The 72,089-nt window shown below is 39.1% G+C and overlaps 3 long non-coding RNA genes across 7 annotated transcripts; 2 read left to right on the plus strand and 1 right to left on the minus strand.

Moving 5' to 3' along the window:
- Window positions 1-42,016: 42,016 nt before the first annotated feature.
- Window positions 42,017-43,503, plus strand: LOC123719736. The gene is made up of 3 exons (XR_006755804.1): window positions 42,017-42,761; window positions 43,073-43,216; window positions 43,444-43,503. It is a non-coding gene; the product is annotated as an uncharacterized LOC123719736 (long non-coding RNA).
- Window positions 43,504-43,909: 406 nt separating this feature from the next.
- LOC123719735 lies at window positions 43,910-47,131 on the minus strand. Of its 3 annotated transcripts, none has more exons than XR_006755801.1 (4): window positions 46,646-47,131; window positions 46,119-46,255; window positions 45,845-45,969; window positions 43,910-44,014 (listed from the first exon to the last, which is right to left on the minus strand). It is a non-coding gene; the product is annotated as an uncharacterized LOC123719735 (long non-coding RNA). The 3 variants fall into 3 exon arrangements; XR_006755802.1 differs by having other exon boundaries at window positions 45,871-45,969; window positions 46,646-47,130; XR_006755803.1 differs by lacking the exon at window positions 45,845-45,969 and having other exon boundaries at window positions 46,646-47,129.
- A 55-nt stretch (window positions 47,132-47,186) lies between these two features.
- LOC123719734 lies at window positions 47,187-50,030 on the plus strand. Of its 3 annotated transcripts, none has more exons than XR_006755799.1 (6): window positions 47,187-47,288; window positions 47,398-47,630; window positions 47,835-47,973; window positions 48,300-48,627; window positions 49,055-49,237; window positions 49,674-50,030. It is a non-coding gene; the product is annotated as an uncharacterized LOC123719734 (long non-coding RNA). The 3 variants fall into 3 exon arrangements; XR_006755798.1 differs by having other exon boundaries at window positions 48,313-48,627; window positions 49,674-50,029; XR_006755800.1 differs by having other exon boundaries at window positions 47,194-47,245; window positions 48,313-48,627; window positions 49,674-50,029.
- The last annotated feature ends 22,059 nt before the right edge of the window (window positions 50,031-72,089 follow it).

The following is a 72,089-nucleotide window of genomic DNA, read 5'->3' on the forward strand; positions in this document are numbered from 1 at the left end:
AAAGGCTAATCCTAGTACTTTTTCAGATTTTCGACCCATCTCGATTCTGCCATTTCTATCCAAGGTACTTGAACGCCTCATACATGAGCAATTAAATAATTTCCTAAACAAAAATTCCATACTGAATCCACTTCAGTCTGGGTTTCGACCTGGACATAGCACTACTACTGCTCTGGTCAGAGTAGCCGATGATATTCGCGAAGGCATGGACCACAAACAACTCACAATTCTCACACTGCTAGATTTCAGCAACGCTTTTAATACTATTAATTTTAAAATTCTAATGGGGTTGCTTAGATCTATTAATATTTCTTCTCATGCTGTTAACTGGTTCTCTAACTATCTTAATGGGCGCCGCCAGTGTATTAAGACAAGCGATTGCATATCTCAGTGGAGTTTGATTGAATCTGGCGTTCCGCAAGGTGGCGTACTTTCTCCTCTTCTTTTTGCTATATATATTAACTCCTTAACTTTCCGACTTTCAACTAATTTTCATTTATACGCTGACGATCTTCAAATCTACGTACAATCAAGTCTCGATGATCTCCCGCAAGCCATACAATCTACCAACAATGAGCTGGCAAAGATAGTTGACTGGAGTAAAAAATTTGGTCTTCTAATCAATCCCAAAAAGAGTAAGGTATTAATTATTGGCAGCCCCTATTTCACGACGAGAATTGATTGGGCCAGGATATCCCCTATCCATATCGATGGTGTAATTTTAAATTTTAGCCGTACAGTAAAAAATTTGGGGGTTTTATTTGATCAAAATTTATCCTGGGAGCAGCATGTTAAAGAAGTTAGCCGAAAATTATACGGTGCCTCCAGTATCCTTCGACGTCTTAGTAATTTTCTTCCCTTTAGTACCAAAACCTCACTGGCGCAATCTCTCCTCCTGCCTTTACTGGACTACGCCGATTCCTGCTCCTCCGATCTTAACGAGGAATTGCTAAATAGACTGGATCGTCTCCAAAATTTCTGTATCAGATTTATATTCGGTCTAAGAAAGTACGATCATATCTCTGCGTTCCGTAAGCGGCTAGGCTGGTTGCCAATTCGTCAGCGACGCGATGCTCATGTTCTTCATCTCCTATATTCCATCCTGTTCAACCCTAAAACTCCTTCCTATCTCAAAAATGATTTCAATTTTTTGGGAGCCCATAACTATAGCTTACGCTCTTCCGAAAATTATACCCTTGAAATCCCATCTCATAACTCCTCCTTTCTTGGCGATTCCTTTAAGGTCTCCGCAGTTAGGCTATGGAATTCACTTCCCGTCCCTATTCGCTTAGCTCCTTCTTTATCTTCCTTTAAATTTCTTCTGTACAAACATTACCTGTCCACATCGTATCCCGAACTTTCTTACTAACTACTAACTGACGTGAGACTTATCTTAAATTATCGTGATTTATGTGTCTTTTTACTCTTTAATGTATCTTTAATATTTTATTCCTGTTTAGTTTTGTTTAATAACTGTGTATTACATGTATTTTGCACTACTTGCCTATCTTATTTAATACATTTATTTTTTTCTTTACTCACAGTGGTTGCCTGGAAGAGATCGCTCGTAAGCGATAAGGCCGCCAGTTGCCCTCCTTTTGATTTAATTATGTTAATTTTTATTTTTATTTTGTAGTGTAACGAAGTGTAAATAAATAAATAAATAAATAAATAAAATAGATAAACGAAACCGATTTATAAACAGTTTCACTAATCCAAAGCCAATTACAGTTAATCTTTTGAAAAAACGCATTTATAAAAGTATTTTCGTAAAACCAAGAGAAATAGATAAACTAACACTATTTATTAACAGTTTCATTAATCCAAAGCCAATAACAGTTAATGTTTTGAAAAAACGCATTTATTAACAGTATTTTCGTATAACCAAGAGAAATTGATAAACGAAACCGATTTATAATTAGTATCACTAATCCAAAGCCAATAACTGTTAATCTTTTGAAAAAACGCATTTATTAACAGTATTTTCGTAAAACCAAGGAGAAATAGATAAAGGAAACCGATTAATAAACAGTTTCACTAATCCAAAGCCAATAACAGTTAATCTTTTGAAAAAACGCATTTATTAACAGTATTTTTTTATAACCAAGAGAAATAGATAAACGAAACCGATTTATAAACAGTTTCACTAATCCAAAGCCAATAACAGTTAATCTTTTGAAAAAACGCATTTATTAACAGTATTTTCGTTAAACCAAGGAGAAAAAAGTAAACGAAACCGATTTATAAACAGTTTCACTAATCCAAAGCCAATAACAGTTAATCTTTTGAAAAAAACGCATTTATTAACAGTATTTTCGTATAACCAAGAGAAATAGATAAACGAAACCGATTTATAAACAGTTTCACTAATCCAAAGCCAATTACAGTTAATCTTTTGAAAAAACGCATTTATTAACAGTATTTTCGTATAACCAAGAGAAATAGATAAACGAAACCGATTTATAAACAGTTTCACTAATCCAAAGCCAATAACAGTTAATCTTTTGAAAAAACGCATTTATTAACAGTATTTTCGTTAAACCAAGGAGAAAAAAGTAAACGAAACCGATTTATAAACAGTTTCACTAATCCAAAGCCAATAACAGTTAATCTTTTGAAAAAAACGCATTTATTAACAGTATTTTCGTATAACCAAGAGAAATAGATAAACGAAACCGATTTATAAACAGTTTCACTAATCCAAAGCCAATAACAGTTAATCTTTTGAAAAAAAACGCATTTATTAACAGTATTTTCGTATAACCAAGAGAAATAGATAAACGAAACCGATTTATAAACAGTTTCACTAATCCAAAGCCAATAACAGTTAATCTTTTGAAAAAACGCATTTATTAACAGTATTTTCGTTAAACCAAGGAGAAAAAAGTAAACGAAACCGATTTATAAACAGTTTCACTAATCCAAAGCCAATAACAGTTAATCTTTTGAAAAAAACGCATTTATTAACAGTATTTTCGTATAACCAAGAGAAATAGATAAACGAAACCGATTTATAAACAGTTTCACTAATCCAAAGCCAATTACAGTTAATCTTTTGAAAAAACGCATTTATTAATGCTTAAACGTCTTATATTCAGTTTGATGGGTTTACGAAAATCTAATTATATTTATATACTATAAATATATACACCAATACATATCGCAGATTCGAAGCGATTACTAATAGTCCAGTTGTTATTACTATCGTCGTTCGACACTTTTATTTAGTATCCCTCCCGATGTTAATTGAAATGCGGCCTATCTGAGAGCCTGTCCGTCCAGAAGTTGCCTATTTAAGTTTACTCTTTAGAAAATATTGAAAGAGTCAAAGACTTCCACTTCTACGCTGTTTCACAATGCGACCATCGCAATCGTGATTGCGGCACTTGGGGATGTACACAAGGCTGTACAAGGGCTGATTCTAGTAGTCGTAGTTTCAAAGTGAATTTATAAAATACGGAAATAAGGATTTCCGAATAACGATACATTTCATATTGGTGAGAACGGCGCCGTAGGCCTGATGCGGGTTTTGTTCGTCGGTTATACGTCCACGCCTCAATTTCCCTGGTCCAAATTGCAAGTTATCAACATTTCTTAATTTTTAACTACAAACGAACTACTACTTAAACACTTTTCAATATTAGGCGTATCCGTCGGAGGTCTGAAGCCCAGTAAGTGTACTGCGGCGTGTTCCGTTGATTTCGTAGTCAAATTATATGTAGCTTTCCTTTACCGTACGAGCACGAATTTAATTGGACAAATAAAAAAAGCCGGGGTCTATTAATAAATTCTATTGTACAATGATAAAATCACAATCAGTCGATGACAAAAACGCGGATCTCGTGCTTTGCGCCTGCCTGCATCCGATCGCCGATAGTATTCTGATTCATTGAGCAAACGTTTCCAATCACGCGCTCCTAAATTGCGTGTCTTAGCGATCGTTGCTTGTCACTATTTGATGTGAGCAGAAATGAGCTTTTGTATTTGGGGTGGGAACTCAGTGGTAACATCTCGCCGCGACTTTATAAAATACAATTAAGTTTTGTTTGTTTACTCAAGATCTCCTTGGTAGGTAATATATTCTGTATTATGTAATACTATGTAGTTATTACACTCCTCTCCTTTCTCCTCCGAATCGAGATGTAGGACATTTTAATTCGTTGGCAAATCCATTTAAATATGCAAGAAAATGACAGCTTTTAACAATAATTTAACTCTCTGTTTATCAGTTTCCTTAATACCAAACTGTTAAAAAATCAGTAATTTAAAACCTATTACATAATTAATTGTAGTAATCAGTCATCTCACAAACTAAAACTAATAACACAGTGAAATAAAAGCTAATCATAACAAAATTAATGCTTTTTTATGATAACAGCGCCATCTAGTGAAAAAGTATGCAACTATGGTTCCAAGCAAATGTTGATAAAAGATTTTTGTATGAAATAATAAATGTTATGATGTGATTAAAACGAAGCAACATGATTTAAGAGATTCTGTTAATTATACTTGCCAATTGTTATTATTTGCCAATAGTACGCATTTGAAATGAAATAACATTGACACTGGCAGAAAACGTCGATGTTTTCAGAATTCAAATTGATACATTGCTTGAAAGTCGAATCATGACGGTGAGTTAAAGGCACAGAACACTATTACTTCTATCGAAGAATAACAACTTCACATGTTTGTGTTTAGTTCATATTGCATATTTTTATGTAAATATATAGAAAGCAATAAAACTAAAGTGTAGTAGATAAATTATTCATAAATAGGAAATAGTATTTAATAATATTGTTACTCATTATCTGTGCTGTCTTAAAACTAACAATCGAATTTTAACAATTTTTTTAGGTGCATATTCAAAATTAACTCAATTATTATTTTTACTTTTCTCAATTATGATTACTACTTTTACTCAATTATGATTTAGTTAATCGTTATGAAACGAATAACTGTATGTAGAAGAGAGTGCCTGCGTCGGACTATACTCTCGGGACGTAACTCCGACTATTTGGGAAATCGTCACGCTTATAATTGATCGAAATGTACATCCATGGCACGTAGAAACATAGGAATTTGTCAAGCTTGTAAATGAGCAAAATGTGCGAGCCTTAGCAAGTACATAGGGATCATCACGCTTATAATTCTAAGATAGCCTGAGTGAGCAAAATGTACAGCTTTGGCTCGTACAAATACATAGCTTCAATCCGATTTCGGCCGTTCGGCTTGGTGCAGCATAATTTTCAGCGCTTTGCCGGCTCGCAAACCGTACCGGCCGATACACCAGCCGCGCTCAATCGCGCTACTATCAAAAAGTCTGATGTTAATTCAGAAATTTCATCACCAAACCTTATTCATATTTTATCTGAAAGGAAAGCAGAGCTGAGGATGTGCCTCCTCAGCGTTCCAGTGAAATCCAAGCATGTGTTTATGTTTGCGGGTTTATTGTGAAAAAGATGGCACCGAATTGTTATATTATAAAAGATCGCAGTCACACCGAACTGAAATTAACTGATGATTGGGACAAAGATTGGCTAAAGGAATATAAAGAATATTCCGTAGTCAATATTGAAACAATTATTAAAAGCACAATTGCTATCAGTTTGAAAAGATTTTCTAAAATAAAAAATCATGAAAGAGAAAAATTAAATTACAAATAGAATTAATTTATGTTTTATGTTATAGCAGGCAAACGTGCAAGAGGCTCACCTGATGTGAAGCGATACCGCCGCCCATGGACACTCACATTGCCAGAAGGCTCGCAAGTGCGTTGCCGGCCTTTCAAGAATTGGTACGCTCTTTTCTTGAAGGACCCTAAGTCGAATTGGTTCGGAAATACTTCAGTGGGCAGCTGGTTCCACATAGTGGTGGTGCGCGGCAAAAACTGCCTCAGGAAACGCTCAGTTGTGGAACGGCGGACATCGAGGTGATACGGATGGAATTTTATTAGACCGAACAACTCTTCTGAACACTCCCCATGGTAAATGCGGTAGAAGATGCAGAGGGACCCAACATCTCTACGCAACGCCAAGGGATCGAGCCGCACGGAAAGTGATTGGTCGTCGACGATTAACTAACTTTTCATTAACTTGTCATTCAATAAGGATAATAATTTTACCACAATAAATATTGTTACGAGCTAGGGGATCGGATAGAAAATGCCGTAGATTTCTTCAAGGGTTTATTTCTTAAAAAAAAATCAATGAGGAATTATGGGCACAAAATTAATTGCAGAGATTCACTAATAACACACAAAAACACAGTCACTAAATACTTCACTTATGCACACTTCACACAGTACTTTATCACTTATATTCACTTTATTCGCACTTTATCGCTTTGGTGTTTCTCTCGTGTAATCGCATTCAAAACTAAGTGACTAGTCGCGTTTCGGCTCGCTTATATATCCCTGGGAATAATTCTAAACAATATTCGAGAACTTTCTAGGCGGGCTTGCTACTGAGTAGCGATTGCACAATTCTAGAACGTTCGCACTCTTTGTCTCTTTCGCACGTTGCTCCGTCCTTGTCGTACGGCGTTCTAGAGTGCTCGTCTAGTTTCGAGAAAGTTCTGATCTTCTCTCTCTCTCTCTCGTATCATTTCGTCCTTGTCTCACACCTAGAAAGTTCGGTCTAGAATATTCCTTCACCAAAGGGGTATAACTAGGCCTGAAAACGCCTGAAAACGGGTCTCCTGAAAACTGCACTACTCGACTACACATGTTCTGAAACCGACTGAAAAAAGGTTTCAGCTTCCTGAAAACTAGGGTAACATTATGAAAATTACAATTTTCTAATATGTGATTGACCCTCTCCTGAAACGGTCAGAAATCATATTACAGCTTGCTGAAAAGTTCTCTAACTAGTGGAAAAATCTAGAAACATTGCAGTCGACCCGTCTTCGTAACACTACCCCTTCCTTAGACATGCTCGTCCCGAGCATCATTACATCCTTTATAGGGAGCCAATCGATTTATGTGAACGACTTTCGGTTTGCTCCTTAAACCACCCACTTTCTTTATGCGATAGGTAACGTCATTTATCTTCGTGACTATCGTGTATGGACCATCCCAGTCAGCTTGAAGCTTTGGTGATTTGCCTTTTCGTTTTGTTGGGTTATGGAGCCATACTTGCGAGCCTTCTTTAAATTCTATGTGATTCGTCTTTCTGTCATACCTAATCTTCGTAGTCTCACTTATTTTACTTTGTGATGCTCGTACGTGTTCATGGATTTCGTCCAGTTTATTACGCAGATCCGCAGCATATTCTGTAACACTCTCCGGTGTGTCAGGTGGTCGCCCAGTTACAATATCCGCTGGTAATCTAAGTTGTCTCCCAAACATGGCTAAAGCAGGAGTAACATTTGTGGTTTCATGAACCGCAGACCGGTATGACATTAGAAATAATGGAATATACTTGTCCCAGTCTTTTTGATGGTTGTCCACCAGTTTTGCCAAGTGCCTTTCCAAAGTTTGATTGAAGCGTTCCACCATTCCATCTGACTGTGGGTGATATGGAGTAGTCCGCGTCTTATGAATTCCCATTAATCGGCACAATTCTTGAAATAGAAGAGACTCAAAATTTCTTCCCTGATCACTGTGCATTTCCAAAGGTACTCCAAATCTAGAGAATACGTCATTTACAAGTATCTCAGCTACTGTAACTGCCTCTTCATTGGGAATAGGGAATACTTCGGGCCACTTCGTAAAATAATCCATAACAACCATGATGTACTTATTTCCTTTTTCTGTTAACGGAAATGGTCCAGCTATGTCAACTGCTATCCTCTCCCATGGAGCTCCGACATTGTATTTCTTCATACTCGCTCTAGTTCTCGACTGTGGGCCTTTAACAGCTGCACAAGCTTTACATTTCCGAATCCAGTCTTCTACATCTTCGCGGCAATGTATCCAATAAAATCTCTCTTTAATTTTCAAAAGAGTCCTTTTTACACCTAAGTGTCCGCCTGATGAGCCGTCATGAAACATTTCCAATATGTTGCGAATCTTGGCTCTTGGCACAACTAACTGTAGATGAGATGCATCCCCACGAGCGTTTTCCCATTTGCGACATAACACCCCATTATGGAGAACTAAGCTATCCCATTGAGCCCAGTAACTCTTGGTCGTGGTACTAGTAGATGCAACATCATTCCATCGCGGCTTTATAGCTGAAGATTTCATCCAGTCCAGAATTGGTTTAATATCAAAGTCTTGTTGTTGCTCTTCCTGAATTAATTTACCACACCAATCTGGACTAATGGTATCCGTTCTTAGTATCCTCACATGGGCAACCTCTCTACCTTCGTGTCTTGTACAATGTTTACAGTCTTCCTCACATGGCCTACGAGACAATGCATCTGCGTTCCCGTGTGCTCTACCCTTGCGATGTTCAGTAGCAAAGTCATACTCTTGCAATTGTTCGATCCATCGAGCCACTTGTCCTTCTGGGTTCTTGAACTGAAGTAGCCATTTTAAGGCAGCATGATCTGTTCTAAGACGGAACTTGCGACCTAGTAAGTATTTACTAAAATGCTGCAGCGTCTTCACAACAGCCAGTAGTTCCCTCCGAGTGACACAGTAGTTTCGTTCTGGTTTCGATAACGACTTGCTGAAGTAGGCTATTACTTCCTCGCGCTCACCTTTTACCTGTGATAGTACACCTCCGATGCCAATTCCACTGGCATCTGTATCTACCACATATTCGCCATCATGTTCCGGGTATCCTAGTATCGGAGTCGCACATAGTCGGTTCTTGAGCTCATTAAATGCAACTTCACACTCTCCATCCCATGTGAATTTCCTCTTCTCTTCAGTGAGTTTGTGAAGAGGTTTTGCAATATCCGCGAAATTTTTCACGAATCTTCGGTAGTAAGAGCATAAACCTAAGAAAGCACGGACTTCAGTTTTATCTTTAGGTACTGGCCATTCCTTCACCGCCACTATCTTCTCGGGATCTGTTCGAACTCCGTCCTGAGATATAATGTGACCCAAGTAGCTCACTTCTCTTTTGAAAAATAAACATTTCTTTGGACTTAATTTCAGGTTGGCTTTATGAAGTCTGGTGAGCACCCGTTGCAGATTCCGTATGTGATCTTCAATATTTCTCCCAATGATGACTACATCATCCAAGTACACTAAGCAGGCCTGTCCTATCAGTCCTGACAGTACTTTCTCCATTAGTCTTTCAAAGGTAGCAGGCGCATTGCAAAGCCCAAACGGCATAACTTTAAACTGCCATAGTCCTTTTCCAGTTGAGAACGCTGTCTTCTCTTTATGACTTGGGTCTATCTCCACTTGCCAGTACCCACTTTTCAAGTCTAAAGTTGTAAACCATTTTGCCCCACTTAAGGTATCCAAGGTGTCATCTATTCTAGGTAAGGGGTAACTGTCCTTCTTTGTGATATCGTTAAGATGACGGTAGTCGACGCAGAACCTTAAACTGTTATCCTTTTTCTTGACTAAAACTACTGGAGAGCACCAAGGGCTGGAAGATGATTCGATGACATTATGGTTTGACATTTCCGCAATCACCTTGTCTATATTTTTTTCATATGCGACAGGTACTCGTCGCGGTCGCAAACGTATCGGTCTTTCGGTTCCAGTCTCAATTCGATGTTTAACTACACCTGTCCTTCCTAGATCTCCATCGTGTGTAGCAAACATGTCTGAAAATGACTTTAATAGTTCCTTTGCTTTCAACATTTCTCCTTTCGACAAGGTTTCCTTACAGCCCTCTAATACTTCTTGAACTATATCTCGTTTACTAACTGTACTATTTTCAGTGATAGATCTATAGACGTCGTACCCTCCCTTCAATGTATTACCTTTTAGAGAAACTACCTCATCTCTACACTTGAACATTCCTTTTTCTAGATCTATCTTACATTTATAGAACTTCATAAAGTCCAAACCGATTATACAGTCATCTACTATGTCAGCAAGAACAACTTTATGTCTGTATGATCTTCCCCCAATCTTGAAGGTAGCGATACCTTCCCCTCGAACGGTTATGTGCTGACCAGTAGCTGTAAGGAGCTCTACATTTCCACCAGAAAGGCTTTTGTAAAATGACTTCAGAAGTTGGTATCTAATTACTGTCCGGGAAGCTCCAGTATCAAGGGTTAACTCACAACTACATCCGTTTACTTCTCCGTCGATAACAATGGTATTCCCATCCTGAGTTTGAGTGATCATAACTTTTGGGGCCTTCCTTACAGAACCGGCCAGCACCCGCCCCGTGGTCCTGGCTTCTACTCGTTTCCCTGCCGCTGTTCAGCGGCAGTCACACCCGCTGCTTCCGGTTCCCCACGTCTAGTCTTTATTTCGCCTCTGAGATCTTTTTTAGGGCATGAAAACCTCATATGCCCTATTTCCCCACAGAGGTAACAGGTGGGTCCACGTTGGGTACTTGGTTTTTCCGTGACAGCCCTAATGCGGTTAGGTCGATGATCCTTGCAAAATGCTTCCACCTCCAACGCATGGGCAAGAGCATCCTTAAGTTCCTTATGGTGACCGAGGTTCACAGCCATTCGAATTTCACGGTCTCGAATACCGTCGACAAAAGCTTGAACCAGCATCTTGTCTGCAACATCTGGTGAGGATGCGTAGGCCTTCCTTACCAGCTTCTCTATTTCAAGTCCCCATTTTTGCAAACTTTCATTTGTCTGCTGTATTCTATCTTTCAATTGAGCCCTGTAAACGTGCTCTAAATGTGCGTCTCCATACCGTGATTCCAGGGCATCTAGCAGTTGCTTCAACGTCACCTTACCTTTCTTGGTATCTAATATGGAGAGGGCTTCGTCTCGCAGTCCCAGAATAAGGGCGGTAACAGCTTGATCGTCAGTCCACCCGTTTGACTCTGCTACAGTCTCAAACTGCAGCTTGTACGCGCCCCAAGAAGATGTACCATCAAAGGGAGGCACTTTCACATTTCCAGGTGGTGCTACAGTCGTGACAACACCAGAGGTCTTCAGGCATTGGATTTCATTTTCTAATCCAAGGATACGTTTATCCTGCTTGGATTCCAAATTCTCGATCTTTTCATCTACCTGTATTTTCAGGTCACAAAGTTTTTCTCCTATACGGCGAGCCTGCTCCTCTTGACGTCGTGCCTGCTCCTCTATCATGCGACGTGTCTGAGCCTGTTCTTCCATCATTTGGCGTGTATGTTCGTCTTGACGGCGTGCCTGTTCTTCTTGACGGCGTGCCTGTTCTTCTTGACGGCGTGCCTGTTCTTCCATCATTTGTTTTGTCTGTTCTTCCTGACGGCGTGCCTGTTCTTCTTGACGGCGTGCCTGTTCTTCTTGACGGCGTGCCTGTTCTTCCTGACGGCATGCCTGTTCTTCTTGCCGGCGTGTCTGTTCTTCAATCATTTGACGTGTCTGTTCTTCCTGACGGCGTGCCTGTTCTTCAATCATTTGGCGTGTCTGTTCTTCCTGACGGCGTGCCTGTTCTTCCTGACGGCGTGCCTGTTCTTCCTGACGGCGTGCCTGTTCTTCCATCATTTGTCGTGTCTGTTCTTCTTGACGGCGTGCCTGTGCTTCCATCATTTGCTGCAGAGCAAGGAGGATGTTGCCATCGTTACTTTCACCCATCCCGCGGTTCGCATCGAAACTTTGTCGCCGGGCGGCGTCGCGTGCTGATTGCGCCCTTGTCTGCACTCCCTCCGCAGCTGAAGACTCTGCCACAGACTCCTCTTGATTCTCCCTTGGAGTAATTGGCATGTTTCTATCCCACTTCTGACACCAAAATGTTACGAGCTAGGGGATCGGATAGAAAATGCCGTAGATTTCTTCAAGGGTTTATTTCTTAAAAAAAAATCTATGAGGAATTATGGGCACAAAATTAATTGCAGAGATTCACTAATAACACACAAAAACACAGTCACTAAATACTTCACTTATGCACACTTCACACAGTACTTTATCACTTATATTCACTTTATTCGCACTTTATCGCTTTGGTGTTTCTCTCGTGTAATCGCATTCAAAACTAAGTGACTAGTCGCGTTTCGGCTCGCTTATATATCCCTGGGAATAATTCTAAACAATATTCGAGAACTTTCTAGGCGGGCTTGCTACTGAGTAGCGATTGCACAATTCTAGAACGTTCGCACTCTTTGTCTCTTTCGCACGTTGCTCCGTCCTTGTCGTACGGCGTTCTAGAGTGCTCGTCTAGTTTCGAGAAAGTTCTGATCTTCTCTCTCTCTCTCTCGTATCATTTCGTCCTTGTCTCACACCTAGAAAGTTCGGTCTAGAATATTCCTTCACCAAAGGGGTATAACTAGGCCTGAAAACGCCTGAAAACGGGTCTCCTGAAAACTGCACTACTCGACTACACATGTTCTGAAACCGACTGAAAAAAGGTTTCAGCTTCCTGAAAACTAGGGTAACATTATGAAAATTACAATTTTCTAATATGTGATTGACCCTCTCCTGAAACGGTCAGAAATCATATTACAGCTTGCTGAAAAGTTCTCTAACTAGTGGAAAAATCTAGAAACATTGCAGTCGACCCGTCTTCGTAACAATATTTTATATGCAGCGGTCGAAGTCTGTGGTAAACCTTTTACAAATAACGTAGATTTTCTCATTAATCCTAAAGTTGACTTATAAAATATCTTTCAAAATTATTCTGCCGCCACGCCCCGTGCTTTATATAATAAGTACTTGTTAATAAGCCTATACAATGAGACTTTTTTTTATTAATTATTGTGGTTTAATAAATGTTACCCATGTACACTTGTTTTATTTCCCTACATGAAATTATTCATAAAAATTCTTTACTTGCATACGATTTTAAATACTCGCGCCAGGCCGAGTACCGGTGGCATCAACTGAAGCGTTGGTGTAAGCATTTTTTTACTATGAAGTTGTTTTTTTTATATATGCCAAATGGGTACTTCGCCAGTGTCGTGTGGATGGAGAAGACAGGAAGGAGATTGATCGGTAAAAATAATAATGGAGTTAATTTTGAATATGCACCAAAAAAAATTGTTAAAATTCGATTGTTAGTTTTAAGACAGCACAGATAATGAGTAACAATATTATTAAATACTATTTCCTATTTATGAATAATTTATCTACTACACTTTAGTTTTATTGCTTTTTATATATTTACATAAAAATTTACAATATGGACTAAACACAAACATGTGAAGTTGTTGTTCTTCGATAGAAGTAATAGTGTTCTGTGCCTTTAACTCACCGTCATGATTCGACTTTCGAGCAATGTATCAATTTGAATTCTGAAAACATCGACGTTTTCTGCCAGTGTCAATGTCATTTCATTTCAAATGCGTACTATTGGCAAATAATAAAGGCGAGTATAATTAACAGAATCTCTTAAATCATGTTGCTTCGTTTTAATCACATCATAACATTTATTATTTATACTTTTTCACTAGATGACTGATTACTACAATTAATTATGTAATATGTTTTAAATTACTGATTTTTTAACAGTTTGGTATTAAGGAAACTGATAAACAGAGAGTTAAATTATTGTTAAAAGCTGTCATTTTCTTGCATATTTAAATGGATTTGCCAACGAATTAAGATGTCCTACATCTCGATTCGTAGGAGAAAGGAGAGGAGTGTAATAACTACATAGTATTACATAATACAGAATATATTACCTACCAAGGAGATCTTGAGTAAACAAACAAAACTTAATTGTATTTTATAAAGTCGCGGCGAGATGTTACCACTGAGTTCCCACCCCAAATACAAAAGCTCATTTCTGCTCACATCAAATAGTGACAAGCAACGATCGCTAAGACACGCAATTTAGGAGCGCGTGATTGGAAACTTGCAATTTGGACCAGGGAAATTTAGGCGTGGGCGTATAACCGATGAACAAAACCCGCATCAGGCCTACGGCGCCGTTCTCACCAATATGCAATGTATCGTTATTCGGAAATCCTTATTTCCGTATTTTATAAATTCACTTTGAAACTACGACTACTAGAATCAGCCCTTGTACAGCCTTGTGTACATCCCCAAGTGCCGCAATCACGATTGCGATGGTCGCATTGTGAAACAGCGTAGAAGTGGAAGTCTTTGACTCTTTCAATATTTTCTAAAGAGTAAACTTAAATAGGCAACTTCTGGACGGACAGGCTCTCAGATAGGCCGCATTTCAATTAACATCGGGAGGGATACTAAATAAAAGTGTCGAACGACGATAGTAATAACAACTGGACTATTAGTAATCGCTTCGAATCTGCGATATGTATTGGTGTATATATGTATAGTATATAAATATAATTAGATTTTCGTAAACCCATCAAACTGAATATACCATGCTTAAGACGTTTAAGCATTAATACGTTTATTTGTATAAATGCACGTTGCTTCGGCCAAACATCTATAATATAGTAATATTATGAAAGTGGTTTTTGTTAAAACACCAATATAATCTATTATACGATGCACTATGGTTTGTGCTGAGCATTTGTGGCGGGAACGGAGATGAACTAGAGATTAATGTTTATTAATGGTCCATGAATGAGATGAGAATAAATTTCACATTACTTTATTTAAATTGCTAAATTAAACAAACTGCTATTTTTATTCGTATACAATAACCTTACGCACAACTAACAAAATTGTGTGGCCAATGTATTACATTATCAATAAGTGTATCTATATAGTTATAATTACATTGACCTATGACGTTGACGTTGCAGTACGTCTACAATGTGTGGTTGTGCAGGTGTGGACTCCAGCCCTGAAGGCATGCTGGCGGTTATAGTGGAAAGGCTGCATTGTCCATGAGACATTGCAATGGTCTGCATGTGGCTTTTTTTAATTTTGATAAACGCATTATAATTATTATATGTCTCGACAATGGTCTATCCGATCAACCAAAACATAAACTTTAGTGTTGTACATGAAGACGCACTTTGTTTGTTAATATTGACAGAGGAAACAAAATGTAAGAAAAAACGATCAAGGGCTGATCTAATAACTTTGGAAATGGACAAAAATGCATGAAATGGTGAAATTAGGTCGACTTTCGACATCAAAAGACAATTTAAATGTCCCGGGAGAAATGACATTTTATAATATAAACAGACAGAAAAAAATAAAATATTTATCGTAAATGTAAATTTTGCCATATTAGTCTTAAGTAAATAGTTTTTGATCACTTTGCCGTGGTGGTTAATGGCGTGGTATGGCGTATAATGGGGGTCCTAGGTTCTTATTCCAACTATTCTTTTCTCATTTCCCCAAAGAAAATCAACCATGTTTCGTGTCTTTATAAACATGAAAGTGGTCAGAAATCTTGCTTAACGCCCTACCCATATCAAGACCGAAGACCTAATAAATAATTGCGAAGAAAGATAAAAATCATTGCCGGCGCAGCTCGCTGAAGATAATTCTGAGTCAAGGCATTTGATACGGAAATTATAGTTCATGAACTTTGAACTTTACTGTGGAACTTAAGCATGCTGCCATGATTGTTTATTAATAACAGCACAAAATTATTATAATTAAAATACATCACACGATCTGCGAGCGTATGCTTTTGATTTACGTGAGACATGGAGTCAAATAAAGTGCGCGCCATAAACCCACAGAATAAATAATCGTACTTAAAAGCCTCAAGCCGAGTTTACCGCGCCTTTCTGATTTTTTTATTTCAATTTTCGCATGAAAACTTGACAAATGTTGTGTGCAATTCATTTAGTTGATTGCATTTAATATTAACAAGGTTTCGCGGATTTTGGCCTGTTGCGTGTCCCTGAATAAAAGATGCTTCATCGCCGCTGAATAATGCCTCCATTGTCTTCGTGGGATTAGGACGAACGGATGAACTTGTATGTTTTATAAAATTACAATAATTTTCTCTGCCTGTTTCGGACTTTGACAAAACAAGACGTTTGCAACAACGCCGTTCCAGAACTGAGCGTTTATTAAGACAATTTGCCGCGCACCACCACAATGTGGAAACAGCTGCCAAAAAGCTGCTGAAAAGAGCGTACCAATTCTTAAAAGATCGGAAACGCACTTGCGAGACTTCTGGCAATGTGAGTGGCCATGATGTACCATTTAACATCAGATGAGCCTCTTGCCCGTTAATCCCTTGTTTGCAAAAAAAGGCTTACTCGAATCACCTAAGAATCACCACAGATTATTTCAGACATCTACAATGGCAGTATCGTCATCATCGAATCTCAAGTTTATATTTGGTTGCCTAAACTATTTCCTGACTTCTTAAGAATAAGAATAATGGCATCCTAAAATAATCTAGAGGCGTTGCAACCCTTGATCGGAGACATACATATAGATATATATATAGAGAGCAAAATATCCGTCGGTGAGCAGTCAGGGCTGAAACTAACCTCATGGGCCGTACGCTTCATGACAAAGCTCGGTATCGAGGCATCTAGACGTTTAGGAAACTCACCGTTTTAGATGCAGACTTATTGTTTTGTAAATACATTAATTGGCGGTTTGTTTAATAAATAAATAAGCTCCGTGTTACATCGCGTCATGAAACATCAAAGATCTTTCAGTCAAGTTTAATTTAAATTTTTATCCACAGTTTAAGTTAAATTAAGTTATATCTAACGGTGTAATTTTTTTTAAATAAATCGACTAGTTTTTGAGTAATCGATGTAAACGTTCCAACATTATAAATGCTCATATCTCAGTCAAATTTTAACCAATCTTCAATATTGATATAGTTTTAGATTTGCCGTTCAATTTTCTATCTAACGGTGTAATTTTTTTAAATCAATCGACTAGTTTTTGAGTAACCGATGTAAACGTTCCAACATTATAAACGCTCATATCTCAGTCAAATGTTAACCAATCTTTCAATATTGATATAGTTTTAGATTCGCCTTCTAAAAAAATTACATATACTACTTTTATGCATAATGAAATTTACAACAAAGTTAGATTTTCCACACCCACTAGGTCCGTAGCAGGAAAGGGATGAATAAAATGAATCATTATTTTTTGACTTCTTCAGGGAAAGGGATAAAATTAAGTTGGTATTTTAAAAACAATTTATTTATATGATATATATAAAAAATGTAAGTGTTATATCACAATATTAATGTACACGTTTATACATTATACATGTACAAAACAAATTAAATTTACATAAAAATTTACAATTTGTTATATTTACAATAATGATTAACTTAATTACATACTATTGATTTGGTAATGACCTATAGGTAATGTATCGATTTTGTTTCGTAAAATGTACCGCTTAGTGTCAGTAAAAGATAAACACACCTTATTTATTTCATGTGTAAAAATTGTATGTTTTAATGATCTAAACCGATACATTTTACAATGCTGTACGTTTTTATTAAACAAACACGACTTATAATTATCCAACGTTAATTTTTTAGTGACACATTTGTTAACACCCTTCGCCTTAGTAATAATTTTATCATCTACCTGTAATGCATACATTTTTGATCGCAAACCCACAAATTCTGTAAAGATATTACCACAATTTTCATCTTTAAAATAACCTAATTTTTTCTTATTTACTTGAGGAAAATTAAAAACATTGTTTGGATCATAATCTGATGTATCGAAATGTGTACAAATGTCTGGCTTTATATCATTATAAAAGTTACTAGTAAATATTTGATAAATGAGACTGTCAGTATCTGTATACAGTAGTTTCAGATTTGAAGTAAATTTCTCTTTCATGTAACTATAGTAGAAATCATACATCAGCGTTTTAGATATATCTAATATACAAAATCCGAGATAAATATGGGGATATATTCAATCAAGATAAATTCCTCATTAACGGGGTCGAATTATCTATAAAATTAGATCGAGAGAAACATTTAACCTCATGTCACAGAATGCAGATAATAAGTACAAAGTATGTATAACAGATGCAACTTTAATAATACGCAGAGCAAAAATTAATCCATCAATACTAATAGCTCATCAAAAGGTTCTTGCCACTACTACGGCTAAATATCCTATAACAAGAGGTGAAGTGAAAGTCCTGACCATACCATCTGGTGTGCAGGGTAAAACACTGGACAATATATTTTTAGGACAGGTTCCTAAGAGATGTATTATAGGTTTTGTGAATAATACAGCATTCAACGGTAGTTATGGTAAAAATCCTTTCAACTTTGAAAATTTTGGTATTTGCTCATTTAGCCTATATATAGATGGTCAACAGATACCTTCAAAAGCGTTACAACCATCATTTCCAAACGATGTATTCACTAGCGCATACCACACCCTGTACTCAGGCACCGGTATACATTTTCTTAACGAAGGTAATGGAATATCGAAGGAGCAATATTCAAATGGGTACTGTTTACTAGCTTTTGATTTAACACCTGACTTGTCGGCTAACTCTAATGTGCATTGAAATCTTGTACGCCATGGTAGTGTAAGAATGGAAGTAAGATTCGAGAGCGCATTGCCTGAAACAATTAACTGTGTAGTTTACGCAGAGTTTTCAAATATTATAGAAATAGATAAGAACAGAAATGTATGTGTGGATTATAGTAGTTAAGCAATCACTTATGTAATTATTATGATATTAAGAATAATAAAATATAATGTAATCGAATATGACATGGTTTTTATTTACCTTCATTACTTTTTTTACAAAGAGACTCATTACTTATGTTGAGATCATATTATGTGTGTTTAAATACATTGGTACAAATATGAATTGATAGTAATAAATGTAGTCAGTAAAAGAGTGAAAGAGTAGGGGAGTAAACGCATATTAAAGTATGAACACACTAGAAGTGCAAATGAGTCTTCGTAGAATACATCCCAGCCTCCAGAACAACGTATATCCTTCAAATCGATTGCCGATGTATGCTCAGGTGCCAGCACTTATCATATGCAATCTTGACCCTGATTCACAGCCGGGGTCTCATTGGGTGGCTATTCATATAAACGTTGAAAGAGTTGGGGAATACTTTGATTCGTTTGGACGTAAACCTATTGAAGCAATAGAAGGATTTTTAAGAAGGAATTGTTGCATGTGGAGATACAATAGCCTTACGGTTCAGGATTACCTATCGGCGGTGTGCAGAGAGTACTGTTTGGTATACATATATTACAAGTTCAGGGGGATGAGATTAGAAGACTTCCTTAGAAATTTTACGTGTGACTCAGAGATCAATGATACTGTTGAATGCCAACCTCCACGACACCTCAGAGACTCGAGCATGCACGGGATAATACGTTTATGTGTTCGTTTGAAAACACCCGTGCAGTAACCAAAGTTCCTCGGCGCGGCTTTGTATACCGGTGGGGATTGACTTCGTACGTACCGCTATTGTTGCCAATCCCTACGACACCTCAGGTACTCGGGCCTGCATGGGATATTATGTTTAAGTCGTCGTTACGTTTATGTCGTTTGAATACGCCCGTGCAGTAACCAAAGTTCCTCGGCGCGGTTTTGTATACCGGTGGGGATTGACTTCGTACGTACCGCTATTGTTGCCAATCCCTACGACACCTCAGGTACTCGGGCCTGCATGGGATATTACGTTTAAGTCGTCGTTACGTTTATGTCGTTTGAATACGCCCGTGCAGTAACCAAAGTTCCTCGGCGCGGTTTTGTATACCGGTGGGGATTGACTTCGTACGTTTTGTCAAGACGGTTTGACGTAGTGCTGGCACCGCCTTAACCCACGCACCCCTGCTAGTGCGTAATTGTTTGACGTTGTCTTGAAATGAAACTGCGCCTTCTTGCTTGTTTGCTCTTTGTTGATCTTGTTTCTTGCTTCGCCGATTATTCGTGGGTCCCAGTTCGTAGTCAGAGGAAAGAGGAAAGAGAATTTTGCGTAGATCTCGCCGAGCTTAAGTACTCGAACAGTATACCGCGACGAGAGCTATGCGACCCTTTTGTTCGGCGAAGCATTTTATTCGTTTATTTATTAACCATTTTTCATTCTTAAATTATTTACATATTTTAATTAACTTATAACTCATACTTAATTTTTACTTATGAGCTATCAACAATATTCTCATCAAACATAACTCATAGTTAATTTCTACTTATGAGTTCCAAAAATATTCTTATTTATCTTATAATTATAGAGTCGCTAAAACTAACGTATAATCTATCTCTATTTATATTTACGAGTCGCCATCATTCTCCCCCTCGTGCGTAGCACCGTCGTTCCTGCACGGCAACTTCGCAGGCACCAAGATCACTATCCTCGACGATGGTCTTCGTAGCACTCCACCTTTGGTTGTGACGTCCACGATCCTGGTTCTTCCGTCGGGCCCGGGGTACGTAATTTTGATAATGCCCCTCGGCCACGTGCATCGTGGTAGCGTGCGGTCCACGATAAGAACCACGTCGCCTGGTTGTAGCTGCTCACCTTCCCGTCGTCCTGTCATTTTCCTGGGCAGTAGCGTGGGCAAGTACTGTCGCAGCCATCTCCTCCAAAAGTGATCAGAGAGTCGTTGGACGGTCTTCCAATCTTCTCTGCCCACTAGCTTCGCATCAGGAAAATGCCCTACGCGCGCAGCTCCACTGGATCGTTCAATGAGGAAGTGATTTGGGGTTAGCGCCTCCTCTTCTAAATTGTCAGCGAGGTTAGTTATAGGAATAAATTTCCACTTTATGCCAACCTTCTCCGCTTCCGTGACGATTTCCTCTCTTTTAAGCCCTTCAATGGCGGTTTGGAGTTATTTATTAGCCTTAACGAAATTAGTTCCATTATCGGAATAAATTACTTTTGGCATTCCTCTTCGTGAGGCGAATCTCCTTAACGCCATTATTGTAGAGTCCGTCGTCAGGCTGGGCGCTATTTCGATGTGTACTGCCCTCGTGGTCAGGCAGGTAAACAAGGCTCCCCATCTCTTCTCTCTTCGTCTGCCAATCGCCACGAGCATTGGACCGAAGTAGTCTACACCTGTTCACGTGAAGGGGGGCTCACCATGTCGGAGTCTTTCTTATATATAGCGGATATTCCGCTGGTTTACCTTTTTTTAGCTTACAATGTTGGCAGATTTGCTATATACTGCGCAGTACTGATCTCAAACCCAACATCCAGTATTTTTGGCGGATTTCGTTCATCACCGTGGCTTGATTACCATGGTTGAACTTTTCATGATAGTGTTTGATAATCAATCGCCTGATAGCGCTCCTGCCATCCAGTACTATGGGCGTTAAATAGTTGTTGTCAACGCCCGCTACGTTCCTTACTCTGCCTTGAAGTCTTATGAATTGGTCTTTCATAGTGACATCTAGCCTGTTCAATTGGCTTCTATTATCTGTCTTGCGCCCTTGTTTAAGGTTTTTGATATCTTGGTCGAAACTGCGTTTCTGACACTGGGCGATTAGAACCTCCTCCGCTCTCAGTAGATGCGTTTCATCTAATGGAAGGAAGTGTCGCCTCATTTTTGCAGTTTTATTGCAGCGTTCGTGGTTCGACGGCCTCTTTTCTTTAGACAGATTGATGAATTGTAGTACCCTGGCAGTGGATCTCCACAATTTCGTCCACGATGAACAGTTTTCAGGAACCGGTGTTACTTCGCTGTCGTTCGTCGTTCTGTCTTCCTCGCATTTTTCCTTTTTAAAGCTTCGTGGAGCTGGCCATTCTGTTTCGCCTTTCGACAGGAAATCTGGACCCTTGAACCATCGATGTTCCGCATTAAACTCTTCGGGTGGACTTCTGGTTGCATCGTCGGCAGGATTCTCCGCTGTTGGCACCCACCTCCAGTCCTGTGCATTCGTCAGATCCTCTATCTCCGCAATTCGATGCGCTACGAAGGTCTTAAATGTTCTGGGATCTGCCTTTATCCAGGACAGGACCACACTTGAATCCGACCAAAAGGTTTTCTTTGTAACTTGTAGGTCGAGCTCTCTTGCCACTGAATCTGCTAGTCTACTACCTAACAGAGCTGCCTGTAGTTCAAGTCTCGGCATAGAGACTGGTTTTAAAGGCGTTACTCGCGACTTGGCTGCGACGAGGTTTATTAAGTATTTTCCTTTATCTCCGGTTCGCCAGTATACTGCGGCTGCATACGCTGTCTCGCTCGCGTCAGTGAAAGTATGCAGCTCCCCCTCAGCGCAGAATAGTGACATGCATCGCGGCAGCCGGATGTCTTGTATTCTACTGATATGCTCTAGGTAGCTTTTCCAAGCCTCGGTATCATCTTCAGTTATTTGGTCATCCCATCCAACACCACTGCGCCATATCTTTTGGATGAGAATGGGTGACAGCAGTCCGAGTGGGTCGAAGGTAGACATCACAGCTCCCGTGACTTCTCGTTTTGTTGGAGTCTGCATGCCTCGTGCCACCTCGTCAGGGATTCTTCTAAACTGGCTTCTAAATCCAAGACAATCCTCTGACGTCAGCCATCTCAGTCCCAGGGTCTTTTCTTCGTTTTCCCCTAGGTGCACTTCCTGTTTGCCGCCGGCATCTACGATTTATTTTTTATTCGACGCCCATCCTCGTAGCTCGAAGTGCGCCTTCTTGTGAATGAAGTCAACTTGCTGCATTACTCGTTTGCAATCGTCAATACTATGGAAACTTTCCAAATAGTCATCCATATAGTGATATAGTGATATAGTGATAGCAAATAGTGATTCCGCTCTATTGCTTGCGCCGCTTCCGGATATTTATGTATGAAGGCCTTTGCATTCTTGTTTTTTTTATATAAATCGCGGTGCAAGGCGACGACGCAGCTCCAAAAATCACCGATGACATTCTATATTCCTTCACTGGCGCTTCCTTGTCTTTCCGCCATAGGAACCTGAGACTGTCTCTATCTTCTGCAGATATTTTCACCTGCAGAAACATTTCTTTTATATCGGCCGCTACCGCTACGGGACCTTGACGGAAGCGAAGTAGCACTCCAAATATTGACTGCAGTAAGTCCGGACCGGTCAGCAGAACGTCGTTGAGGCTGACTCCATTGTATTTAGCCGCGGCGTCGAAGACAATTCTCAGCTTCTTTTTAAGGGGGTGAACCACTGGAAAATGAGGCAGGTACCACTTTTTGTTGGATGTGCAGTCATCTGGTGCTTCTTCAGCGTAGTTACTTTTCAACAGATTCTCTATCTGCGCGCTATATTCATTTTTTAATTTAGCGTCCTTACGCAGTTTTTTTTCTATTCCTTGAAATCTGTTGAAAGCTGCTGCGTAATTGTTTGGAAGTTGTATGTCGTCCGTTTTCCACAATAGTCCGACCTCGTATCTGCCATATTCCAATTGTCGACTGGTTATATCCAATATTTCAAGCGCTCGCTGTTCTATATCCGTTGAAGGCCTCTTCGGCTGAACCCCCAAGGACTCAATACTAAAATGTTCCCTCACCAGCTGATCTGTTTTATCGACGACGCTTGCGTGTGCACATGTGTTCACATAATTGATCGGTGACACGCCGCTGCTGTCGGAACCGTGAAGAACCCATCCTAACTTTGTTCGTGACGCCACCGGCTGCCCTGGCTTCCCACGTCGTATTTGTAACGAGACAATGTATTCCCAATTGTCTTGGTCAATGAGCAGCTTCGGCGCCTCAGCTTCATAGCACACCTCAGTCACCTCACCCAGTAAACCCCGCAAGTGATGATACTTCTTTAGCCGGGATTTATCTATGAGTTGTGGGGTCAATTTGAGCTCCTTGATAGTTCTTGCCCGTTTGAGTATGCACTTCTCGCTTTGCTTGATCCCTTTCACTTCGATATCTAAAATCATGGAGTTATGGTTTTGCATTTGCCCTCCGCCGATAGTTTCTATGTTAAGGATTTCGCGAGGGCCTTGGATGCCGATGCTCGAAGCCACGTTTTCATCAAGCAGTGTAACCGTTGAGCCTTCATCTAGCAGCGCCAGTACTTGTTTGCTCCCAGCCGGTCAATATATCTCCACCTTAAGCATCTTTAGAATAGCTTTCGGTGTGCTTATTGTGTTGACCGTCACCGTCTCGGGCGCTACCTCATCGTGACATCGTTCGCTTTCCGACGTCACGTGTAATAGGCTATGGTGCCATCTTCGACAAATCTTGCACGGTGGTCTTCGGCATGTTTCCTTTCGGTGCTTCCCAGTGAGGCACTTGAAGCAGACCTTAAGCCTCTTAACTGTTTCCCATCTCTCGTTGACTGCCGCCTTCAGGAATCTTTCACAGTCTTTGAGTTTATGGGTGCCTTCACAGTCTGGGCACTTGATTTCTTCTGGTGTACTACTTTCAGCGACATTATAAGTAGCTTGCTTCACTGGCCTTCTTATCACTGCGCTCGGTCGTACACTTTTGTTGTCTTCGAGTGCCGCGAATGCGCCGCATTTATCCGCTTCTGAATTGAGGAAGTTGCTTATTGTTTGGATATCAGAGAATGATTCCTCTTCCCTCGCAGCCGTGAAATCGTACCACCTGAATCTAAGTATTGGAGGCATCTTCTCTATTATAAGTTTCACAATTTCGGGTGAGTAGAGGTATTGCGGTCTCTTCAATCCCTTTATGGCGGCCACGCTATTGTTGATTTGGCTAGCGAATACGCATATGTCCCTCGGATTTTCCGTCGTTCTAGGAAGCGCCATTAATTTCTCCAGTTCAGCTAACACCAGCGCGTCCGGTCTACCAAATCTTCGGCGTAAAGCGTTAATTACTTCTTCTGGCATTGCCTCTGAGTACAAGAGGCTCTCTGCATGCTTTCTCTCGCCGTGCCTTAAATCGCTTTACGTAGCCGCGCCATATTCTGAATGCCAGTGAACATCGGAGAAGTGTCTTCGTATACGACCCGGAACGCCGTCCATTCGGAGCTGTCCCCTTCAAATATTGGCAGCTCTTGAATGTACTTCGGTTGCGGCGCTACATGTGTCGTCATGGCTTCCTTTATTGCGTCAGCTATTGCTTGAATGTCGCTTTTTGTTTCTAATTCTTCTGGCCTTTGTGCCGATGTGCGCATCCAGTTTTTACCCTTTTCATTATGGTTATCACTGACATCTTCTATAACGGAGTCTTTCTCTTCCGTTGCTGCTTCTAACCGTATTCTGGCCAGGCGTGCTGCTGCCTGCGCTTCCCGGAGCTCGCAGCGAGCCAGCTCTTCTCTGGCCTCGGCTTGTCTTCTTGAGCTGGCTTTGGATACGGCTCTCGATGCGGCCCGCCGGGTGGAACCCGCTGGTGCCAGAGTCAATGCTTGATCTGGCTGGATGGCTGCGCTCGTCGACGTGGACTGCTCTATCGTTATCTCTCCGCTTGTAATCCGAGTGGCTTCGGACGTAGTAGCGGAGGTAGCAGTTAACGTCGATTCCCCTCGCTGCATCCCGTTCTGTGACCTTGTGACTGGCATTTTCTTTTCGCAATATTCACTTCTTGATGACAATCGGTGCAGAATCCGGCTCGAAGGACCACTTGTTGAATGCCAACCTCCACGACGCCTCAGAGACTCAAGCCTGCACGGGATAATACGTTTATGTGTTCGTTTGAAAACACCCGTGCAGTAACCAAAGTTCCTCGGCGCGGCTTTGAATACCGGTGGGGATTGACTTCGTACGTACCGCTATTGTTGCCAATCCCTACGACACCTCAGGTACTCGGGCCTGCACGGGATATTACGTTTAAGTCGTCGTTACGTTTATGTCGTTTGAATACGCCCGTGCAGTAACCAAAGTTCCTCGGCGCGGTTTTGTATACCGGTGGGGATTGACTTCGTACGTTTTGTCAAGACGGTTTGACGTAGTGCTGGCACCGCCTTAACCCACGCACCCCTGCTTCACACTTCGCTTCCGACCGTGTTGCGCGTAGCCATGACCGGCCATCAGCCGATTATTATCGCGTCGGTGTACCTCCCTCCCGCCAAGGACATACTAGAGAGCGATCTCAGAACCCTGTTTGCGATGGGCCCCTCGGTCTTATTAGTCGGGGATCTCAATAGCAAACACGGGGACTGGAATAGCTCAAAACAGAACCCTAATGGGTTAGCCCTCAATAGGCTTATAGACGTGCTCAATTTCAACGTCATTGCCCCCATACAACCGACTCGCCGTGGCATAACAGGCAACGGCCTTCTCTCAACGGACGTCATAGACGTAGCGGTTTTACGTAACGTGGCACTACAGCCGCGAAGCGTAGAGACGTTACACGAGTTAGACTCGGATCACTTCCCGGTTCACTTTGAATTCGGCCCTAACACTCGAGAGAAGAGGTTCAAGTCCATTGTCGACTGGCAGAAGTTAGATGAGGCCCTCAAGCCCGCCGACACCTCTGCCCTCCCAAATGTCCCCGACAATTTAGTCTCGTCCGCTCACGCGTTAGACGCGATCTCCTCGGTCACTAATCACATTCAGACCAAGGTCGCCGAGTCGTAGAACGCGGCGACTCGCGCCTTCGCCAGAGCCCCGACCGACGAAAACCGCAGAGCACTCCGCGCCTCGCAGCGCCGAGTCAAAGAGCGCATGCGGGAAATTAGAAACGAACGCTGGGACCGTCTTACCAGCGCATTGTCACCTTCGCACACGGCCTATTGGTCTCTCGCGCGTTCCCTTAAAACCGACACGGTGGCGTCCATGCCCCCTCTCAAGCGTCCAAATCTGCCTGACGCATTCGACGACGACGAAAAAGCCGAGTGCTTAGCCGTCAACCTAGTGGAGCAGTGCACTCTTCTTCGACATAGCGAAAGCTTTCGACAAGGTCTGGCACAACGGCTTGGTTTACAAGCTCTACCACCTTAATGTGCCACTAAGACTCGTGCGTATCGTACACGACTTCTTGTCCGACCGCTCAATGCGCTATCGCGTAGAAGGAACGCTATCGTCTCCTCGCCCCATCATGGCCGGAGTCCCTCAGGGCTCGGTCCTCTCGCCCCTTCTGTTCACGCTGTATACCGGCGACATCCCTAGGGCTCCCAATGTGGAGCTAGCCCTCAATGCCGATGACACCGCTCTCTATACCACCCACAAAGATAGAGGTGTCATTGTGGACAGACTCCAGACCGCTACCACGTCGTTAGGCGAATGGTTTCGGAAATGGGACTTCCAAATAAATCCCGAGAAAAGCGTAGCACTTCTCTTTGCCAGGGGCAACCCCGGTGCTATCGCTAGGGATAAATTTCACCTCAAGACAGAGGTAACCCTATACGGGCAAGCCATCCCTTGGCAAAAGTCCGTCAAATATCTAGGAGTCACGCTCGATAGCGGCATGTCTTTCCGTAAGCACATAGCCGCCGTTCGCAAGAAGGCCTATTTTGTCCTCTCTCGCCTCCATTTCTTCCTAAATAAAAGGAGTCAAATGTCTCTCAGACACAAGGTGACCCTGTACAAGGCATGCATCCGACCGTGCATGACATACGCTAGCGTAGTCTTTGCGCATTGTGCCCCCTCCTATATTCACCGGCTACAGGTGCTTCAGTCGCGATTCATGAGAATCGCGACCGGTGCGCCCTTCTATGTGAGAAACGTCGATCTCCACCACGACCTGGAGCTCCCTACCATAGCCCAATGGATGAAGTTGGCGTCCACACGCCACTTTGACAAGGCTAAACACCATCCCAATCCGCTGGTGCGTAATAGCATCAACTATTACCCCTTCCCGACAAAAAAGGCTCGTAGGAGGCCTCGACACATACTAACGGATCCGGATGATCCAATTACCGTAGCAAACGATAAATTAAAAGCCGCCCGCTCGGCCAAAAATAATAAAAATAGCCAATCACAGATTAGGGTAAAAAACCGCCTTCACCGGAAGGCGAGGACCTTTACTTCGCACTTCGCTCACTCCAGTGAGCTTCCGTCCTGCCCTTCAGGCGATTGACCGCCCCGCGACGGCCCAAGCCGAGGTTCGAGTCTCACAGGAGACGCCCTTGCGCTAGTCGCGGGACAAAACGCCATTCTGACCGAGCTACGCTCGCCAAAACAGCCCGAGCTGAGCTGTAAAGGCCCTTAAGGCCAACAGCGAGATTCCTTCTTCAAAAAAAAATAATAATAATAATTGTGCGTAATTGTTTGACGTTGTCTTGAAATGAAACTGCGCCTTGGTCTTGTTTCTTGCTTCGCCGATTATTCGTGGGTCCCAGTTCGTAGTCAGAGGAAAGAGGAAAGAGAATTTTGCGTAGACCTCGCCGAGTTTAAGTACTCGAACAGTATACCGCGACGAGAGCTGCGCTTACAAACATCTGCGCCGGTATACCGCGACGAGAGCTATGCGACCCTTTTGTTCGGCGAAGCATTTTATTCGTTTATTTATTAACCATTTTTCATTCTTAAATTATTTACATATTTTAATTAACTTATAACTCATACTAAATTTTTACTTATGAGCTATCAACAATATTCTCATCAAACATAACTCATAGTTAATTTCTACTTATGAGCTGCCAAAAATATTCTTATTTATCTTATAATTATAGAGTCGCTAAAATTAACGTATAATCTATCTCTATTTATATTTACGAGTCGCCAACAGATACGGTGCTAGTAAATTTGTATAGAAATATAATGGACATATAAATAAAAGAATGATAATGGTGTTAATGTAGGTTAGGTATGTTTATTGTTGTTTGCTTAGACCCGTAGATTAGGTTAGGTTAGACATAGTTTATTCTATTTTTCTTTTAGAGCCATAGATCGGGTTAGTGAATGTAGGAAAGTAGATAACGACGCATTCGTAGCTGATAAGGTGGTGATTAGTAAGTAATTAGCAAGGGTTTTGGGAAAGCTATCTCTGGAACGGTTAGAGCTATCACTTCAGGAGTGAGTGCATTCGACTCCACACGGCCTGTTTAGTGGGGGTAGAGTACAACCTTTTTTTTTAGGTTTGGCCAACCATGATTTTTACGTTTTTGGGGAACTTATACGTGAGGCAGTCGCCGGGAATCCCTACTACTACCGTTCTTTGTGGTACACAAGTATATTAAGGAAGGAAATTATTTTCGTATTTTAGGTTTTCTCTATACATTTGTTATGCTATTAAAAAGTAGCTTACGGGTATAAAATTCTGTTCCTTTATTAGGCGTAGGAAGCGTGGAACTGTGCTATGTTTTAGGATTTCTAAACCTTTTCCTATTATAACCTCTCGGCCCTGTCTTGTCGTATTAGTTATATCGATAAAAATCAAAGCTTCCCAACTGCAGGCCTTGATGCCTACCTAACAAATATGAAAGAAAAGAAGTCATATACTAGTACAATTTCTTGTTTAATTGTAGATATGATCTTGAATTGTCCGATTTCCTTTTAACGCTAAGAACATTTTACGTTATTTTTTATTTTTAACAGCTGTTAGATATTTTTATACATTATATATTTTTACAATACTTACCATTTGTATGAAGTTGAAATAAATTTAATAAGTATATAGGAAAGTTTATAATCTTTATTTATAAGAGGTTACTAGGGTAGTGAAGCGTTTATTTAGCTAGATATATAGGCTTTATGTGAACTAATATATAGTATTTTTCACGCCTTGGGTGTGAACTGAATGCCATAGTAATTTGGAAAAATATTATTTAGCCCATGTTCATCCGAGATAACGTAGGGTTCTAATTCTAATTGATCCTGTCAATCCATCCAGTTTCGGGGCCTATTCAAAAAGCAAACAATCAAATCTTGTTTTATAGTATTCGTATCTTTTTATAATTTTCACAATTTTTAGAGATTCTAAGGGTGAATTCATTTTTATAAAGTTTTTTTTATTTTTCAGAAATAATGGATTTTAATTTATTATTAATTTTAACCATTATTTTAAAATTTAGCTTAATTAAATCTATAATATTTTTATTATTTTAGAAGTCCTAAGTCAGTTTAATATTATAAAAAGGTTCTTACAGGACTTATTTCTTCTAATTTTTTTTTTTATAATAATAATTTTTAGAACTTCTTAAGTGAGTTGAATATTTTTATAAAGTTTTTTTTTTCTACAGAAATAATTGATTTTAATTTATTAATGTTTTTAACGATTCTTTTAAACTGACTTTAATTAAATGTATAATAATTTTATTATTTTTAGAAGTCCTAAGTCAGTTTATTATTATATTACAGAAGTAATTTATTTATATCTTTTGTGTATAATAATAATTTAACCATTTTTAGAGGTTTTTAAGCGAGGTAAATATTTTTATAGTTTTTTTTTTAATATTAATTGTTATAATTTTTTTTACAAATTTTATAAAATCTTAGGATAATAAGCTACTTTAAACAGTAAGTAGTTTTCACCATTTTTAGAATTTCAAGGTCAGATTAATATCAAATTATGACTATGTTAGACGAAAATTACATTGAAACATAATACAGTATAGTTTCAAGTATATATATATATATATATATATATATATATATATGAATATAAATTAAGCTTTTTGATTTAAATAGAAAATATCTTTGTTAGAATCGATGCCAATCCTTTTAAGATTCAGATGGCGGGTGTAGTAATGTACAATGCTTTTCTTATGTGTAACGTTTGTTTCCAGTAGTATGACTAGACGCAAAAAGAATCAAGGGTTTTAGTCCTGAGTTACGAAATGGTTTTAAGGACAAGACATATAGGAATCGAACCTCATGGTTATTTCATTGGTAAGACTAAAGCAGCTCGCTTCCCAATGCAGTAGGAGCAAGACTATGGGGCAGTCGTAAGTTAACCTTGCCACAAAAGCCGCAGTAGATCGAATAATTACGCAGGCGTTGCCTCACGGCACTACCATCACAGGACTACGCAGTCCTAGCATTTAGCCACAAAAGTAAGGCACGCGAACGACGATTGCATGAATAATGCAAGCCGTGAAAATACAGCAAACGGCTGATTCATTTTTTTTTTAAATATTACAATTACTTTATTAGACAAAAAAAACATTACACTTTGTACTTACATTTTAAAGGTTGTAAACATACAATATGCGACGAAACGTTGAGCTACAATATTCATTTTGGTTAACCTTACACATAATATACTTCTATGAGCACTATCGTTTAAACTAGGCCTAGCCTGTATCTTAAACGCTAGCTAGTCCTTCCAGTGTCAAAACAAAATTGGTTAAGTAGTTTGTCATTAGATATTTATTAATTTTATTGTTTATTAAACAAAATGAAGGTAGAATCTATTTAAGTTGTTGCAATGGGTTAGACTGTAGAAAGTGTGAACTTCGATTAAGATTTTTAAGTCTTGTGGATGAGAAATTGTTATTTCGGCAAGTATAGATGGAAACTAATATTTATTGTTAAGATTTTCTATTTAAATTAAATTTTAAACAATATAACAGATTGAAGTTAGAAGTTTTAAAATATGATCTTGGTCCCAGAATTCAATCCGGACAAAATTATGACAATTTGTCAAAGAATGTGAAAGAATTACGACTCTACGACATTATACGACATACGCATATCACGATTATTTTCATACACGCAAAATAGCATCGGTGTACGGTCTAAATTATTGTTTACGTATATCTCACGAAGAGGCTACAAATTTAAATCCGTGGCGATACAACATATTTCTTAAAATCGATTGGTCAAATGTAACGTTCCTTTGAAGAAAGATTCCGATCAAAGTTGATGTCTAGAACCTCGAAAGGAAAATGAAAATATTTTAAGTGTCTCAAAGATTTTTCTGGTTTTGAAAGTTAAGAGGAGTTATTTTCATTATTGGCAACCGTTAATAGAACTTGTTATTACACGTCCATAAAGTAGAAAAACGTCAATATGAATGAAGTGATAATGATAACAGTGGAATCGCTATTACTATTGACCGTTGAATAGTCGTTCATTTGTAAATCCAATTAAAGATTAACATTAATAAGGAAATGGAATGAAAATATAGATACTTATTTGTAGCTGGGTTCTTCAAATAAGTTTAGCGATTGGTTTTAAAACATGTACAGAAATTAAGATAGAGCTAAGCGACAGGTTTTTACCCGTAATACGGCCTGAAAGAAGATCAAACTGGGAACGGTAAAACAAAAACCAAAAAAAAAATCCAGAACTGATGGCCTGGTAATTTGTGCACTGTCCTACTGTCTTAGGCTGTGCACTTTGCCCTCTACCGCGAATTAATAAGTGGACAATACTTCAGTCAAGGGTGTTGCATTACACTGGACCTTGCAAGAGGGTACTATTAGAAAGCTGATGCTATTTGTGGTTTTAAGTGAGCAAGGGTTGCAAAGGTGATGAATGGGAAATTAGTAAACGAAGTCTAATTTTACATACATATTGCTCCCAGCACTTAAAGTTGGCACTGCTGATAAACAAACTTGATTTACTTCAGATGAATTGGACTCTGCAGTATGTTAACATTCAGCAGAGCCTAGTCGTTCATGGCTTGTTTTTTGTGGGGGTCGTATTTGACTGTAATTCACTTTGGGTTTATTATATTACAAATGACAACAAAATTGCGTTTTGGCACAGCATATACCGGAATCGGAACGGAAAAAAGTCTCAATTTAAGTAACAAATCTAAAACTTTGATGTTATTTCATGTCGACAATTTAGCTTGCTTGTTAAGACTGTTATAATTTTTATATTAAAACTAGTATGTTTATAGTAAAATTACATATGACTTTTCTACATATATATATTCCCTGTGCATAATCAATACTTGACTTACACTAACAATAGTTTTCTTTTTATTATTTGTCTTAGTAGTGGATATGAAATACTTTTATTTGTGTCTGATGATAAAAATATCGTTCAACAGAATTGATAAGATATTGTAATGAAATTGAATGTAAGGAAATTATTGTATCAATTTGATCGGTTACCAATGAGTTTATATTTGACAAATTATTTGATAAAGTAATGTCAAATTTACGTCATCTCCAGAAGTAATAGTATCCTAATAAAAGCGATGGCTGAATATAATAAGTAAGTTTTGAGTGAATTGAAATATGTTGTTGAAACATAATACTGAGAACAAGTAGGGTTGTAGTAGTAGTTGGTGTTATTCATATAATTAGGTATTTTGTGAGAAATGAAAGTGCTTCAAGTAATTGTTGTGCTTACGATAAGATTTTTTTATGATTTTAATATATATTTTTGTTAAATTTATGTTTTGAACACGAGACTAGAATATCAATTTTACATGATAAAATCACTTTTGTATAAAGGATCATAAAGGGATCACAATAGATTTAGTTATGTAAACTTTATTGTGAATCTGCTGTGAATATGAAGAGGTTACAGCAGATTTTGTTATTTAAAACTATTGTGAATGTGAAGAGGTCACAATAGATTTGATTATGTAACACTATTGTGACTATGAAGAGGTCACAATAGATTTGGTTATGTAAGACTATTGTGAATGTGAAGAGGTCACAATAGATTTGGTTATGTAAGACTATTGTGAATGTGAAGAGGTCACAATAGATTTGGTTATGTAACACTATTGTGAATGTGAAGAGGTCACAATAGGTTTGGTTATGTAAGACTATTGTGAATGTGAAGAGGTCACAATAGATTTGGTTATGTAAGACTATTGTGAATGTGAAGAGGTCACAATAGATTTGGTTATGTAAAACTATTGTGAATGTGAAGAGGTCACAATAGATTTGGTTATGTAAGACTATTGTGAATGTGAAGAGGTCACAATAGATTTGGTTATGTAACACTATTGTGAATGTGAAGAGGTCACAATAGATTTGGTTATGTAAGACTATTGTGAATGTGAAGAGGTCACAATAGATTTGGTTATGTAAGACTATTGTGAATGTGAAGAGGTCACAATAGATTTGGTTATGTAAAACTATTGTGAATGTGAAGAGGTCACAATAGGTTTGGTTATGTAAGACTATTGTGAATGTGAAGAGGTCACAATAGATTTGGTTATGTAAGACTATTGTGAATGTGAAGAGGTCACAATAGATTTGGTTATGTAAGACTATTGTGAATGTGAAGAGGTCACAATAGATTTAGTTAGTAAGACTATTGTAAATTATTGATAAAATTGATGACTTGATATTTTAAAAGAGTACCGAGAGTTTTTTACGCCGGCTTTTTCTCTCGGCCTACACCCTGTGTCTTCTTTGCCGATGAGTAGGGATGTCTACCGAGACAAATTCATATATTCCTTAATAAATGAACATAAATAATTAGTAACGTCACAATGGATTAAATTTAACTCTCTGTAGTTATAGATGTAATTCAAAAGTTAAAGTTAAAATTTCGTTTCTAATTTGAGTTGTATGTTACAAAGCATTCTTTTTTTTGCGAGACGCAAACATTGTCAGGAAAGGCCGACTGTTAGCTTCTAATATTAATTTAATTAAATTCTAAACATTTTTATAAAACATATTCTTAAGAATCTTGCTACAAGTGCGCATGTGCAATAGTTACTCATTTGATTCGTTCGGTTGTTTACGAGTTGTTACGAATTGACTCGACCATTTTCGCGAAGTGGGATGGTCGCGTCGGAGGAGGGAGTTGTGATGATAAAAGAGGTTGTGACACATGCGCACGGGCCTTTTCTTCGTACAAGTTTGAAGTTATACAGTTCACGTAAAATCAGTGAAGTAAATTATAGTGAATTAGGTCATCATTGAAGTGTTTAATTTCCTACCCTAAGAACTAAATCAACTACCGCTAACACTTGTTAATATTTCAGTTTTCTATAAATTAAATTTTAATTTCAAAAATTCTTAAAAGGCCGGCAACACACTCGCGAACATTGAGTTCTATAAAAAATACTTATAAATAATATTCTTGTTTGTATTTAACTTCAACAAAGTCATAAAAATTCTTAATAGGCCGGCAACGCACTCGCAAAGCTGACATTGAGATTGTCCATGGACAATCTGTTCGTTTACCACCTATTCCATAAAAAACAGTAATTGGTAATAATCTTGTTTGTATTTAAATTTTCTTAAAATTTCAATACATAAGTCATAAAAATTCTTAAAAGGCCGGCAACACACTCACGAACCCTTCGACATTAACCGTGTACGTTAACGGGGGTATCAGTTAACATCAGAAAAGGCTCCTGCCCGTTAAAACCTGTTCTACCCCTGTTCTATAAGAAATACTAATAAATAATATTCTTGTTTGTATTTAACTTCAAATAAGTCATACAAATTCTTAATAGGCCGGCAACGCACTCGCGAATTTGACATTGAGATTGTCCACGGACAATCTGTTCGTTTACTACCTGTTCCATGAAAAACAGTAATAAGTAATAATCTTGTTAATATTTCAGTTTTCTATAAATTACAATTTTTAATTTCAAAAATTCTTAAAAGGCCTGCAACACACTCGCGAACATTGAGAGTGTGCATTAACGGCGGTATCAGTTAAAAACATATAAGGCTCGTGTCCGTTACCCCTGTTCCAAAAAAAACAGTAATTGGTATCTTGTTTGTATTTAAATTTTCTTAAAATTTCAATACATAAGTCATAAAAATTCTTAAAAGGCCGGCAACACACTCGCGAATACTTCGACATTAAGCGTGTACGTTAACGGGGGTATCAGTTAACATCAGAAAAGGCTCCTGCCCGCTAACACCTGTTCTATAAGAAATACTAATAAATAATATTCTTATTTGTATTTATTGTAATAAAACAACGTGACTGAGCGAGTACCGGAAAAGAACTGAACTTTATTTTCTAAAGACAAAAGTAAAGAATCTCATAGACAACATTTGATGACACTCTGGTACAAGATGTCGCTAGTAGTAGGTACATCTATATTTTGCTATTTATAATACTCCCACTCAAAATATAGATACTATATAAACAAAAGAAACAATTACACTTTAACAATACCTAAAGTATTCAAATGTTTATAATGTTTTACAGCAGGGAGACTTTTTGTAAACAAATCTGCAGGCATATTTGATGTACATAGATAATTAACACTTATAATGTTTTCATTAATTAATTCTCTACAATAATGATATCTGACATCAATATGCTTCGTTTTATTATGGAATACAGGGTTTAACAACAATTTCTGTGCGCTCATACTATCATTATATAAAATGATCTTATACATCCTTTTAGTAAGTTCAAATTGTAAATTTCTCAAATAAACTGCCTCTTTGCAGGCTTCTGATATGGATACATATTCAGATTCGGTACTAGAAAGTGTAATACATTTTTGCTTACTACAACTCCAAGATATAACAGACCCAGACAAAGTATAACAAATTCCTGAATATGATTTCCTATCATTAACATCACTGCACCAGTCTGCATCAACATAACCTTCAATGTTTGCATTTTTGCCCTTACTATATTTTAAACCTAAATCTTTTGTCCCTTTCAAATACCTTAAAATTCTTTTGGCATAAACCCATTGTTGTTCAGTATTACAATTATTGAATTGACTTAAATATGACACTGCATAAGCTATATCGGGTCGTGTGAGCACAACCAAATACATTAGGCTCCCGATAAGCTGCTGATAGGGATTTTGATTACTACAATCATTTTCCTTCTTACATTTTAAGTTGACCTCCATTGGAGTATTCACAGTGTTACAATCAACCATATTGAACTTAGTCAACAATCTATCAATATATTTTTCTTGACTTAAAGTCACAGTGCAATTATTATTTTGTTTATCAAATACAACTGACATGCCAAGACACTCCTTTACAATTCCCAAGTCTTTTAATACAAAAATCTTATTCAACATATCCTTAAGATTACTAGTTTCATTTCTATCATTTGAGAATACAAAGAAATCATCGACATATAATGTCACGATGGTTTTACTGCTGCCAGCAAATTTTGTATATAAACATGACTCTATTTGGGACTTAATATAACCATTAGCTAACATGCAACCATCCACTTTCTTATGCCATGCACGAGATGCCTGTTTGAGACCATATATAGCTTTGGTCAATTTTAAAACTTTATTATTTGGACAGACATAACCTAAAGGCTTTTGCATATATATTGTCTCAGACAGATCTCCATTTAAGAAAGCAGTTTTCACATCAAGATGTGTTACTTCTAAGTTGAACTGCACTGATAATGCGAATAATAACCTAAGTGTTGTATGCCGTACTACTGGAGAAAATGTTTCACTATAGTCCACACCATATTTTTGACTACACCCTTTAGCCACAAGTCTGGCTCGATAGCGGACATTATTTTCACTATGACACTTTTTTTTTAGAACCCACTTGCACTTAACTATATTGCCACTTGCAGGAATATCAACAACTTCCCATGCTTTGTTGTCTTCAAAGCTTTTCAGCTCTTCTTTCACTGCCTGTTCCCATTGCTCCTTCTCTGGTCCCCTTAGTGCTTCTTCTAATGTCAGTTCATCACTAAAATATTCATTACACTGTTCTGTGCACATATATCCAAACCTTTCTGGTTTTTGTCTCACCCGTTGTGACTTTGATGTGGTTTCTGGTTGCTGTTCTTCCTCAGATGTCATGGACTCCTCCTCTGGTACATAGGTTTCATCCATGTCATTCGTTAAAATGAATGAATCCTCTCCATCATGGTCTGACACCTCTCCCACTGAAGATGTATGTGGACTATTTTCTGCTGGTTTGTCTTCTACCACTTCCATTTCAATCATATTTTCTTGATGAGATAACTTTTCATTTATGAAGACAACATCTCGACTGGTTATAATAGCCTTTGTTGAAGGATTGTATAACCTATACCCTTTGACATCCTCAGGGTAACCAACCAGTATGCATTGTTCTGATTTCTTGTCCCACTTACGTCTTCTCTCCTTGGGTATATGTCTCATGACAGTACTACCAAAAATCCTTAAATGACTGAGGTTGGGTTTGCCTCCTGTCCACAACTTGTACGGTGTACAGTGGTTCAATCCACCTTTTACAATTCTATTTTGTAAATAGACTGCTGTGTCTATTGTCTCTGTGTGCTGAAGCCATTAGGCTTCAGCCCAAAATTCCTTGCCTAATCTTGCATCAAATAAAAGGCATCTTGCTTTCTCGATCAGAGTCCTATTCATACATTCACAAAGCCCGTTTTGCTCAGGAGTATAGGGATTGGTTCTTTGATGAATTATACCCAGTTTCTTCAAATAATTATCAAAATCTCTGTTACAGAACTCTGTGCCATTATCACTTTTTATTTTACAAGTATTTTTATTTTATTTGACGTTGAATTCTCAACTCTTGCTTTATATTCTTTAAAATATTGTAAAGTCTCATTTTTACCTTTTAAAAAATAAACATATGTCATGCTGCTGTGATCATCAACAAAAATGAGAAAGTACCTTGATCCTCCTAGCGATACATTCTCCATTGGGCCACATATATCACTGTGTACAATTTCCAATAGCTTAGTACTCCTGTTCCCTTTATTATCGAAGGGCAACCGACTTTGCTTTCCTTCACAGCACACTATACAGTTGGACTTGTTGATGTCGGCCTTCTCAGTTAATTTGACCCCCTCCACAGCATCCTGCATTTTATTCATGTTATCACTGTTGACATGTCCCAATCTACGATGCCAAACTTCTGGAGACTCTGCTGTTGCTGCCACCAAACAAGATGAAGTATTTAGTTTATAAACTCCATTTATAAGTGATGCAGTCGCTACTAGAGTGTCCTGTTTATTAAATATCTCGCATCCATCGCTTGTAAAATACACCTTGTTACCCTGCCATATCAGTTGGCTTACTGACAATAAGTTGGTAGATAATTTGGGCACACACAACACTTTTTCAACAGTTATGTTAAAGTCACATCCTTCAGTTGATGTTGTTATGTTTACTTTTCCACAACACAACACTGGGACTTTATTCTGGTTAGCAACCATGATTTCCTTGGTGAACCCAGAATAACATTCGTCGACCATCCAATCTTTATTGCTTGTCAAATGCGAACTTGACCCAGAGTCGACATACCAGTCACTCTTGTCAAATATTCTGCTAAAAAACACGGCACTGAATGCATTACTTGTTTTTGACGATTTATTTTCAGAATTCTTATAAGATTTATCTTTATAAGTGCATTGATTACGGTAGTGGCCATGTTGTTTACAATTATAACATTTGACGTATTGTTTTTCTTTGACAGATGTCGACATTCGTTCATTCTCACCATTTTTTTTTTTTTTTTTTTAATAATTTTATGGCCTGGTAACGAGACCTTTAAGCCCATTCTCACCATCTTTCTTGTACATAGACTGTGTACTCTTTACACTCTTTGATTTTTGATTCTTGCGGAAACAAGCAAACGCATTGTTGGCATCACTGTCTTCCGGTCCAATGTCCATCAATTTCCCTTTAATGGCGTCGGTTGTGATTATCATGCCCGAATGCTCGATTGCCATTATCATGGGCATATATTTTTCAGATAATCCAGCCAACATGATAGATCCGATCCACTCATCACTTATGCCAAAACCCGTACCTTGTAATTTCTGACCAGCTTCAACAATTTGTGTTACATATGACGTCATCGAAGTGCAATTTTCTAATCGAATAGAAATTAAATTCCTCAGAAGACTTATTTTTCTTGTAAATCCCGAGTCATCGAATAACATCTTCAATTTATCCCACAATTCTTTCGATGTTGCTACATTCTTTATATGAACATAAAGAGCCGGGTCAATTGTTAGAATCAACTTCGCTTTTGTTCTCGCATCGTCTGCAGCTGCTGGAGCAACGTTGGGCTCAGGTTTGATACACCCAACCATTCCCTCTAAGACAAGGAAATTTTCTGCTGCGAAACACCATTCACTGTAATTTTCACGCCCTTGCAGTTTCGGCACACTAATGTGATAGTTCGAACTGGACGCCATTACTGATGCCTGACGCGACACAATAAATCTGCACAACTCAACACACTTAGTCCTATTCTGCCACGAATTATTATTATCGATAATGTCCTGATAATCAATAATTATACTGTCGCGAGAACTAAGTACTTTTTATGAGCCAGGAGCGGCCTGGGCCCATAACCTGTAATAAAACAACGTGACTGAGCGAGTACCGGAAAAGAACTGAACTTTATTTTCTAAATACAAAAGTAAAGAATCTCATAGACAACATTTGATGACACTCTGGTACAAAATGTCGCTAGTAGTAGGTACATCTATATTTTGCTATTTATAATATTTATCTTCAAATAAGTCATACAAATTCTTAATAGGCCGGCAACGCACTCGCGAACTTGACATTAAGATTGTCCACGGACAATCTGTTCGTTTACCACCTGTTCCAAGAAAAACAGTAATAAGTAATAATCTTTTTAATATTTCAGTTTACTATAAATTACAATTTTTAAGTTTAAAAATTCTTAAAAGGCCTGCAACACACTCGCGAACATTGCGAGTGTGCAGTAACGGCGGTATCAGTTAAGAACTGTTGTAATTCTTGTTAGGGCACGATAATTATACACACAGTATCCGTAATAAAGAAATATATTTACTGTTTAACTTGGAAGTGATATGTCTGCTTCCTACCACGATACACATTGGAATGAAACAGAAATGACCTGGAGCAGAGTGAGGTAAAGACAATTTGGCGCCTCGACAAGATGGCGGCTCGATCGCTCATTCAAATGACAGGAAAAAGTCAATACAATGATTAATTTTTGCAATATTACTCAAATAAATCAACATGCCCCCTCAAAAATTAATTCTTGTACAAATCAAATGCCTAAACAGAACTATATAACTTCCAAGCGAGTCTGGGAAAATACAAAAATAATGATCCAACATTTGTTGCTCGGATAAGGGAAAACCCAGAAAAATCTTATCAGATCATTTCATCATCTTAAATTCGATACATTATATACATTACATATAATTATCAGAACACAATGAATATAACAGAATAATTAAATTAATAACAAATAATAGCCAACTCATTAAATATTATAATTGTAAACCCATGTTTCTCCTCATTTCATGAAACGTAACCGCTGGTAATGGTTTTGTTAACGCATCTGCAGGTTGTTGACCTGTGGGAATGTATTTTAGCTTTATTACATTTTTCTCTATTTGTTCCCTAGAAAAATGTCTGTCTGTCAGTTAATTGTCTTCATATATTACAATAGGAGTGGATATATCAATATGAATACTCCTTACCAAAGATTTAAGCCATAAAGGCTTCATATAAGGCCATATACTCAGCCGCTGTGGAGGAGGCTGCTACTGTTTCTTTGTTGTTGTTTCTTTGTTGTCCAGGTTATTGAACAATGTTCAAACAATTTAAATATATACCCGGTTGTACTCTTTACATCATTACCTCCCCAATCGGAGTCCACATACCCAGTTAAGATGTTATTATATTCACACCTTTTATAACATAATTTAAAATCAGTTGTGCCTTTTAAATATCTAAGCACTTTTTTGAGGCATTGCCACAATTCTTTATTATTTTAATTTGTGTACCTACTTAATATATTAACGCTAGTGCTTAAGTCAGGTCGAGTACATAGCATTATATACATTAGACAACCAATTAAATTGCGACATGGAGCAGTGTAATTTTTTCTGAGTTTAGTGCTTCATAATTGAGTTTACTATCCATAGGAGTAGTTGCAGGTTTTTGTTGCAATCCTGCATGCAAAATTTATTTAAAACTGTTTTAATATAAGCACTTTGATCTAACATTATCATATCATCGCAACGAGTTATTTTAATTCCAAGAAATAATTTAATTTCATGTAAATCTGTCATTTTAAATTTACTCATTAAATATATTTTAAAACTGTTTATTGTATTTACATTAGCACTCACTATTACCAAATCATCAACATAAAGTACCACATATATATTTTTCTGTATATCTCCTTTATTTAGTATATAAATACATCTATCTACTGATGAATTCTGAAAACCCTCCCGCCTAAGAGACTGTTCAAAAATTTCAAACCAGTATCTAGCGGCTTGCTTTAGCCCATATAATGCTTTATTTAATTTACACACATAACCATTTTTGCAAGACACCCCTTCTGGAACTTTCATATATATTTCTTCCTGTAGTACCCCATTTAGAAATGCAGTTTTTACGTCCATGTGATGTACAAGTAAATTATATTGATTAGCAAAAGCAATAATAAATCTAAAACTAGCTATTCTTGCAACAGGTGCAAAAGTCTCATTATAGTCTATGAGATATTCCTGGCTAAAAGCCCTAGCAACGAGTCGAGCTTTATAGCGTAAAGGCTTTCCGAATTCATCATTTTTTATATTAAACATCCATTTGCAATCTATAATATTTTTGTTATCTGGCCGTGGTACTAAAGTCCATGTTTTATTTAAAAATAGAGAATTTAATTGCACCTTCCCAATGAACTCTATCGTCTCGTGTTTTAATCTCTTGAAACGAATTTGGTATTTTACACAAAATTGAACTAGCACACATAAGGTTATCATCGATTTCTTTATAAGAAATAGGGGGACGACTTTAAGCCTATCACTCCTACGTGGTTCAATACAACTGGTTGTGTCCTCATTATTTACGACCACTGAAAGATCATCAGAATGTGCATTTGGTTGTTCAAATTCGACGATGTCATGGTTAGTTTTGCGAATTTTCTGAGGAACTTCATAATCATCAGATTTACAGGTATCTGATTTATATCTGTCAGTTTTTTGAGACTTTATTGACTTTGAAATGTTGTCAATGTTAACATTATCATGAGAATTTACTATATTCTCTTCAGGTCGCAACGCAGGCCTGGATTGAAGTAATTTGTCTCATCTACTATGACATCTCTGACAGTAATAAATTTTTCGCATTTAGGATTCCAAACTTTATAACCGTTTGGTTCGTATCCCACAAGAATACCTTTCCATGACTTAACATCGAATTTTGTCTTATATAACTTATCATGCACATAAACTGTTGAACCAAAAAAATTTAAATATTTTATTTGTGGTTTTTTGTTATGCCACATTTACGAATTCAATCATCATGTAAGTAATTTATATATTATTTAACATTGTACATTATAGTATGAAGTTGTAATAATTTTAAGCAGCATTATTTTCTTTAGGTGACGTAATTGGTGAATAATATCATAATTGAAAAGGATATTTCTCTTTAAATGTACAAGCTGTGTGTGATGCAGAAATAAAATATATTAATGTTGTTCCCCATGGCCTGGTGCCGCTCATGATGCAACAACTTTTGTAAACTCAGTTCTACAAGTTAATTCAAATTTATTGATAAGAAGGTAGAACTTGATAAATGTGCCAACTAAATTAACAGGTATATTTGTTTATAGCTTAATATCGTACAGGTCTACTGAGAAATCACTGGATGGTTGTTAATAGTGCTTACTCAAATATACCTTATTCATTAACACCATTTCTCTGACTGACCAGAGATATGATGAAGTACACATTAAGAATAGGAATACTATAGAGAGGTAAATATATAGTATAATTTAGAGTATTAATAATTATACTATGTCAAAAAGTTGCAAGATATGTGACCCAAATGAAACATGATGTAAGGTTAAAATATTTGTCTTTTTCGGAAAATTTGGAGTATGGAAATGTCGCTTTAACATTGTATTTATTACTAGCTTAAGTTCAAGCTATTGTTATTGCCACAGCTGTTATGCAAAATATTTGTAAGGATTATAATTTGTAGATATACCGGCAGAAGTTTTAGTTCCAACACTTGATACAGTTTCAAGTCAAGAAGTTAATGAAGGAAATCAAGACGTAACTGAAAGAACAAGGTTTATTTATTATTTTGGAAAATTAATATATTCTTCTTAATTCTAGCAGAAACAAACATGTTGTATTTAAATGTCCTTTTGTACATATAAAATACTAGTACTTATTTTTCTGAGAAGAAAGTTAGTTAAAATTTTAATAAGTTATGTCGTTAATCTACCTATAAAATTAAATTATTATTTATCATAACCATGTAATGTAATGAAATATTAGGAAAAATAAATAAAACATAACATAATATAAAATTTATTTCATTATACTCTTATATATTACTAATACGTAATCCAATGTTATAAACAAATGTTATAAATGTAAACCAATGAAAATGTTAAAACCATCAACTTCAACTTCAACGAACATTAAAAAAACAGAACTGGTACAATTGGTTCAGGCTTTGTATAGTTATGCGCTTACCTACACATTCTGCGATTCATTTTTTATATTATAGATGACACTGATGACAAAGGCACTCTTCTCGGTTGCTGGAATGAGAGATAAGTTTCATTAGGTTAGAAAATTATGGTTCCCGAAACTAAGAGCCTTCTGAAAAGCGGTCACCACGTTCGAGTAGTCCACAGGAAAACAAATATGATGCCAAACTCATTGCCGTTAATAATTTTTCCTAACGTTTTAAATATGATAGCAAACGATGGAAAGCCATTAAATAAATTGACCAGGAAACCGTGTAAGCCTTCGCCCCATCGCCAAAGTTCTTTAGTAATTTTAGTAAGATGAGGAAATTGAATTGAATCACTATACATTTCTTAACAAAAGTCAACCGATTTAATTTAATTTATAGGTTGGTCTGACGCACGATACCATTGTAAGTCCGGTAAAACTATCGATGGTTAAAATATTTACTCTCTAGACCCTTCGTGTAAAACCAGCCATATTCTGCTGCTGGACAGGCAGAGGTAGGCACGTAAGCCATCTAATTGTGCGAGATTTTGAAAAATTTGTTTATTATTATCATATTAACAGATTTAAGTTCTACATTTTATTATATACCCAAGAATTTACAAGAATTTCATTACTCTTTTCAGTATTTACAATAAATCCTTTAGCTTCAAGAAGTGTTCTAGCGTCCTGAATATTTTGTAAACATTCAGTGTAGCTGGAGGACATAAACTTAATATTTCTTGTGTTAGCTTCTAATATTAATTTAATTATTCTAAATTCTAAACATTTTTATGAAACATATTCTTAAGAATCTTGCTACAAGTGCGCATGTGCAATAGTTACTCATTTGACTCGTTCGGTTGTTTACGAGTTGTTACGAATTGACTCGACCATTTTCCCGAAGTGGGATGGTCGAGTCGGAGGAGGGAGTTGTGATTATAAAAGAGGTTGTGACACATGCAGGGGCCACTTTCGCTTCCGACCGCCGACCCGTGCGGATGTCTGCTCCAGTGCTCTCTCCGTGTGAGTCATCAGTGCTGTAGTGCCATCTCGCTCGCTCCGTGTGAGTCATCGCCGCTTGCCAGTGCGCACGCGCTGTCCGACCGCTGCCTTGCTGCCTGCTGCCCTCTCATTGGTCAGTCCGATCGCTGCCTTGCTGCCTGCCGCCCTCTCATTGGTCGCTTCGCTTCAATTTATGAACGCGGGTTTACCTGCGGCCCTCAGATAGCCACCTAACGGTGCCAAACGGTTATCTGTCGGTTAACGCCTTGTGCGGGAGTGTTTTTGTTGTAATTTATAGATTGTTCGAATTTGCTTTGTTCAGTCTCTGAATATAGTTTACTTTTAGGAACATCGCTGACCAAGAAAAAGGTATTTTATAACCTTTTATCCACGATAATAGAGTTGTATCACAAGTAATAAGTGAATAACATTCTTTGATAAACTACCAGTGAGCGCGAGGTGGCGCGCGCGGCGCTGGACGCGACTGCCTATAGTAGGCTGTGAGCAAGCTCCTTCATCCTGGATTCCCCTTTTGCCTATGATTAAATTCTTTTTGACCTTCTTTGTCCTTTTCTGATTTTGATGCGAGCTTGTAGTCAACTAATCGCTTACTGAATAGGTACTTGTATACCTATATAGAATAAAGTTGTGTCGTGTGACTGAGTCTTGGTATTGTGTGTCACATTGGAATCCGTATCCATAAGTAATTTTAATAGGTACATATTTCTTGTTTCCGCAGACAAGAACACTGTGAGTGGCCTCTGCTAAACAAGAAGTAGCTGTAGCATTTGGTTTCGTTTGAAACCTGCGTCCTATATTAATCCTGTTTGAGATTGCGGTCTTTTCCTCTGGGTTCAAATTGGGTGCATTGATTAGAATACTTAGATAAAAGTTGTAAAGTGTAAGCTTACTGCAAGATCAAACTGTATGTCTTCACCTGGAGTATTAGACTTTGATGGATCTTCTCCCGATACCTGCAGCAGTTCATTGTCTCATCCAGCGACAAGTGGTCGTTAGGGCGGCGGCCGTGCGTTACCTGTTACGCGACGCTTTTGGTTATGTACGCCTTCGTTCGAGGATACATTACAACTGGATTTATACACGTGTAGTTACAATTTCAATCAAATGAAAACTGAGGGTAGTATTAAAGTCTCAAAGCTCAATGTATAATAAAACTTCACTTACAGGTAAGTCATATTGACGATTTTGTGTTGTACTTTGCCAAAACATGGTAGGGAAAATACTCAAAATGCGGTATACCATCAAAAGAAGATTCTTCCTTATCCTTGCATAGGTTCCCTCTTCCGTCCGAGAATGGGCCTCTGAAGTAAGTGGATCGGTTAATCTTTCCAATATGGACCGTCGATATTTGAGGTTTTAGAGGGGCGGGGAGGGGGTTGACGGCTACTTCGGAGCTTTTATATATACTCTAGGGGTAGGGCAGACAAGACCATGTGGATAGTGGGGTGCTCTGATTCGGTTTTGGGTACTTTTTTGATATTAAAAAAGTACAGGATAATACAGAATTAGATAATACAGAAAGTTACAAACAATGAAAAAAATATTTTCAGCTATAAATTTCATTTTAAAATCCACAACAGACCTTATGCAATCCAACTTTTTCAAAATTCCAGTAAGGAATTTTTTTTTTTTTTTTACTAATGATTTATTATTTTATAACCTGACCTGAAATAACATAAATCAAAACTTACTTTAACTCATCCGAGTAAGGATTAAGCCTTCTGCCAGATGACCTAGTAAGTCTGGGCATCGCAGCAAATTCCTCGCCAGGACTAGTCAGCCCACTAGGACCAGCAACCGGTTCGTCAAGGATCGGCGCAGAAGAGGAGGCCGTGACAAGCGGCTAATTTGAGTCCAACACTTGCACTTCACTTAACTCTTCAAACAATGGGCTTCGGAGACGCCATGGTAGTCAAACGTTGTAAGTTTATAGGAGTACGTAAAACGATTTCTACTGCAAGGGTGACAAACGATGACTGGACGCCATTAAACAAAATGAATGGCTTAAAAACAAATTTAGTGATCACCAAAAAGTATCGATACCCGAGTAGTATCGATATTTTCAATAACTTTTGTACTATCTACAAAACAAATATGGGCATTTAAACCGATGATCCATATTAGAAAGTTTAATGTCGATACCAGAGTAGTATCGATACTTTGAAAATTTTCGGAACCCTACACTAAGTGATTGACGTTTGACATCAATTATTTGTCAAATATATTTTGTAATTGCGTGTTGTTACTTACCAATTTGTGTGAAAAGTTTTAATAAATGTATCTCATGAACCGTAAGTTTGCGCAACCTAAATCTTTGCAAAACTCTTTCTTTTAGTGAGTACTATCTACAAAAAAATGGGCATTTAAATCGACGGTCCATATTGGAAAGATAATCCAAAACAGCTTCACTATTAACTATGTCTAATGAAAACTTTATTTTTAGTGTTAAAGTTTGGGCTAAATTGTTTTCCTAATGGTGATGGGACATCCATTGAATCATTAAAAACAGTGAATGCCCAGCATAGGATACTATGTGAAAATCATTTGAATGAATCTTCATTTACCAGCAGCGATAGGAAAAGACTTAACAAGTTAGATTAAGAGTGAATAGAGGAGGATATAGACCAATTAAAAAACAAACATTGTAGTCCATATAGAGCAAGTTATGACATCCAAGTGAGTATTTACATTCATATTCTACCTAAGTCAAATAGACAAATTTTTATAGTCATGCTTTTTTACATAGAGGTAGGCAGTACATTTCTGACACACATCTAGGTGATATATGGATGATTAAAAGTTTTCTATTTTCTCCATCCACTTATTGGATTTGTTATCTTTTTCGAATTTTTTATTCAATTATTTTTGTATATTTTCCAGGAACCATCAACTAGCAAAGGTATTTTGTAGGACTTGGACGTGAAAAAGTTCAGTGAACTTACACCTCAAAAGCAAACGCTGTCTAAGAGATGCAGAAAAAATCTATCTGAAATAGTGAGGCTCTGAAAAAAGTTTCAAGGTATCAAACGAACCTAGCAATGAAATATTAAAAAGCACATTAAATAATTCATTTTCTTTACTATTACAAAGCCAACTGAAAAACTTTATAAGAAAATTAACTGGAATGAGATGGACACTGGATGATAAAGTGAACGTCTTGAGCATCTATAAGAAATCAAACTTTTGTTTTATATTATTGATTAGGTTATTTTGAAAGAAAATATTTTTTTAACTGGATTATTATACATAATTATAAGTTTATAATAATACAAATAGTTTTAATCCGGTATAAAAAATTGGTTTCTTTCAATGTGTAAAAGCTATGTTAACCAAAGACAATACTAGGTTATTTTGTCAGCTCTCTCAAGGCATTATTGAACAAAATTCCAATGGTATGTGGAATCAACAGCCCAGTAATACAGACAGTAAAAGAAATCACAAAAGACCAAGATGTCAATGATAATTTATGTAAAATGGCTTTTGATGAAATGTCAATAAGAAAAAATCTGACATATAACGTAAAACTCAATGCTAAGGCCGTACTAGTGTGATAGCAAACCATAGTCGAACTTTCATGGTTATCGGTGTTCGAAAATGCTGGAAACAGCCAATAGCATTTTACTTCTCAGGAGATTGTGACACAGCAGACAAGTCAGCAGCTCTTGTCGAGGAGGTAACCACTTCTTTAGAATATTATACAAAATGTGGTTGAATATTAATTTTTACAAATTTACATTGGCTTGTTTGCTTGAGTGCATGTTTAAAGATTTAATTTTTTTTTAAACGGTATTTCCAATTTACACTAGATATACAAATAAACAGAAAACTAACCATAGGTTGGTATAATAATTTAATTAATTGAACAGCGGAAAGATATTAAAACTTTTTTATGACTTATTTATCCATTGACTTATTTATCCGCTAGTGGCCTTTGGCAATTATTTCCCTGCATCAAGTAGTTGTTAGTATTGCCTTATTGCCTAATTAAAATAACTAATAATTGATGTACCTCTGCTGTACCATATTTATTTTCTTATTGCCGCTTGACCTGTGATTGGTTAAAATTGTTTTGAGAATAAGATCATAACCTTCCATTGCAGGTACAGTAAAGTGGAGCCACATAGAGGAGTTTTATAATAAAGATCGCGAGAATCCCAACCGTGTTTGCTCCAGCTTTAACCCAGCACCACTTACAACCAGTACAGAATGGCAAACAGAAAATCAAAGAGCGCCTAGCAGATCAAATTTTAAGCCATTCGGTTGCAGTTGGAATATTTGCCAAAGTAAGTTTCAAAATTTTATTGAAAAGTACTTCCGTCCGCGATGGCCTCCTAAACTACTTAACCGATTTTAAATTAAATTGGCACACCGTGAGCGGTCTGGTCCAACTTAAGAGATAGGGTAGCTTAGATCTTTAATTATAGTCGCAATTTTATTTTATTGCAAATTATTTGTCTATAATTAATTGACAGTCACAATTATTCGACTGAATTGAGTAAGTGATCAATAGATGGCACTGCTATGGTAAACCGACAAACGTGTCATATAAGCTACAATTCAATATCATGATTACCACGTGTTATTGAGGCTAAAGTATGAACTTTTTTAATTTTTGGTGTTAGCCAACCACGTGTTACTTAGACCGAAGTGTAAATCAAATTCAAATCTAAAACCACATTCTATATATTCTAGTAATTATATAATTTATTTTACCTTCAGATGAATGATGACAAGACGCCCCTGGAACAACTGTCGCTGGACAAGCTTTTCGACTGAACGGAGATTCGACCGACAGGAAAGAGGTATAAACACTTATTATAATAATACTTGACATCTGTAATTGTGGATGTGATCCAAACCCCACGTCGGTCCAATTAAAAACTAGCTTAGGCAATTAGTAGCAGCGTTTTTAATACGCTGAAATTATTATTCTTCGAAGACACTAAACCTAGCTGCGCAACTGAATATCCCTGTAACAGCCAGATGGAACCTCCAACCTCCCAGGGAAATTAAGTGGCATCGCCGACTCAGCTACGCCTACGTCTGGCTATGCTCTCGGGGTGTAACTCCCATGATTTAGTTAATCGTTATGAAACGAATAACTGTATGAAGAAGAGAGTGCCTGCGTCTGGCTATGCTCTCGGAGTGTAACTCCCATGATTAAGTTAATCGTTATGAAACGAATAACTGTATGTAGAAGAGAGTGCCTGCGTCTGGCTATGCTCTCGGAGTGTAACTCCCATGATTTAGTTAATCGTTATGAAACGAATAACTGTATGTTGAAGAGAGTGCCTGCGTCTGGCTATGCTCTCGGAGTGTAACTCCCATGATTTAGTTAATCGTTATGAAACGAATAACTGTATGTTGAAGAGAGTGCCTGCGTCTGGCTATGCTCTCGGAGTGTAACTCCCATGATTTAGTTAATCGTTATGAAACGAATAACTGTATGTAGAAGAGAGTGCCTGCGTCTGGCTATGCTCTCGGAGTGTAACTCCCATGATTTAGTTAATCGTTATGAAACGAATAACTGTATGTTGAAGAGAGTGCCTGCGTCTGGCTATGCTCTCGGAGTGTAACTCCCATGATTTAGTTAATCGTTATGAAACGAATAACTGTATGTTGAAGAGAGTGCCTGCGTCTGGCTATGCTCTCGGAGTGTAACTCCCATGATTTAGTTAATCGTTATGAAACGAATAACTGTATGTTGAAGAGAGTGCCTGCGTCTGGCTATGCTCTCGGAGTGTAACTCCCATGATTTAGTTAATCGTTATGAAACGAATAACTGTATGTTGAAGAGAGTACCTGCGTCTGGCTATGCTCTCGGAGTGTAACTCCCATGATTTAGTTAATCGTTATGAAACGAATAACTGTATGTTGAAGAGAGTGCCTGCGTCTGGCTATGCTCTCGGAGTGTAACTCCCATGATTTAGTTAATCGTTATGAAACGAATAACTGTATGTAGAAGAGAGTGCCTGCGTCTGGCTATGCTCTCGGAGTGTAACTCCCATGATTTAGTTAATCGTTATGAAACGAATAACTGTATGTTGAAGAGAGTGCCTGCGTCTGGCTATGCTCTCGGAGTGTAACTCCCATGATTTAGTTAATCGTTATGAAACGAATAACTGTATGTTGAAGAGAGTGCCTGCGTCTGGCTATGCTCTCGGAGTGTAACTCCCATGATTTAGTTAATCGTTATGAAACGAATAACTGTATGTTGAAGAGAGTGCCTGCGTCTGGCTATGCTCTCGGAGTGTAACTCCCATGATTTAGTTAATCGTTATGAAACGAATAACTGTATGTTGAAGAGAGTGCCTGCGTCTGGCTATGCTCTCGGAGTGTAACTCCCATGATTTAGTTAATCGTTATGAAACGAATAACTGTATGTAGAAGAGAGTGCCTGCGTCTGGCTATGCTCTCGGAGTGTAACTCCCATGATTTAGTTAATCGTTATGAAACGAATAACTGTATGTAGAAGAGAGTGCCTGCGTCTGGCTATGCTCTCGGAGTGTAACTCCCATGATTTAGTTAATCGTTATGAAACGAATAACTGTATGTAGAAGAGAGTGCCTGCGTCTGGCTATGCTCTCGGAGTGTAACTCCCATGATTTAGTTAATCGTTATGAAACGAATAACTGTATGTTGAAGAGAGTGCCTGCGTCTGGCTATGCTCTCGGAGTGTAACTCCCATGATTTAGTTAATCGTTATGAAACGAATAACTGTATGTTGAAGAGAGTGCCTGCGTCTGGCTATGCTCTCGGAGTGTAACTCCCATGATTTAGTTAATCGTTATGAAACGAATAACTGTATGTAGAAGAGAGTGCCTGCGTCTGGCTATGCTCTCGGAGTGTAACTCCCATGATTTAGTTAATCGTTATGAAACGAATAACTGTATGTTGAAGAGAGTGCCTGCGTCTGGCTATGCTCTCGGAGTGTAACTCCCATGATTTAGTTAATCGTTATGAAACGAATAACTGTATGTTGAAGAGAGTGCCTGCGTCTGGCTATGCTCTCGGAGTGTAACTCCCATGATTTAGTTAATCGTTATGAAACGAATAACTGTATGTTGAAGAGAGTGCCTGCGTCTGGCTATGCTCTCGGAGTGTAACTCCCATGATTTAGTTAATCGTTATGAAACGAATAACTGTATGTTGAAGAGAGTGCCTGCGTCTGGCTATGCTCTCGGAGTGTAACTCCCATGATTTAGTTAATCGTTATGAAACGAATAACTGTATGTAGAAGAGAGTGCCTGCGTCTGGCTATGCTCTCGGAGTGTAACTCCCATGATTTAGTTAATCGTTATGAAACGAATAACTGTATGTAGAAGAGAGTGCCTGCGTCTGGCTATGCTCTCGGAGTGTAACTCCCATGATTTAGTTAATCGTTTTGAAACGAATAACTGTATGTTGAAGAGAGTGCCTGCGTCTGGCTATGCTCTCGGAGTGTAACTCTCATGATTTAGTTAATCGTTATGAAATGAATAACTGTATGTTGAAGAGAGTGCCTGCGTCTGGCTATGCTCTCGGAGTGTAACTCCCATGATTTAGTTAATCGTTATGAAACGAATAACTGTATGTAGAAGAGAGTGCCTGCGTCTGGCTATGCTCTCGGAGTGTAACTCCCATGATTTAGTTAATCGTTATGAAACGAATAACTGTATGTAGAAGAGAGTGCCTGCGTCTGGCTATGCTCTCGGAGTGTAACTCCCATGATTTAGTTAATCGTTATGAAACGAATAACTGTATGTTGAAGAGAGTGCCTGCGTCTGGCTATGCTCTCGGAGTGTAACTCCCATGATTTAGTTAATCGTTATGAAACGAATAACTGTATGTTGAAGAGAGTGCCTGCGTCTGGCTATACTCTCGGAGTGTAACTCCCATGATTTAGTTAATCGTTATGAAACGAATAACTGTATGTTGAAGAGAGTGCCTGCGTCTGGCTATGCTCTCGGAGTGTAACTCCCATGATTTAGTTAATCGTTATGAAACGAATAACTGTATGTTGAAGAGAGTGCCTGCGTCTGGCTATGCTCTCGGAGTGTAACTCCCATGATTTAGTTAATCGTTATGAAACGAATAACTGTATGTTGAAGAGAGTGCCAGCGTCTGGCTATGCTCTCGGAGTGTAACTCCCATGATTTAGTTAATCGTTATGAAACGAATAACTGTATGTAGAAGAGAGTGCCTGCGTCTGGCTATGCTCTCGGAGTGTAACTCCCATGATTTAGTTAATCGTTATGAAACGAATAACTGTATGTAGAAGAGAGTGCCTGCGTCTGGCTATGCTCTCGGAGTGTAACTCCCATGATTTAGTTAATCGTTATGAAACGAATAACTGTATGTAGAAGAGAGTGCCTGCGTCTGGCTATGCTCTCGGAGTGTAACTCCCGTGATTTAGTTAATCGTTATGAAACGAATAACTGTATGTTGAAGAGAGTGCCTGCGTCTGGCTATGTATGCTCTCGGAGTGTAACTCCCATGATTTAGTTAATCGTTATGAAACGAATAACTGTATGTTGAAGAGAGTGCCTGCGTCTGGCTATGTATGCTCTCGGAGTGTAACTCCCATGATTTAGTTAATCGTTATGAAACGAATAACTGTATGTTGAAGAGAGTGCCTGCGTCTGGCTATGCTCTCGGAGTGTAACTCCCATGATTTAGTTAATCGTTATGAAACGAATAACTGTATGTAGAAGAGAGTGCCTGCGTCTGGCTATGCTCTCGGAGTGTAACTCCCATGATTTAGTTAATCGTTATGAAACGAATAACTGTATGTTGAAGAGAGTGCCTGCGTCTGGCTATGCTCTCGGAGTGTAACTCCCATGATTTAGTTAATCGTTATGAAACGAATAACTGTATGTTGAAGAGAGTGCCTGCGTCTGGCTATGCTCTCGGAGTGTAACTCCCATGATTTAGTTAATCGTTATGAAACGAATAACTGTATGTTGAAGAGAGTGCCTGCGTCTGGCTATGCTCTCGGAGTGTAACTCCCATGATTTAGTTAATCGTTATGAAACGAATAACTGTATGTAGAAGAGAGTGCCTGCGTCTGGCTATGCTCTCGGAGTGTAACTCCCATGATTTAGTTAATCGTTATGAAACGAATAACTGTATGTTGAAGAGAGTGCCTGCGTCTGGCTATGCTCTCGGAGTGTAACTCCCATGATTTAGTTAATCGTTATGAAACGAATAACTGTATGTTGAAGAGAGTGCCTGCGTCTGGCTATACTCTCGGAGTGTAACTCCCATGATTTAGTTAATCGTTATGAAACGAATAACTGTATGTTGAAGAGAGTGCCTGCGTCTGGCTATGCTCTCGGAGTGTAACTCCCATGATTTAGTTAATCGTTATGAAACGAATAACTGTATGTTGAAGAGAGTGCCTGCGTCTGGCTATGCTCTCGGAGTGTAACTCCCATGATTTAGTTAATCGTTATGAAACGAATAACTGTATGTTGAAGAGAGTGCCAGCGTCTGGCTATGCTCTCGGAGTGTAACTCCCATGATTTAGTTAATCGTTATGAAACGAATAACTGTATGTAGAAGAGAGTGCCTGCGTCTGGCTATGCTCTCGGAGTGTAACTCCCATGATTTAGTTAATCGTTATGAAACGAATAACTGTATGTAGAAGAGAGTGCCTGCGTCTGGCTATGCTCTCGGAGTGTAACTCCCATGATTTAGTTAATCGTTATGAAACGAATAACTGTATGTAGAAGAGAGTGCCTGCGTCTGGCTATGCTCTCGGAGTGTAACTCCCGTGATTTAGTTAATCGTTATGAAACGAATAACTGTATGTTGAAGAGAGTGCCTGCGTCTGGCTATGTATGCTCTCGGAGTGTAACTCCCATGATTTAGTTAATCGTTATGAAACGAATAACTGTATGTTGAAGAGAGTGCCTGCGTCTGGCTATGTATGCTCTCGGAGTGTAACTCCCATGATTTAGTTAATCGTTATGAAACGAATAACTGTATGTTGAAGAGAGTGCCTGCGTCTGGCTATGCTCTCGGAGTGTAACTCCCATGATTTAGTTAATCGTTATGAAACGAATAACTGTATGTAGAAGAGAGTGCCTGCGTCTGGCTATGCTCTCGGAGTGTAACTCCCATGATTTAGTTAATCGTTATGAAACGAATAACTGTATGTTGAAGAGAGTGCCTGCGTCTGGCTATGCTCTCGGAGTGTAACTCCCATGATTTAGTTAATCGTTATGAAACGAATAACTGTATGTTGAAGAGAGTGCCTGCGTCTGGCTATGCTCTCGGAGTGTAACTCCCATGATTTAGTTAATCGTTATGAAACGAATAACTGTATGTTGAAGAGAGTGCCTGCGTCTGGCTATGCTCTCGGAGTGTAACTCCCATGATTTAGTTAATCGTTATGAAACGAATAACTGTATGTAGAAGCTGCGTCTGGCTATGCTCTCGGAGTGTAACTCCCATGATTTAGTTAATCGTTATGAAACGAATAACTGTATGTAGAAGAGAGTGCCTGCGTCTGGCTATGCTCTCGGAGTGTAACTCCCATGATTTAGTTAATCGTTATGAAACGAATAACTGTATGTTGAAGAGAGTGCCTGCGTCTGGCTATGCTCTCGGAGTGTAACTCCCATGATTTAGTTAATCGTTATGAAACGAATAACTGTATGTTGAAGAGAGTGCCTGCGTCTGGCTATGCTCTCGGAGTGTAACTCCCATGATTTAGTTAATCGTTATGAAACGAATAACTGTATGTTGAAGAGAGTGCCAGCGTCTGGCTATGCTCTCGGAGTGTAACTCCCATGATTTAGTTAATCGTTATGAAACGAATAACTGTATGTAGAAGAGAGTGCCTGCGTCTGGCTATGCTCTCGGAGTGTAACTCCCATGATTTAGTTAATCGTTATGAAACGAATAACTGTATGTTGAAGAGAGTGCCTGCGTCTGGCTATGCTCTCGGAGTGTAACTCCCATGATTTAGTTAATCGTTATGAAACGAATAACTGTATGTAGAAGAGAGTGCCTGCGTCTGGCTATGCTCTCGGAGTGTAACTCCCATGATTTAGTTAATCGTTATGAAACGAATAACTGTATGTAGAAGAGAGTGCCTGCGTCTGGCTGTGCTCTCGGAGTGTAACTCCCATGATTTAGTTAATCGTTATGAAACGAATAACTGTATGTTGAAGAGAGTGCCTGCGTCTGGCTATGCTCTCGGAGTGTAACTCCCATGATTTAGTTAATCGTTATGAAACGAATAACTGTATGTTGAAGAGAGTGCCTGCGTCTGGCTATGCTCTCGGAGTGTAACTCCCATGATTTAGTTAATCGTTATGAAACGAATAACTGTATGTTGAAGAGAGTGCCTGCGTCTGGCTATGCTCTCGGAGTGTAACTCCCATGATTTAGTTAATCGTTATGAAACGAATAACTGTATGTTGAAGAGAGTGCCTGCGTCTGGCTATACTCTCGGAGTGTAACTCCCATGATTTAGTTAATCGTTATGAAACGAATAACTGTATGTTGAAGAGAGTGCCTGCGTCTGGCTATGCTCTCGGAGTGTAACTCCCATGATTTAGTTGATCGTTATGAAACGAATAACTGTATGTTGAAGAGAGTGCCTGCGTCTGGCTATGCTCTCGGAGTGTAACTCCCATGATTTAGTTAATCGTTATGAAACGAATAACTGTATGTAGAAGAGAGTGCCTGCGTCTGGCTATGCTCTCGGAGTGTAACTCCCATGATTTAGTTAATCGTTATGAAACGAATAACTGTATGTTGAAGAGAGTGCCTGCGTCTGGCTATGCTCTCGGAGTGTAACTCCCATGATTTAGTTAATCGTTATGAAACGAATAACTGTATGTTGAAGAGAGTGCCTGCGTCTGGCTATGCTCTCGGAGTGTAACTCCCATGATTTAGTTAATCGTTATGAAACGAATAACTGTATGTTGAAGAGAGTGCCTGCGTCTGGCTATGCTCTCGGAGTGTAACTCCCATGATTTAGTTAATCGTTATGAAACGAATAACTGTATGTTGAAGAGAGTGCCTGCGTCTGGCTATGCTCTCGGAGTGTAACTCCCATGATTTAGTTAATCGTTATGAAACGAATAACTGTATGTTGAAGAGAGTGCCTGCGTCTGGCTATGCTCTCGGAGTGTAACTCCCATGATTTAGTTAATCGTTATGAAACGAATAACTGTATGTTGAAGAGAGTGCCTGCGTCTGGCTATACTCTCGGAGTGTAACTCCCATGATTTAGTTAATCGTTATGAAACGAATAACTGTATGTTGAAGAGAGTGCCTGCGTCTGGCTATGCTCTCGGAGTGTAACTCCCATGATTTAGTTAATCGTTATGAAACGAATAACTGTATGTTGAAGAGAGTGCCTGCGTCTGGCTATGCTCTCGGAGTGTAACTCCCATGATTTAGTTAATCGTTATGAAACGAATAACTGTATGTTGAAGAGAGTGCCTGCGTCTGGCTATGCTCTCGGAGTGTAACTCCCATGATTTAGTTAATCGTTATGAAACGAATAACTGTATGTTGAAGAGAGTGCCTGCGTCTGGCTATGCTCTCGGAGTGTAACTCCCATGATTTAGTTAATCGTTATGAAACGAATAACTGTATGTTGAAGAGAGTGCCTGCGTCTGGCTATGCTCTCGGAGTGTAACTCCCATGATTTAGTTAATCGTTATGAAACGAATAACTGTATGTTGAAGAGAGTGCCTGCGTCTGGCTATGCTCTCGGAGTGTAACTCCCATGATTTAGTTAATCGTTATGAAACGAATAACTGTATGTTGAAGAGAGTGCCTGCGTCTGGCTATGCTCTCGGAGTGTAACTCCCATGATTTAGTTAATCGTTATGAAACGAATAACTGTATGTTGAAGAGAGTGCCTGCGTCTGGCTATGCTCTCGGAGTGTAACTCCCATGATTTAGTTAATCGTTATGAAACGAATAACTGTATGTTGAAGAGAGTGCCTGCGTCTGGCTATGCTCTCGGAGTGTAACTCCCATGATTTAGTTAATCGTTATGAAACGAATAACTGTATGTTGAAGAGAGTGCCTGCGTCTGGCTATGCTCTCGGAGTGTAACTCCCATGATTTAGTTAATCGTTATGAAACGAATAACTGTATGTTGAAGAGAGTGCCTGCGTCTGGCTATGCTCTCGGAGTGTAACTCCCATGATTTAGTTAATCGTTATGAAACGAATAACTGTATGTAGAAGAGAGTGCCTGCGTCTGGCTATGCTCTCGGAGTGTAACTCCCATGATTTAGTTAATCGTTATGAAACGAATAACTGTATGTAGAAGAGAGTGCCTGCGTCTGGCTATGCTCTCGGAGTGTAACTCCCATGATTTAGTTAATCGTTATGAAACGAATAACTGTATGTAGAAGAGAGTGCCTGCGTCTGGCTATGCTCTCGGAGTGTAACTCCCATGATTTAGTTAATCGTTATGAAACGAATAACTGTATGTAGAAGAGAGTGCCTGCGTCTGGCTATGCTCTCGGAGTGTAACTCCCATGATTTAGTTAATCGTTATGAAACGAATAACTGTATGTTGAAGAGAGTGCCTGCGTCTGGCTATGCTCTCGGAGTGTAACTCCCATGATTTAGTTAATCGTTATGAAACGAATAACTGTATGTTGAAGAGAGTGCCTGCGTCTGGCTATGCTCTCGGAGTGTAACTCCCATGATTTAGTTAATCGTTATGAAACGAATAACTGTATGTTGAAGAGAGTGCCTGCGTCTGGCTATGCTCTCGGAGTGTAACTCCCATGATTTAGTTAATCGTTATGAAACGAATAACTGTATGTTGAAGAGAGTGCCTGCGTCTGGCTATACTCTCGGAGTGTAACTCCCATGATTTAGTTAATCGTTATGAAACGAATAACTGTATGTTGAAGAGAGTGCCTGCGTCTGGCTATGCTCTCGGAGTGTAACTCCCATGATTTAGTTAATCGTTATGAAACGAATAACTGTATGTTGAAGAGAGTGCCTGCGTCTGGCTATGCTCTCGGAGTGTAACTCCCATGATTTAGTTAATCGTTATGAAACGAATAACTGTATGTTGAAGAGAGTGCCAGCGTCTGGCTATGCTCTCGGAGTGTAACTCCCATGATTTAGTTAATCGTTATGAAACGAATAACTGTATGTAGAAGAGAGTGCCTGCGTCTGGCTATGCTCTCGGAGTGTAACTCCCATGATTTAGTTAATCGTTATGAAACGAATAACTGTATGTAGAAGAGAGTGCCTGCGTCTGGCTATGCTCTCGGAGTGTAACTCCCATGATTTAGTTAATCGTTATGAAACGAATAACTGTATGTAGAAGAGAGTGCCTGCGTCTGGCTATGCTCTCGGAGTGTAACTCCCATGATTTAGTTAATCGTTATGAAACGAATAACTGTATGTAGAAGAGAGTGCCTGCGTCGGGCTATGCTCTCGGAGTGTAACTCCCATGATTTAGTTAATCGTTATGAAACGAATAACTGTATGTTGAAGAGAGTGCCTGCGTCTGGCTATGCTCTCGGAGTGTAACTCCCATGATTTAGTTAATCGTTATGAAACGAATAACTGTATGTTGAAGAGAGTGCCTGCGTCTGGCTATGCTCTCGGAGTGTAACTCCCATGATTTAGTTAATCGTTATGAAACGAATAACTGTATGTTGAAGAGAGTGCCTGCGTCTGGCTATGCTCTCGGAGTGTAACTCCCATGATTTAGTTAATCGTTATGAAACGAATAACTGTATGTTGAAGAGAGTGCCTGCGTCTGGCTATGCTCTCGGAGTGTAACTCCCATGATTTAGTTAATCGTTATGAAACGAATAACTGTATGTAGAAGAGAGTGCCTGCGTCTGGCTATGCTCTCGGAGTGTAACTCCCATGATTTAGTTAATCGTTATGAAACGAATAACTGTATGTTGAAGAGAGTGCCTGCGTCTGGCTATGCTCTCGGAGTGTAACTCCCATGATTTAGTTAATCGTTATGAAACGAATAACTGTATGTTGAAGAGAGTGCCTGCGTCTGGCTATGCTCTCGGAGTGTAACTCCCATGATTTAGTTAATCGTTATGAAACGAATAACTGTATGTTGAAGAGAGTGCCTGCGTCTGGCTATGCTCTCGGAGTGTAACTCCCATGATTTAGTTAATCGTTATGAAACGAATAACTGTATGTTGAAGAGAGTGCCTGCGTCTGGCTATGCTCTCGGAGTGTAACTCCCATGATTTAGTTAATCGTTATGAAACGAATAACTGTATGTTGAAGAGAGTGCCTGCGTCTGGCTATACTCTCGGAGTGTAACTCCCATGATTTAGTTAATCGTTATGAAACGAATAACTGTATGTTGAAGAGAGTGCCTGCGTCTGGCTATGCTCTCGGAGTGTAACTCCCATGATTTAGTTAATCGTTATGAAACGAATAACTGTATGTTGAAGAGAGTGCCTGCGTCTGGCTATGCTCTCGGAGTGTAACTCCCATGATTTAGTTAATCGTTATGAAACGAATAACTGTATGTTGAAGAGAGTGCCTGCGTCTGGCTATGCTCTCGGAGTGTAACTCCCATGATTTAGTTAATCGTTATGAAACGAATAACTGTATGTTGAAGAGAGTGCCTGCGTCTGGCTATGCTCTCGGAGTGTAACTCCCATGATTTAGTTAATCGTTATGAAACGAATAACTGTATGTTGAAGAGAGTGCCTGCGTCTGGCTATGCTCTCGGAGTGTAACTCCCATGATTTAGTTAATCGTTATGAAACGAATAACTGTATGTAGAAGAGAGTGCCTGCGTCTGGCTATGCTCTCGGAGTGTAACTACCATGATTTAGTTAATCGTTATGAAACGAATAACTGTATGTAGAAGAGAGTGCCTGCGTCTGGCTATGCTCTCGGAGTGTAACTCCCATGATTTAGTTAATCGTTATGAAACGAATAACTGTATGTTGAAGAGAGTGCCTGCGTCTGGCTATGCTCTCGGAGTGTAACTCCCATGATTTAGTTAATCGTTATGAAACGAATAACTGTATGTTGAAGAGAGTGCCTGCGTCTGGCTATGCTCTCGGAGTGTAACTCCCATGATTTAGTTAATCGTTATGAAACGAATAACTGTATGTTGAAGAGAGTGCCTGCGTCTGGCTATGCTCTCGGAGTGTAACTCCCATGATTTAGTTAATCGTTATGAAACGAATAACTGTATGTAGAAGAGAGTGCCTGCGTCTGGCTATGCTCTCGGAGTGTAACTCCCATGATTTAGTTAATCGTTATGAAACGAATAACTGTATGTTGAAGAGAGTGCCTGCGTCTGGCTATGCTCTCGGAGTGTAACTCCCATGATTTAGTTAATCGTTATGAAACGAATAACTGTATGTAGAAGAGAGTGCCTGCGTCTGGCTATGCTCTCGGAGTGTAACTCCCATGATTTAGTTAATCGTTTTGAAACGAATAACTGTATGTTGAAGAGAGTGCCTGCGTCTGGCTATGCTCTCGGAGTGTAACTCTCATGATTTAGTTAATCGTTATGAAATGAATAACTGTATGTTGAAGAGAGTGCCTGCGTCTGGCTATGCTCTCGGAGTGTAACTCCCATGATTTAGTTAATCGTTGTGAAACGAATAACTGTATGTAGAAGAGAGTGCCTGCGTCTGGCTATGCTCTCGGAGTGTAACTCCCATGATTTAGTTAATCGTTGTGAAACGAATAACTGTATGTAGAAGAGAGTGCCTGCGTCTGGCTATGCTCTCGGAGTGTAACTCCCATGATTTAGTTAATCGTTATGAAACGAATAACTGTATGTTGAAGAGAGTGCCTGCGTCTGGCTATGCTCTCGGAGTGTAACTCCCATGATTTAGTTAATCGTTATGAAACGAATAACTGTATGTTGAAGAGAGTGCCTGCGTCTGGCTATGCTCTCGGAGTGTAACTCCCATGATTTAGTTAATCGTTATGAAACGAATAACTGTATGTTGAAGAGAGTGCCTGCGTCTGGCTATACTCTCGGAGTGTAACTCCCATGATTTAGTTAATCGTTATGAAACGAATAACTGTATGTTGAAGAGAGTGCCTGCGTCTGGCTATGCTCTCGGAGTGTAACTCCCATGATTTAGTTAATCGTTATGAAACGAATAACTGTATGTTGAAGAGAGTGCCTGCGTCTGGCTATGCTCTCGGAGTGTAACTCCCATGATTTAGTTAATCGTTATGAAACGAATAACTGTATGTAGAAGAGAGAGCCTGCGTCTGGCTATGCTCTCGGAGTGTAACTCCCATGATTTAGTTAATCGTTATGAAACGAATAACTGTATGTAGAAGAGAGTGCCTGCGTCTGGCTACGCTCTCGGAGTGTAACTCCCATGATTTAGTTAATCGTTATGAAACGAATAACTGTATGTTGAAGAGAGTGCCTGCGTCTGGCTATGCTCTCGGAGTGTAACTCCCATGATTTAGTTAATCGTTATGAAACGAATAACTGTATGTTGAAGAGAGTGCCTGCGTCTGGCTATGCTCTCGGAGTGTAACTCCCATGATTTAGTTAATCGTTATGAAACGAATAACTGTATGTAGAAGAGAGTGCCTGCGTCTGGCTATGCTCTCGGAGTGTAACTCCCATGATTTAGTTAATCGTTATGAAACGAATAACTGTATGTAGAAGAGAGTGCCTGCGTCTGGCTATGCTCTCGGAGTGTAACTCCCATGATTTAGTTAATCGTTATGAAACGAATAACTGTATGTTGAAGAGAGTGCCTGCGTCTGGCTATGCTCTCGGAGTGTAACTCCCATGATTTAGTTAATCGTTATGAAACGAATAACTGTATGTTGAAGAGAGTGCCTGCGTCTGGCTATGCTCTCGGAGTGTAACTCCCATGATTTAGTTAATCGTTATGAAACGAATAACTGTATGTAGAAGAGAGTGCCTGCGTCTGGCTATGCTCTCGGAGTGTAACTCCCATGATTTAGTTAATCGTTATGAAACGAATAACTGTATGTAGAAGAGAGTGCCTGCGTCTGGCTATGCTCTCGGAGTGTAACTCCCATGATTTAGTTAATCGTTATGAAACGAATAACTGTATGTTGAAGAGAGTGCCTGCGTCTGGCTATGCTCTCGGAGTGTAACTCCCATGATTTAGTTAATCGTTATGAAACGAATAACTGTATGTTGAAGAGAGTGCCTGCGTCTGGCTATGCTCTCGGAGTGTAACTCCCATGATTTAGTTAATCGTTATGAAACGAATAACTGTATGTTGAAGAGAGTGCCTGCGTCTGGCTATGCTCTCGGAGTGTAACTCCCATGATTTAGTTAATCGTTATGAAACGAATAACTGTATGTTGAAGAGAGTGCCTGCGTCTGGCTATACTCTCGGAGTGTAACTCCCATGATTTAGTTAATCGTTATGAAACGAATAAGTGTATGTTGAAGAGAGTGCCTGCGTCTGGCTATGCTCTCGGAGTGTAACTCCCATGATTTAGTTAATCGTTATGAAACGAATAACTGTATGTTGAAGAGAGTGCCTGCGTCTGGCTATGCTCTCGGAGTGTAACTCCCATGATTTAGTTAATCGTTATGAAACGAATAACTGTATGTAGAAGAGAGTGCCTACGTCTGGCTATGCTCTCGGAGTGTAACTCCCATGATTTAGTTAATCGTTATGAAACGAATAACTGTATGTAGAAGAGAGTGCCTGCGTCTGGCTATGCTCTCGGAGTGTAACTCCCATGATTTAGTTAATCGTTATGAAACGAATAACTGTATGTTGAAGAGAGTGCCTGCGTCTGGCTATGCTCTCGGAGTGTAACTCCCATGATTTAGTTAATCGTTATGAAACGAATAACTGTATGTTGAAGAGAGTTCCTGCGTCTGGCTATGCTCTCGGAGTGTAACTCCCATGATTTAGTTAATCGTTATGAAACGAATAACTGTATGTTGAAGAGAGTGCCTGCGTCTGGCTATGCTCTCGGAGTGTAACTCCCATGATTTAGTTAATCGTTATGAAACGAATAACTGTATGTAGAAGAGAGTGCCTGCGTCTGGCTATGCTCTCGGAGTGTAACTCCCATGATTTAGTTAATCGTTATGAAACGAATAACTGTATGTAGAAGAGAGTGCCTGCGTCTGGCTATGCTCTCGGAGTGTAACTCCCATGATTTAGTTAATCGTTATGAAACGAATAACTGTATGTTGAAGAGAGTGCCTGCGTCTGGCTATGCTCTCGGAGTGTAACTCCCATGATTTAGTTAATCGTTATGAAACGAATAACTGTATGTAGAAGAGAGTGCCTGCGTCTGGCTATGCTCACGGAGTGTAACTCCCATGATTTAGTTAATCGTTATGAAACGAATAACTGTATGTAGAAGAGAGTTCCTGCGTCTGGCTATGCTCTCGGAGTGTAACTCCCATGATTTAGTTAATCGTTATGAAACGAATAACTGTATGTAGAAGAGAGTGCCTGCGTCTGGCTATGCTCTCGGAGTGTAACTCCCATGATTTAGTTAATCGTTATGAAACGAATAACTGTATGTTGAAGAGAGTGCCTGCGTCTGGCTATGCTCTCGGAGTGTAACTCCCATGATTTAGTTAATCGTTATGAAACGAATAACTGTATGTAGAAGAGAGTGCCTGCGTCTGGCTATGCTCACGGAGTGTAACTCCCATGATTTAGTTAATCGTTATGAAACGAATAACTGTATGTAGAAGAGAGTTCCTGCGTCTGGCTATGCTCTCGGAGTGTAACTCCCATGATTTAGTTAATCGTTATGAAACGAATAACTGTATGTAGAAGAGAGTGCCTGCGTCTGGCTATGCTCTCGGAGTGTAACTCCCATGATTTAGTTAATCGTTATGAAACGAATAACTGTATGTAGAAGAGAGTGCCTGCGTCTGGCTATGCTCTCGGAGTGTAACTCCCATGATTTAGTTAATCGTTATGAAACGAATAACTGTATGTTGAAGAGAGTGCCTGCGTCTGGCTATGCTCTCGGAGTGTAACTCCCATGATTTAGTTAATCGTTATGAAACGAATAACTGTATGTTGAAGAGAGTGCCTGCGTCTGGCTATACTCTCGGAGTGTAACTCCCATGATTTAGTTAATCGTTATGAAACGAATAACTGTATGTTGAAGAGAGTGCCTGCGTCTGGCTATGCTCTCGGAGTGTAACTCCCATGATTTAGTTAATCGTTATGAAACGAATAACTGTATGTTGAAGAGAGTGCCTGCGTCTGGCTATGCTCTCGGAGTGTAACTCCCATGATTTAGTTAATCGTTATGAAACGAATAACTGTATGTTGAAGAGAGTGCCAGCGTCTGGCTATGCTCTCGGAGTGTAACTCCCATGATTTAGTTAATCGTTATGAAACGAATAACTGTATGTAGAAGAGAGTGCCTGCGTCTGGCTATGCTCTCGGAGTGTAACTCCCATGATTTAGTTAATCGTTATGAAACGAATAACTGTATGTTGAAGAGAGTGCCTGCGTCTGGCTATGCTCTCGGAGTGTAACTCCCATGATTTAGTTAATCGTTATGAAACGAATAACTGTATGTTGAAGAGAGTTCCTGCGTCTGGCTATGCTCTCGGAGTGTAACTCCCATGATTTAGTTAATCGTTATGAAACGAATAACTGTATGTTGAAGAGAGTGCCTGCGTCTGGCTATGCTCTCGGAGTGTAACTCCCATGATTTAGTTAATCGTTATGAAACGAATAACTGTATGTAGAAGAGAGTGCCTGCGTCTGGCTATGCTCTCGGAGTGTAACTCCCATGATTTAGTTAATCGTTATGAAACGAATAACTGTATGTAGAAGAGAGTGCCTGCGTCTGGCTATGCTCTCGGAGTGTAACTCCCATGATTTAGTTAATCGTTATGAAACGAATAACTGTATGTTGAAGAGAGTGCCTGCGTCTGGCTATGCTCTCGGAGTGTAACTCCCATGATTTAGTTAATCGTTATGAAACGAATAACTGTATGTAGAAGAGAGTGCCTGCGTCTGGCTATGCTCACGGAGTGTAACTCCCATGATTTAGTTAATCGTTATGAAACGAATAACTGTATGTAGAAGAGAGTTCCTGCGTCTGGCTATGCTCTCGGAGTGTAACTCCCATGATTTAGTTAATCGTTATGAAACGAATAACTGTATGTAGAAGAGAGTGCCTGCGTCTGGCTATACTCTCGGAGTGTAACTCCCATGATTTAGTTAATCGTTATGAAACGAATAACTGTATGTTGAAGAGAGTGCCTGCGTCTGGCTATGCTCTCGGAGTGTAACTCCCATGATTTAGTTAATCGTTATGAAACGAATAACTGTATGTTGAAGAGAGTGCCTGCGTCTGGCTATGCTCTCGGAGTGTAACTCCCATGATTTAGTTAATCGTTATGAAACGAATAACTGTATGTTGAAGAGAGTGCCTGCGTCTGGCTATACTCTCGGAGTGTAACTCCCATGATTTAGTTAATCGTTATGAAACGAATAACTGTATGTTGAAGAGAGTGCCTGCGTCTGGCTATGCTCTCGGAGTGTAACTCCCATGATTTAGTTAATCGTTATGAAACGAATAACTGTATGTTGAAGAGAGTGCCTGCGTCTGGCTATGCTCTCGGAGTGTAACTCCCATGATTTAGTTAATCGTTATGAAACGAATAACTGTATGTTGAAGAGAGTGCCAGCGTCTGGCTATGCTCTCGGAGTGTAACTCCCATGATTTAGTTAATCGTTATGAAACGAATAACTGTATGTAGAAGAGAGTGCCTGCGTCTGGCTATGCTCTCGGAGTGTAACTCCCATGATTTAGTTAATCGTTATGAAACGAATAACTGTATGTAGAAGAGAGTGCCTGCGTCTGGCTATGCTCTCGGAGTGTAACTCCCATGATTTAGTTAATCGTTATGAAACGAATAACTGTATGTAGAAGAGAGTGCCTGCGTCTGGCTATGCCCTCGGAGTGTAACTCCCATGATTTAGTTAATCGTTATGAAACGAATAACTGTATGTTGAAGAGAGTGCCTGCGTCTGGCTATGTATGCTCTCGGAGTGTAACTCCCATGATTTAGTTAATCGTTATGAAACGAATAACTGTATGTTGAAGAGAGTGCCTGCGTCTGGCTATGTATGCTCTCGGAGTGTAACTCCCATGATTTAGTTAATCGTTATGAAACGAATAACTGTATGTTGAAGAGAGTGCCTGCGTCTGGCTATGCTCTCGGAGTGTAACTCCCATGATTTAGTTAATCGTTATGAAACGAATAACTGTATGTAGAAGAGAGTGCCTGCGTCTGGCTATGCTCTCGGAGTGTAACTCCCATGATTTAGTTAATCGTTATGAAACGAATAACTGTATGTTGAAGAGAGTGCCTGCGTCTGGCTATGCTCTCGGAGTGTAACTCCCATGATTTAGTTAATCGTTATGAAACGAATAACTGTATGTTGAAGAGAGTGCCTGCGTCTGGCTATGCTCTCGGAGTGTAACTCCCATGATTTAGTTAATCGTTATGAAAAGAATAACTGTATGTTGAAGAGAGTGCCTGCGTCTGGCTATGCTCTCGGAGTGTAACTCCCATGATTTAGTTAATCGTTATGAAACGAATAACTGTATGTAGAAGAGAGTGCCTGCGTCTGGCTATGCTCTCGGAGTGTAACTCCCATGATTTAGTTAATCGTTATGAAACGAATAACTGTATGTAGAAGAGAGTGCCTGCGTCTGGCTATGCTCTCGGAGTGTAACTCCCATGATTTAGTTAATCGTTATGAAACGAATAACTGTATGTAGAAGAGAGTGCCTGCGTCTGGCTATGCTCTCGGAGTGTAACTCCCATGATTTAGTTAATCGTTATGAAACGAATAACTGTATGTTGAAGAGAGTGCCTGCGTCTGGCTATGCTCTCGGAGTGTAACTCCCATGATTTAGTTAATCGTTATGAAACGAATAACTGTATGTTGAAGAGAGTGCCTGCGTCTGGCTATGCTCTCGGAGTGTAACTCCCATGATTTAGTTAATCGTTATGAAACGAATAACTATGTTGAAGAGAGTGCCTGCGTCTGGCTATGCTCTCGGAGTGTAACTCCCATGATTTAGTTAATCGTTATGAAACGAATAACTGTATGTTGAAGAGAGTGCCTGCGTCTGGCTATGCTCTCGGAGTGTAACTCCCATGATTTAGTTAATCGTTATGAAACGAATAACTGTATGTAGAAGAGAGTGCCTGCGTCTGGCTATGCTCTCGGAGTGTAACTCCCATGATTTAGTTAATCGTTATGAAACGAATAACTGTATGTTGAAGAGAGTGCCTGCGTCTGGCTATGCTCTCGGAGTGTAACTCCCATGATTTAGTTAATCGTTATGAAACGAATAACTGTATGTTGAAGAGAGTGCCTGCGTCTGGCTATGCTCTCGGAGTGTAACTCCCATGATTTAGTTAATCGTTATGAAAAGAATAACTGTATGTTGAAGAGAGTGCCTGCGTCTGGCTATGCTCTCGGAGTGTAACTCCCATGATTTAGTTAATCGTTATGAAACGAATAACTGTATGTAGAAGAGAGTGCCTGCGTCTGGCTATGCTCTCGGAGTGTAACTCCCATGATTTAGTTAATCGTTATGAAACGAATAACTGTATGTAGAAGAGAGTGCCTGCGTCTGGCTATGCTCTCGGAGTGTAACTCCCATGATTTAGTTAATCGTTATGAAACGAATAACTGTATGTAGAAGAGAGTGCCTGCGTCTGGCTATGCTCTCGGAGTGTAACTCCCATGATTTAGTTAATCGTTATGAAACGAATAACTGTATGTTGAAGAGAGTGCCTGCGTCTGGCTATGCTCTCGGAGTGTAACTCCCATGATTTAGTTAATCGTTATGAAACGAATAACTGTATGTTGAAGAGAGTGCCTGCGTCTGGCTATGCTCTCGGAGTGTAACTCCCATGATTTAGTTAATCGTTATGAAACGAATAACTATGTTGAAGAGAGTGCCTGCGTCTGGCTATGCTCTCGGAGTGTAACTCCCATGATTTAGTTAATCGTTATGAAACGAATAACTGTATGTTGAAGAGAGTGCCTGCGTCTGGCTATGCTCTCGGAGTGTAACTCCCATGATTTAGTTAATCGTTATGAAACGAATAACTGTATGTTGAAGAGAGTGCCTGCGTCTGGCTATGCTCTCGGAGTGTAACTCCCATGATTTAGTTAATCGTTATGAAACGAATAACTGTATGTAGAAGAGAGTGCCTGCGTCTGGCTATGCTCTCGGAGTGTAACTCCCATGATTTAGTTAATCGTTATGAAACGAATAACTGTATGTTGAAGAGAGTGCCTGCGTCTGGCTATGCTCTCGGAGTGTAACTCCCATGATTTAGTTAATCGTTATGAAACGAATAACTGTATGTTGAAGAGAGTGCCTGCGTCTGGCTATGCTCTCGGAGTGTAACTCCCATGATTTAGTTAATCGTTATGAAACGAATAACTGTATGTAGAAGAGAGTGCCTGCGTCTGGCTATGCTCTCGGAGTGTAACTCCCATGATTTAGTTAATCGTTATGAAACGAATAACTGTATGTTGAAGAGAGTGCCTGCGTCTGGCTATGCTCTCGGAGTGTAACTCCCATGATTTAGTTGATCGTTATGAAACGAATAACTGTATGTTGAAGAGAGTGCCTGCGTCTGGCTATGCTCTCGGAGTGTAACTCCCATGATTTAGTTAATCGTTATGAAACGAATAACTGTATGTTGAAGAGAGTGCCTGCGTCTGGCTATGCTCTCGGAGTGTAACTCCCATGATTTAGTTAATCGTTATGAAACGAATAACTGTATGTAGAAGAGAGTGCCTGCGTCTGGCTATGCTCTCGGAGTGTAACTCCCATGATTTAGTTAATCGTTATGAAACGAATAACTGTATGTAGAAGAGAGTGCCTGCGTCTGGCTATGCTCTCGGAGTGTAACTCCCATGATTTAGTTAATCGTTATGAAACGAATAACTGTATGTTGAAGAGAGTGCCTGCGTCTGGCTATGCTCTCGGAGTGTAACTCCCATAATTTAGTTAATCGTTATGAAACGAATAACTGTATGTTGAAGAGAGTGCCTGCGTCTGGCTATGCTCTCGGAGTGTAACTCCCATGATTTAGTTAATCGTTATGAAACGAATAACTATGTTGAAGAGAGTGCCTGCGTCTGGCTATGCTCTCGGAGTGTAACTCCCATGATTTAGTTAATCGTTATGAAACGAATAACTGTATGTAGAAGAGAGTGCCTGCGTCTGGCTATGCTCTCGGAGTGTAACTCCCATGATTTAGTTAATCGTTATGAAACGAATAACTGTATGTTGAAGAGAGTGCCTGCGTCTGGCTATGCTCTCGGAGTGTAACTCCCATGATTTAGTTAATCGTTATGAAACGAATAACTGTATGTTGAAGAGAGTGCCTGCGTCTGGCTATACTCTCGGAGTGTAACTCCCATGATTTAGTTAATCGTTATGAAACGAATAACTGTATGTTGAAGAGAGTGCCTGCGTCTGGCTATGCTCTCGGAGTGTAACTCCCATGATTTAGTTAATCGTTATGAAACGAATAACTGTATGTTGAAGAGAGTGCCTGCGTCTGGCTATGCTCTCGGAGTGTAACTCCCATGATTTAGTTAATCGTTATGAAACGAATAACTGTATGTTGAAGAGAGTGCCTGCGTCTGGCTATGCTCTCGGAGTGTAACTCCCATGATTTAGTTAATCGTTATGAAACGAATAACTGTATGTTGAAGAGAGTGCCTGCGTCTGGCTATGCTCTCGGAGTGTAACTCCCATGATTTAGTTAATCGTTATGAAACGAATAACTGTATGTTGAAGAGAGTGCCTGCGTCTGGCTATGCTCTCGGAGTGTAACTCCCATGATTTAGTTAATCGTTATGAAACGAATAACTGTATGTAGAAGAGAGTGCCTGCGTCTGGCTATGCTCTCGGAGTGTAAACTCCCATGATTTAGTTAATCGTTATGAAACGAATAACTGTATGTTGAAGAGAGTGCCTGCGTCTGGCTATGCTCTCGGAGTGTAACTCCCATGATTTAGTTAATCGTTATGAAACGAATAACTGTATGTTGAAGAGAGTGCCTGCGTCTGGCTATGCTCTCGGAGTGTAACTCCCATGATTTAGTTAATCGTTATGAAACGAATAACTGTATGTAGAAGAGAGTGCCTGCGTCTGGCTATGCTCTCGGAGTGTAACTCCATGATTTAGTTAATCGTTATGAAACGAATAACTGTATGTTGAAGAGAGTGCCTGCGTCTGGCTATGCTCTCGGAGTGTAACTCCCATGATTTAGTTATCGTTATGAAACGAATAACTGTATGTTGAAGAGAGTGCCTGCGTCTGGCTTGTATGATGCTCTCGGAGTGTAACTCCCATGATTTAGTTAATCGTTATGAAACGAATAACTGTATGTAGAAGAGAGTGCCTGCGTCTGGCTATGCTCTCGGAGTGTAACTCCCATGATTTTAGTTAATCGTTATGAAACGAATAACTGTATGTTGAAGAGAGTGCCTGCGTCTGGCTATGCTCTCGGAGTGTAACTCCCATGATTTAGTTAATCGTTATGAAACGAATAACTGTATGTTGAAGAGAGTGCCTGCGTCTGGCTATGCTCTCGGAGTGTAACTCCCATGATTTAGTTAATCGTTATGAAACGAATAACTGTATGTTGAAGAGAGTGCCTGCGTCTGGCTATGCTCTCGGAGTGTAACTCCCATGATTTAGTTAATCGTTATGAAACGAATAACTGTATGTAGAAGAGAGTGCCTGCGTCTGGCTATGCTCTCGGAGTGTAACTCCCATGATTTAGTTAATCGTTATGAAACGAATAACTGTATGTAGAAGAGAGTGCCTGCGTCTGGCTATGCTCTCGGAGTGTAACTCCCATGATTTAGTTAATCGTTATGAAACGAATAACTGTATGTAGAAGAGAGTGCCTGCGTCTGGCTATGCTCTCGGAGTGTAACTCCCATGATTTAGTTAATCGTTATGAAACGAATAACTGTATGTAGAAGAGAGTGCCTGCGTCTGGCTATGCTCTCGGAGTGTAACTCCCATGATTTAGTTAATCGTTATGAAACGAATAACTGTATGTTGAAGAGAGTGCCTGCGTCTGGCTATGCTCTCGGAGTGTAACTCCCATGATTTAGTTAATCGTTATGAAACGAATAAC

Source organism: Pieris brassicae, unplaced genomic scaffold (assembly GCF_905147105.1).
Source record: "Pieris brassicae unplaced genomic scaffold, ilPieBrab1.1, whole genome shotgun sequence".
Lineage (NCBI taxonomy): Eukaryota > Metazoa > Arthropoda > Insecta > Lepidoptera > Pieridae > Pieris > Pieris brassicae.